Here is a 71729-nt window from a genome sequence, read left to right as displayed (position 1 = left end):
GGGTCAGGTTTATGGCAGTTGTAAGTAAGAATTGTAGTAAAGACACTTCAGGCATCAAGGAGCCAGTTATCTGATCATGATAGGGTGGATTTCTGTGCTGGATTTCTGTGTGCTTTTAACAAAAAACAGGTCTGGGATTTTTCAGTGAAAATACATTGTTGCTGCTATTGTCTGAATACATATTGAAGAGTAAATACCCAAGATGAAATATCAGGTCTGAAATCCTCTATATCTGGGTAGCCAGCCTGCTAATACCAACCAAACTCTCTTCCGAGGTACAGAGGGATGAAGCCTGCTAAATGACTTTCCAGAACCTCCTGGTAGCAGTCACTCTACACCTGTTTGTTTATGATCTTCATGTCTCAAGTGAATGCACAAGAGAAAATGGCCTTAAGCTGCACCAATGGAGATTCAGGTTAGATATTTGAAAAATATTTTCCCCTGAAAGGGTGGTTGGGCACTGGGATAAGTTACTCGAGGAGGTGGTGGAGTCACTGTCTCTGGAAGTGTTTGGGAGGTCTGGATGTGGCACCTGAGGATATGGTTTGGGGTGGTCATGGTGGTGCTGGGCTGGCAGCTGGACTGGATGACCTTGGGAGTCTCTTCCAAGCTTGGTGATTCTGTGACTTTTTTCAAACTCAAGCTCTACCAAGGCTGTTAAATGCAAGTCCTGTTTTCAAAGCTTTCTCTCCTTCATCTGCCAACAAAATGAGTGGTTTTTATAGAACTGGCAGTTAGCAAAAAGTCGTCTCCATTTATCTGGTAAAAAGAGAAAGGGTGCACCGGAAACAAAGTTTTGAGATGCTGGCAGGAGTTATTTTTTATACATGTGATCAAAATGCTGAAAGGAAAAAGGAAATATATATTTGGAAGATGTTTCTCATTTAAAATGGTAGATAATAGAGAGTTTTCAAGTTTGTTTCCCAAAATGTATTTCCAAATATTTTGAATTTTCTGCATTTTAGTATCTTGCTTTCTTCATATTCTCCTTTTTATTGCTTAGTGTAATAGGGTGAGTATTTGCAAAATATGTGAGCTTATTTTCCATTTTTCCATTCCATCCAATCCCTTCCCTTTTTTTCTTTTTTCTTACTTCCTCTCTTTATTTTAGTTTTCCTCTTCTGGAATTTTCTTCGAATGTTCTAAAATATTTAATAATTATTTTGTAGCTTTTCTGTTTTAGGAAAGGGTGTAGGGTAGTAGGGAGTGTAGTAATTTTATAACACTCAGTTCTTATACCTTTTAAAATTAGTTTCTATTTTCTTTATTTTCCCTATTATCTTATATTTGGTGGGTATTTTAATGCTTCCAAACTGAGAAAATATTCAAAATCTTTAACTGGCCTAAGAAGAGAAAAAGGAAGGATGAATCCCCAATCATTTGTTGCATTCAGTTAGCAAAAATAAATAAGGGGGATAGAGAAAAAATTAAAAGTCAACAGCCTTACTGAAATAAATTTTATGACTTCAGTGAAAGTGAAATGTTTTCATGTATGTAGCATTTTCTTGATTTTTGTGTTTTAAACATAGGTTTTTATTTATATCTCTATTGTTCTAATATTAAGTCTATATATAATATTTTTTAGCTATGCTAGAAACAGTTATAATTTAAAATTAATGTGAAATGTTAAAATTTTTAATGGTAGATTCCAAGTCAGAAGTTGCTTACAGCAGCACAAAAATGTATTTCATCTGACACCCTCTTACACAACTGTGTCTGATCTAAGGCTCTACTGGTATGTTTAAAACTACACAAGTTTATGTTGTGAAACAAATCTTGTGTTAGACATGCTCTGAATGTTCCCATGGTGTGAGCACACAAAATGCTTCTGCATAGCTTAGCTCTTAGGTACACACCTGATGTGTTATTGGTGTCTAATCTCCATAAACAATTTTGTCTAATTATAAACTAATCTTAACTTATCTAATCTTAAATTGCATGTGATTTCCTTTAAACTTCTTTTTCTATACATTATTTTAAATTTATAATTTATATATTTATAATTTCTATATATTATATTTAAATTTATTTTTATTTATTATTACCTGTTTCTCATATCACAGTCTTTTTTGTGGATTAATTAGGACAGAAAACTCCATGAATATTGCAGTGACTGTGGCTATAAATACTATGTGTTTATGCCTAAATGTCACTATAACCAACCGAGATTAATAATATAACTTTCAATGAGCAATACATTTCAATTAATACAGGCACTTAAACATTAATACTGATATTTTACACAGAAAAAAGTAGTGCATGATGCTTTTTAAGGTAGTCTGCTAGTCCAGAAAATATGTGCTAAGACTAATTGATATTCTCTGCCTGGCACTGACATGTTATCTTACTACTTGTTTATTTGTCTTCCTGCCCTCTTATCTCCCATAGTCTTGTTTCTAAGTTTTTTTCCATAATCACAGAGTAGTTAGGATTGGAAAGGACCTCTGGAGGTCACCTAGTCCAATACCCATGTCAAGGTACCCCATATCAATTTTTGGTACAGGTTATGCTTTTTCATTGCCCATATTTGGCACAAGGCCCTCCTAGGTACTATTGCAGTGCTAATACAGTAATAACTGGATTGTACAAGTATTTGGAGCTAATATCTGTATTACCTCCCAGCACTGATTAGAAATCAGAGAGACGCTGTTAATTCTAGTTGTTTTTTGTGGAAGTAGATGTCTGTAATGAATCCATGTAAATCAGTGCTCTGGAGAGGGCATTAGTAAAGACATTCCTGTTCTCATGCTGAACTCGGTATCTTTGAGAAAAAAATTCAGTTGTGTTTGGTAAAGGGGGTAGATTGCATCATTACTTTTAGCTATATTTTTTTGGTTGGTAAAGCCAATGAAGAATTTCTAACATAGAAAATGAGAAAAAGTTGCTAATGAGAAAAAAAAATCTGTTGGGAGTAAGATTTTTTTTCTAGTTAGTTTTATTAACTGTTGTTAATAAAACTAACGGAGGTTGTGACGGAGGTTCATAGTAAAAACTTTGTTACCTTTTCACTGCCTAGCATCAAGAAAGGTTGGTTATTTGAGATCCAATCACTGTTTGCCTATGAAATTCTCATGGTTTGTGAAGAATTCACAGTTTTTCAAAAAGCAAGGTGATAACTTGACAACATACTAGTTCTGAAAATGTTTTTAAGAAGAATTTAGATAGCCACAGAGATAATGAGAAAAAGCTGGATCATATGAGAGGGAGCAAGGACGGTCAGAGGGAGAGAAGGAGCAGGTCAAGGGAGGTCATCCTTCCCTTCTACTCATCACTGGTGAGGTCACACCTGGAGAACAGTTATGGATTCCTTAGTACATGGGAGACTAGAGCTATTGAACAGTGTCCAGCCAGGAAGATGATTGAGGGAGTAGACCTTCTCTCCTAAAAGGAAAGGCTAAGAGAGATGGGATTGTTCAGCCTGCAGAAGAAATGTGTCAGAGACAGATCTCATCAAGTGTATAAATAGCTGAAGGGCATTTGTAAGGATGATACTGGAGAAAATTTGGGGATGCTCAAAAGATATTTGGCCATAATCCCAGTTTAGTCCTAGATAAGCTTCTCTAGGTGACCCTGCTTGAGCACGAGGCTGGATGTGGTGACTTCCAGAAGTCCTTTCCAACCTCAACCATTCTGTGATTCAGAGTAGAGGAAAAGTGCATGAGGGTGGAAGAGGGGCTTGTTAAGCAAGTCTGGGACATGGAGAACATTATACATGGAGCAAGCTAACAACCAATCCTGGAGGGGAAGAACACACCGAGTCAGAAGGGTAGAAAGTTGTCACGAGATTTTTTGATCGTCTCAACCCCTCAGTGCCAAGAACCTCCGTGCCTGTGGTGGTGCCTATGAGGTGGACAGTTTCTGTCTCTGGAGCTGGCCCCTCCCCAGCAACATCCTTCCCCCAGTGAACATATCCAGGGAGCAAGCGAGCAGTGCATTTGTTCAAGTGCTCCTAAAGTGGTGAAGTAAGGTCAAACAGTGCTTGACTTTCTGGTTAGAACAGTTGTGCAGCGGGACACCAAGGAGCCAGCAGCTGCAGGTATGTAAGTCACCTGCAGATGAGCAATGCCAGAGTTTAAAAATCACAGTGATAAAGTCTTGTAGATGATCAGAGATGGGACTACGCCTAAAGGAGGAGAGAAAACAGGACGTACTGCTGGCGACAGTGGTGCTCCACCCGAAGGTTCCTGTTGAACAGGAAATCCCCAAGTCCTATCTGTGCTGTATGCAACCAAAGAGTTTGCAAAAGGGAGTAAGAAGGGGAATGTCACAAAAATTATCAGCAGAACTCATAGGAAGTGCAGTAGGAAGTGTATACATATGTGTGTATGTGTGTGTGTGTGTGTGTGTGTGTGTGTGTGTGTGTGTGTGTATACAGGCATGTACAGATACCTGCATCCTGCATAGCAAATACCAAGGGATATTAAGCAAAACTGAGCAACAGTGGGCAATATGGGTGTGCCTGTGTGTAAGCATTTGTTGCAAGATGCAGGAAAATAGAGTATCAAAAACATAATTTTAACTGTGAGCACCATAAGGCAAGATATTGCATTGATAAGAGCTGCATAGATGTTCTGTGTATGCCCTCTCTCCTGGACTTCAAAAACAGTAGAAGTGCAGCAATCTGACAATGGTACCACATATTGCTGATTACCAGGAGGTTTTTAGGAGCAAACAGAGGGATGTATTGGTGACAACAGGATTCCTCTTGTGCAGTCCAGCTTCTCTTTGTTCATTCATACTGTGACTGTGTGGTTATCCAAATGGCAGTCAAACAACAGGTGTGTGATCAGCATCTTCACTATTGTCTCTGCATTTGTATTGTGGTCCAATGTCTTGCCAGATCAGATACTGGTTTCACAAAAGGCTGTGTATCACATATAGAATGAGTGGTGAGAGACAAGTGAACTTCTTATCCTCCAGCATATCTTTAAAAGCCTATTTTCTCCTGGGAATTCTTGCTGATTTTCTGGTTTTTCAGGCCAGCTCATTCACTAGGCCACTGCTGTACTTCTTTACCACCTGTAATTTCATGTTCTTGCATCAAATGGTTGTAGAAAATCTCTTTTTCACTAATGAAGATTATGGTGGCTCTGTGTGGGATCCAAGCATCATCCTTTCACCTCACAGTGGCAAAATGTAGTTGCATCTCCTTTCATCCTCCAGGAAGCAAAAGGGACCTTCAGAACATGGTACAATGTTGGGAAAGTAGCCAAATACCTTCTCCTACTGAAGGGAAGAATTGAGTACAGGGAAAAAGGGAAATGCTTCCTTTGAAATTGCCTTACAGATCATCTTTCTTCCTGCTGTTTCCCAGTGCAGTTCTGCACACAGGCAGAAAATATACGTTTCTGCTATCCTTACAGCTAGAGAAGATGTGAAACAATATAATAAATAGGAAAAAGTAGCATATAAAGATTACTTTACAAACTACAAATTGATTGATCTTTAATTGTTCTCATGGGAAAATGAACCTCTGGTGAATAGAGTTTATGTTCAGTCAATTAATCTTCTTTGGTAGACAGGGAATATTCAATAGATTATGTGGTTGACAGCTTTTCTGCCATTGTGACAGATGAGAAAACCCTCCTAATTATCCTAGAGGATCACTCTGGCTGCAAGAGATAATCAGAAGTTGTTTTGATGGCTTTAGGTAATTTTTTTCCTTAAACTTCAACAAGCTCCTCTTTGTGTCACATCAAGGTTTTCGAGCAAAGGCATTCAAAATGGGGGGCTTGCACATAGCTGACAGTGAATGGGTAGCTCCAAGTCAGTATTTTTGTGATGCTGAGAAAAGCTCCCTGCAGACGAAACTTTTTTTTTTTTTTTGCAGTAGCATAATAGTGTGACCTTCCTTGTCACCTGTGTAATGATACATAACTCAAACACCAGTATAGTGTGTATGAAGTGATGACAGCACAACTGGCAGTTTTACTCCCTAATGCAGACCATATCATTTGTATTGGTGAGAAATTCAGAACTGAATCACTCCTGTCTTCTACAAACTTTTGCAGTATTCCTTATTTGTAGTTGTTACATCTTACATAAGATTGGCATAGACCCACTTCAGGAAGCAGCACAGTGACAATACAACTGTTGCCATGGAGTATAGTGCTTACAGAGGCTGTGATTCTCCAAGTAGATTATTAATTTGATTTGTATTTGCTATAGAGCAATTAGCTATATATAGCTGATTTGATGCAATCAGCTTCACAGTAAAGAAGCTGGTTTCTTAAAAGTGATAAGACTCTTTAGCTTGTTGGTTGTTTGGTGTCTTAACTGCCTAAGAGAAAATGCACACAAAAAATTAAAGGACTTCCCTGGCATTGATGGTCAGTGGTAGGTTGTGGTTAACAAAACAGGAGTGATGAATCTGGTCTCTGCAAGTTTCCAAGCACATGATAGGATTAGTGTGTACCCTGGATGATGTATGGTTCCTAACAACTGTAACTCAGCACCTATATGATATGTACAACACACAATAGTCAGTCTGTAGACCCTTGTGTGTTGTCCCTCCCTTTATGAAAGGCTAAAAAACTGAACCTTACCCTGTTGTTCAGACACTGTTTCTATACCTCACATGTGGTGGTTGCCAGCTGCTGAGTGAAATGCAAGTTCTCTCTGTTCATTTCCACTGTTCCTTCCAACTCTGGATGGAGTCAGTGCTGTCATAAGACCAGTCATTTTGTGCATAAGCAGTATTTTCATCCTGTCCAGTGAAACAGAAATGGATGCTTTCTTGGAATCATAAATGCCTTAATTTTCTTGGTCACCCCATTGCCATTAAGAGCAGCCTGGGCTTGGCTAATTATGGCACTGTCATTCACCCTCAAGTAATTAACAAATGTATTTGCAGTCTGGGGGGGGGGGGGGGGGGGGAGAAGTACTACACAAATTTTAACTGTTATTCTGAGGGAAGAGCTCCTGAAGCACCATTTAATTTACATTTTTTAGTATTATAGCGGTAATTGGTGCTTATCATTTGCCTAGAACTTGCACAGAACACTTGTCAGAAGAGGTGTAAAATATCAGACCCAGTGAATTTGTAACCTAATTTTAGGCAGGCTCTCAAATGAATTAGAAAAACAAGAAGTGAAAGGAACAAAAACATAAAACTCATTATAATAAGACCATATATTAAACAAGCTTTGTCTTAGTAGACAGAAAGTGTAGGAATATTCTGAGAAAATAGTGCAGTGTAGGACAAGGATATTATGACATTATGCATCTACATGCACATGGAAAACAGTAGAAGTGCAATACATGAAAGAAAGAAGTATTTAGCAAACCACAGAGGAGGAGAAAGTGCACAGAGAAGTCAGGAGGTCGTTGCAGCAATGTTAAGAACTTCTTACATTTGTGTTGTCTTGGACTATCCTTCACTCACTGTCAAGCCTTAGTGAGGATGGAATTCTTACTGATGTTTGGCAGAGAAGGTGATAATCACAATAGTGACCTGTAATATTCTTTATCAACAAGCGGGTCGGAATGAATCACAGACACTTGCTCATCTGGATGTTGTTACTGCTTTCGAGTGCTTAAGGATGCCATCTTGCAATATTGGTATCAGCAATTTCCCTTTCTATCTTCAGTGAAATCAGGCATGGTTCTTGTGCCATAATTATTTAACATAATAGCTCAAAATAGTTGCTCCTTGGGCCTTGCATCTTCTACTGTGTATCTCATCACTGTTTGGTTTTGACATCACTAATCACCAATACAAAAAAAACCCAAACCCCTGTGCCTACAAACTCTTAGTTTATTAGAGGAAAGAAGAAAGGGGAATGTAGGCAGGTTGATGAGCAGCAGTGGCAGCAAGGAGACTCTGCTGGCCAGTGTGAGTGGCACTGTTCTCATGGAGTGAACATCACAACACGTGAGCAGCATGATCTCTCTTCTCCACCATGGAAGTGTCATCACAAAGGAAAATATAAGGAAAATTTTTAAAAGCATAATTAAATAATAGAATTATTTAGGTTGAAAAAGATCCTTAGGATCAGGTCCAACCACTAAACTAACATTGTCAACGTTGTCAAGTCTACCACTAAACCATGTCCCCAAGTGCCACATCCACGTCATTGAAATACCTCCAGGGATGGTGACTCATTCACTTTCCAGGGCAGCTTTTTCCAATGCTTGACAACCCTTCTAGTGAAGAATTTTTTCCAGTATCTAATATAAACTTCCTCTGGTGCAGCTCGAGGCCAATTCCTTTTGGCCTATCTCTTGTTATTTGGGAGAAGATGACCACCCCCACCTGGCTGCAGCCTCATTTTAGGTGATTGTATAGAGTTATAAAATCCTCTCTGAGCCTCCTTTTCCTCGGGATAAACATCCCCAGCTCACTCAGCACTTATAGGACTTGTGCTCCAGACCCTTCACCTGCTTCACTGCCCTTCTCTGGAGTTACTCCAGCATCCCAATTTCTCTCTAGTCATGAGGGGCCTGAAACTGAACACAGGATTTGACGTGTGGCCACACCAGTGCCAAGTATTTCTATCACTGCTCTTGGATTTGCTTAGCAAAAGACCAAGCGTTTGTGACCTCAGCTATCAGTTTGGTGAGTAGCTCAAAAGGAGTTCAACTAGATTTAGTTACAGGATGCTGTCTTTGAGGAATGTATTGAAGAAAAAAACAAGGAGGTGAGAAAATAAACAAATCAAGTCCTAGAAATCCAAAGAGAACAAAACTTTTCCCCTCAAGCCTTGAGATGCCCTGTCCCTTATATTTTGCTTAATTTGTAATTATTTAAGGCTAAGTTCCTGCAGCTATGCAGAACACATCACTCCTGTCCAAGCTTCCTGTTCATCACTAATGTCACTCTATCCAGCCTCTGAATATGATTTCCTTCCTTGAAGGCCTGGTTTCCTTTGTTGTGCTCTGCATTTCTTGCAGAGAAATTATTCAGCTGGTTTCTTTAGACTTCATCCAAGTAATTGTGCCAGAGGTCTTTGAAAAGGTTAAAAATTATTAAAGCTATAACAGCTCATTACTATGCTTTGTCTGGGAGAGATTTGATGCAGCCTTTGTAAACAAATGCTGAATTCCTCATATAATAAGGTCTTCCATGATTCAAGAGTTTTTTAACAACTGTATAACATCAACCTGAATGTATATCTTGTACATAGACTTCCTCCCTCCTTTCCCACAGATCAATGGTTATGATGTACCTCTTTGCCACAGAAGAATTATTAGATATTCTGGTAAAAACATCTTCATGTGCAAAGAGAAGGAACCATACAAACAGAGAAGGCCCAGGTAGAAACTATAAAAGTTGTGTTCAAAGAGCTGCAGGATGGAGAGAAGATGGAATGATACTGATGGAACAAGTTGGCTTAAGTGGGATGTTTTTATAATGGGAGTGGTCAAAGCAAGCTCAAATGAGGGGATAATCCAAGGGAGAGTGAGAAGTTACGCATGGTAAAAAGCAAGTGATGAGGAAGTATATGATGGAGATCAGGACAGACTGGGCTATAAAAGCAGGTGGAGATTAGGGCACACAAGCAGAGGAAGCACTGCTTTCCAGGCTGTCCAGGTACACGTCGGTCTCCACCCGAATCCAACAAGTCTGGAGTTATCCCTGGAGTTGTCAGGGACAATCGAGCAGTCCTGTCTTCCCTTGTGTTAGTAGGCACATGACATACTTCTGCTGTTACCATAAGGTCAACAGGCAAGTTAGGGGCATTTGCTACATCAGATGGTATCTTTGGCCTCATGTTGTTTGTGCCTTGCATTGCTTTAACTCCTTTGAAGTCGGCATTGGCACATATTTTAGCCATTTGTTTCTGTTGTGCGGCTTGACCTCTTTTCGTGCTCTTTGGGCTGTGCCTTCCCCCATGACAAGGGTGTGGGCAGGCCTGTTAACTTGTGCCATAAACACATTCCTTCAGGGTGGTACTGGGGATGAAGCAAGAGGTTAATAGGAACTTCTTCAAATAGTTACAGAGTTTTGTATGGCGGGATGAACACTGTGCTCCTGTATCCTATCCTGCCATACTGGCCCTGCATGCCTCACTTAGGTAAATCTCTCTCCAGTCATTGATGTGGGTGTGTCTGTCACTCTGGCATTGGGAGGGAGTTAGGGCCAAGCCTTATATGCAGGGATTGTCAAACTGTAGACCTTGAACTGGCTCTGTGCTTGTTGCTTTATGTCCTTGTATTGACACAGAGCACATGATTGTAGCTTTGTTGAGGTCATGGAAGGTGTTGTTCTCTTTGGCCTTCCATACTACGGATCTCTGTGTAGTTCAAAGTGGTTATTTTGTACTGCATTGTTGCATCATGATGTTTCCTGAATGGCCAGATATTTGTTTGCTTTTCAAGCCACAAAATTCCAACACAAAATGAGAATGTTCTTGGAGCAGAACAAACTAAGCTGCATGGAAAAAAATTCAAGTTAACAAGTGAAGGTAGTGATGTAGTTAGTCAGCCAGTTTAAGACTGTGTGGGCTGGAAGATTCAGCCATTCAAATAAATACTCTTTTACTTTTCTGCTAATCCCTCTCTCCTCCCTCTTACTTTTTTTTCCCTGATTTCCTCCTCCTGTGAGCTACTAACCAGTATAATACTCTACAGGGTATGTCTTTGATCTGAAATACATATCTTAAGTAAGAAGAGTAGCTAAAACATGGTAGCACATCACTCCAAAACCATTTTGAGTACTTTCTTTCTGGGACTCTATTTTCTACCCAAAAATATCCTTTAAAATTTAAGATTATTCCTGCAACACTTATTGAGATGAGGTAATTGCTGTTAAAAAGGTAAAAGCTGTTTAAAGAATCATACTTCCAAAAGGCTGGCCACTGTTTTTGATCTTTAAAGGTGATCTGTTTTTATAACTAAATATCAACTAAATATAATTTGAGCTGTGTGTGTCAAAAAAACATGGCTGTGGGTAAGTGCAGCTGCAAAGTGAGTTAATCCACAGATGTATGAATATCTGTGCTGATAAACATACTAATTTTGTGCATGACAATATTAATTTGGTAATCTTTCACTTACAAATACAACTATGTTTGGAAAACAGAGCCTTTTTCAGAGCCATGAGATTTAGTACAAAAATATAACCCCTCAAATCCCAAGCAGATGAAAAGTACTCTTTCATTTATATGTACTGACTCATTTATATGATAAATATATGTATAAATGATAAGAAAAATAAAATATAGTTTGTCTAGTTAACAGAGTTCCAATATCATAAACTTGGTTTACTACAGAGAGTAGTGCTTGGTCATTTAGAGTATAATTTTGTGTGATTTTGAGGAAGGGAGCGTCACTGGCCACATATATATCAGTTCTCTTTCATGCTAGGGACTTCTGAGTCTGCAACTGTTTCAAAATTTAATGTTTACTCTTCAAAGTCAGAATGTGGAAGACTGGTTTCCAATTTCACAAGAGTGGAAGAGAATATATTGTTATAAATTAGTTATAAGTAGCTGTCTGCCTAGAGCTAAATATTCTCTTATGGCTTCTAACTTTTCACTTTTTAGCAAGTGAAGTGTCTTGCACTTTCTATAAACATTTCATTTTGTCATTCATCAGGTACAGTTTCCTTGTTTTCTTTGAAGAGTGAAAGAACATCCATCTCCAGGCAAGCCAAAGGATACCTTCATGGACAAATTACCATGAAGCAAGTGAGGGTGTGGATTTACAGCCTGTTACCTGCTCCACCCAATGGCTTCTCTTTATGGTATATGTAAGGTCTTTGCCTCCCATCCGCTGAGGTGCAAACTGCATTATCCTCACTGGGGCTGGGATTATACATGGGCATCCAAGAGAAGCTGCTGCTGTGTACTGTAATTTCACAATCTGTGTTATCTCTTAGCAACTTGTTTGTGTGGTACACACTTGCCAAAGCAAAAGGTTGCACACAAAGAGCAAGGGAGCTTAGAAGGATACTACTTGCAACCCAGCACTCAGTATCGCCTTAGTAAGAGGCAAAGCATGCTTGCATTTGCGTGTAGTGTAGCATATTTGTTATTGTGAAACTCCCTTGTGGGGTGAAATGTCCATGAGGAGAATTTTAAGAAGAGATTTTAGCCAAATGATCTTTTATATTGACTTTTTACTGAAATATATTTCTACATGGATTAAAGACATTGAGTTATTCAGTTATTGCAAGAAGACAAGGAATGTATTTAATATTATACTTAATGAATTAATGAGAGATTTGAAGAAACTTGTGCATCTTAAACTGAGGTTGATATTTCTATCTTCTTCAAAGTTCTTAATTAGATTTTAAGAAAGCAAATAACAGTACTATGAACAGTTTTAAGTTGTTTTGTATAGATAGAAAATTGACTATATGGCATGGCTAACATATTTAACTTAATCTTCAAAAGACCCTTGTTTTCTCACTTTCTCCCTTCTTTTATCTGATTTTTCTGTCATTCACTTTAACTTTTGTCACTCAGCTTTTCATTGGTTTCACTTTGTTTCCCCTTTACATATGTTTATAACACTTTCCTAATACTGTTTGGTTTGTCAAAGAGGACAGCAGAAATTATATAATATAATAAAAGAAATCAAATCAAATCTATATCTATAGTAGCTGGTGCTGAAATATCTGTAACTATAGTTTAGGTATTAAACCCTATGATCAGTGGGTATTTAATTACATAACTGCATTTGTAACTTTAGATTTCCTTTGTCTTTTTTCTCCTTTACTTCTGAAAAATAAAATGAAAAATCTCAAAATATTTTCATATTTGTGAATCTGTTTTTTTAAAGCATTGGAACTGCAGCTTTCAAGGAATGGGTTTTGAAAACATTTATGCATATAGAAATAACTGTCCTTTCCTTCTAGTGGGCTCAAATTGGTTACAAGGCTGCATATAAGCTGATGAAAACGTAAATTTCTTTTTATACTAAATACCTTTGAAAATCTGGCATTTAAAACGTCATACACATTTGAAAATGGGACATAGGCTCTGAAATCATTATTACATTTTTGCAGGATGCCTTCCCATCAACATTTATCACATTGAGCCAAACTGCAGAGACTGCTGACAATGGTTGCTCTCTCTGGAGAATGTGTACTTTGGCAAGCCCAGGTTTTCTTTTAGAAAAGTTCAATAATTGGAAGAGTATTTCTAGAAGGGTATTTTTAGAGGAAGTATGAAAGGAATCCATTTAAGCTTCCAAACCTATTGGATTAAAACTGGCAGAGGGCAAGAACAAAATATGTCTTTTAGTATTTGGAGTTAATTAGAAATAGATATTAATCATGACATGATGTGAAGAATAGCACTGCCATACCTTTTTATATGTAATATGCAGCCCATTTTCTCAAGGAGCCCATAAAAACAGCTACAGTAATCTTGGAGCTGATCTCACCACAAAAAGAGGAGCTGCTGTCTGCTTTTTTCCTATGTTGCAGTGTTTGCACTGGAATATGAGAACCACTTCGTTGCACTCTGCCATGGACTCTGTTTATATTTGCATGAGTGACCATTGTTACCCTGCAATGACTGAAAGGTAACCTGCACCAAAATGAAAGAAAAGGAGATTTAGTGCATTTTTACTGCTGGACTGGAGCACGTATACAGGAGCTTAGCAGAGAGTGTCAGGTGCCTAGAAACTTCCTGCCTTGCTTATCTTGCAGTAACCTGTTCTAATTTCCATATGCTCAGGAAACTATTGCAATGGGCAAAACTGTAAGTAAAGCTTGTGTTACATGATGGAAACTCCCAGAGATTTCAACTTGATTCTCTTGAAAATCCTCAAAAGGCTGTAACAATTGGTGTTTTCACTGCTGACTTCAATGAGTTTGGTTTTGCCTTTCAGCAGCAAAAATAGGATGATGCAGCCTTGCAGGTTTTCAGGCTGTGAACAGCTGCAGCAAATTGTAAAATCTCAACATCATTTTGGCATCCCACAAGCCGCTTGTCATCCTGCAGTTTGTCCTGCAGACATCTGGGCAGCCAGGGGGAGTGCAGGATCTCAGCAGGACCCAGTCCAGACCCTCCTGAAATCAGGGACAAGGGAGGACACTTATTCTTATTAGGTTGCTTGGATGAGAAGTTTTCCAGGAAGCAACAGCCACCACTGGATGTGTCCAAAAATGCAATTTTTAAAATTTATTTTCCTGTTCTGCAGTTGCCAAAGCTCCTCCTGCTTTAGTAGTTGTTGAAGTGTCGCTTCACTTAATAGCTCTTGAGCAAGTGTTGCATTTTTCCTTTCCTTTCCTTTCAATTATTAAGCAACTTTTAAAATACATAGATACATAGATCTATAGTATATACATTCTTCAGTGACTGGCTTATACACTGATTGAAGGGGAAGAAGGGGCACATGTCTGTGGGAGGTTTTGGTCTTATTATGACATGAGGAAAACAAATTTACTGGATTTTCTTGTTTTCTTGTTTTCTTGTTTTCTTTCTCTAGAAGTTATGTCTCTCTGCTTCTGATACTTCAGAATTTTTCCTAGCCAATTCACCTTTCTGGTATTCCCACATGTTCTCCTGTGCTCAGGAACACACTTGGCACACAGGGGAGGTGACAGAGGAAGGTGCCCAGCAAGACAAGGTGGTGCCTAAGTTCTGAAATACTGTTTGTGGAGCAATGGAAATGTCCAGAGTAAGGATACTGAATCCTCCTACCAGCAGTGCAGTAGGAAGCATGGCAGCTGTGCTGTGCTACTGATCATATCTCTTCCAAGAATCCCAAGTCACCCAGCTTTCCCATGTCCAGTGTCAGTGCAGGTATAATCTCTTTGCTTCCAAACAGATTTAAAGGCATATTTAGCTTCTGAAGATTTTCATAGACTACTGTAAAAAAAAAAAAAAAAAAAGGAAATTTAGCTTTTGAAGAATTTTTAAAAAAACCTAAAAAAAAAAAAAAAAAAAAAAAAAAAAAAAAAAAAAAGCATTTGTGAAATAATTGACCTGAATCATTTGTGACATACATCATCTAGTGTGTTGCATGGCAATTATTGTGAATGGAATTCCCTTTTCATTTAGTACCACAGTTATAAGTCACATTACTTGTTTGGTGTTACACCCGACACTTTCTGTGTTCACCAAGTTAAACTATAATAAGTACAACTTTCATCACTAGACTATTCTTCCCCCCCTCAGATGTATTAGCCATGTTGCAAAACAGATCTAGTCAGCCAGAAAGAATTTATTAGCTACCTGACCAGCCAAGTGCAGCGCACCTCTGAGGTCCTTTGTCTTCAGGACATGTAGGACTCTTCCAATATCATTACTATTTATTCCCATTGTTTATTTTCCTAGAATTCATTTTCTTTGCTACTGTCCAAATTGCCTAACAGAAACCTTTTCAGACAGAGCAACAAATCCTATTCCTTTTTCTTTTTCTTTCAGAACTTGGAGATATGTTTTAAACCTCAACATATCTGTCCTTGGGTGATGATCTCCATGTACCACTGAACATGTGCTCATGATCATTAATTTCTTAGTGTGATTTGCATCATGATCATGAAGACAGGGATCCACTCAACAGCCCAAATAAACAATTTATTTTCTTTATAGATGTGCAGAACTAATGTTTCCTTAGCTATGTCTTAAATATATTAAAGGTATTCAGATTTTTTTTTTGTTTTCTGCTAAATTAAACATTTGCACCTGACAAATCCCATTTTGGTCATTTGCTTGCTGATTGCTAAATGCAAAGTTCAGATCATAATTAAACTTTTCAGTGTGTCAAAGCTGATAAAATGGAGTTCAATCTTCTGAATACAATGGCAAATAATTTCAACAGCATAGCTGGAAACAGCATAACTCCTCATGCAGTTGGGCTAATGGACCAGTAGCGCAACCACACTAGTAGCTGTAATATTTCACCCTAAGGCTATTTCACAGGAGTGAAAATAATACTTTGGGAAAAAAGCCCACATTATTTTTTCAACCAGTGTGAATAAATCTTCAACTATAACTTTCCAAAAGGGAAGAAGCTGCTTCTTGTGAAGTGAAAAGTGAACCTTACTAAGAAGTGTGTTCTTTTAAGTCCAAAGCATGTCCTATTGAGAGGTCAACTCTCAGATATAATCTGAAGTGTTTTGCTCTAGTTTTTGCACAGTTTTATTTCTCTTTCCAATGAGTTTATTGCCCTGAGACTGGAGATCAAGGATATTACATACTTTTACAGACCTTGCTTTCAGGAAGGGGTACACTTTTTCCCCTCAATTAATTTATCCATACATGTAATTCACATATTTCATCCCTGCACATCCGTTTGTTGGATTTCACTTGTATAATTTCCACTCCCCGAAGTTTTTAGTTGTAATTCAGAGTTTTAATCATCAAATGGGCCTATACACCAGGATCCAATTCACAAGGAACAATGACCTCTCTGTTTTTTAATTATCATTAATTCATCTCCCACGGCAACATTGCCTAGTGCTTCTATGAAAAAATCCTTTGCATTAGCAGTCAGCAAGGACAAGACCTTACTATACTAATACAACTGCTGTGGCTTGTAAATTCTTCCAAACTTATATAATCAATTACATTTTTCTTCTTTCTGCATTGCTTTGGGCTGGTTGTCACAGGAGGCATCATGAGCCAGATTTTCTTACTTCCCAGAGTATGTTTACTCTGTGCAAAGCAGCTGTTTGCAGGGATTTCTAAGTTAGCAAGCAGCATGCTGTGTTGAGCTCAATTGTCACATTTGAGCAGTAGTGCAGCCACATCAGTACAATTGGCCTGAAGTCTGGAGACCTGCACCTTTCACTGCCTCAGTTGCTTCGCTTTCAGTTCTGGCATTACAAAGTGATCTGTTGCACAATATAGCAATCTCGAGGGTAAATTCCCCAGGTGGGAAAATTTACATTCCAGCCCTAATTTCTCACAGCTGTTTTCTTAGTTTCCTTTTCCCTTTGATCCCACAGTAAAAAGTTTCCTTTTCATGTTTCAGTCCTACATGGAGAGCACTACTTGCTTTGTGAGATACAGCTCTCTTTGATGAGAGCTTTTAATTGCTCTCATTAGCTGGTAATCTCTGAGGTGTCACTGCATGTCTAGTAGAAGTAGTTCCAGAAAGTATGATGCTGAAGTTCGTATTAATTTCTGATGTTTCCCTCCTGCCCCTATGTCAAGTGCTAATGGATCAAACAACTTCAAGTACACTGCATGAGAAATAGTTCATAACTAAATTCTTACACCTGCTTCCAAAGTAATTCAGATAACACTTAACCAAACTCTTCAGAACTTGATCTTGTCCCTCACAAAAGAAAGGAGCTCTTACGATGACTGTCATCCTCTTCCTTGGTTTCTGTTGTTTGTGCTAACAGAATAATGCTATAAAGAACATGTTTGCGTGTTCTTCAAAAAACACCAATTGGTGTTTCTTTGACATGAAATACCTTGAGATATATCGCTAGTATCTGGTACCTGTGTAAACACTTTTTTTTTTCCAGGTGCGTGTTTCTAATGTAATTGATGACTTTGGAATGGCCTCCAGTCTGATTATCTGTGCAGGACACAAGACTCTTTAGCTTTGTTTATTTTGAGAAAGCCATTCAGAAGGGAGGTCAAAGCTGGAGAGAGGAAGTAAGAAAAAGGACTCAAGATATTCTTAGTATGATAGTCTATTTATGGTTTATTAATTTAATACTGGAACTTTTCTCTTGGTTGTTAGCTCACTTTGAATATAGGGGATTTTTTTTTCCTCCACATTTACTTAAAATGTCAAGAGCTAGTAATAAGGACTGACACTAGAAAGCCAACAGCCTTAGTGTCTGCTATCAAGGCATTATGGGACAATGAGGTTATTGAAACTTACAGGAAAAAATATGTACATTTTCTCAACAGATGAAATTTTAAAAGCTGTAAAATTTCACCAAAGGCAAATCAAAGAGAATTTGCAAGATCAAGCAATTTAAATAGTGAAGAATATGAATTGTGGGTCAGTGTTTCACAGACCTCTTGGGAAGAGAAACATTTTGGGATTTTTTTGTTGGTGTTTTTTTGTTTGTTTTCTTGGTTGGGTTTTTTTTTGTTTTGATTTGGTTTTTTTTTGTAGCAGGACAGTCATATTTAACTGAAGGACTTCCTGAGAAGAAAGACATCTAATTTCATGGGAGAAATAAATCCTGGGGCTTTGAGGAGAAGCAATAAGTAAACAAATACCAGTTCCTCAGTGTATTGGTTCTTTAGTTTTCTTGAGGCAAAGTGGAACCTACATCTTGTCCTGACCTTTTGCTCTTTCCTTTGTGTAACATTGATTCCAGAGGAGATGTTGAAGCTGAGGGTAAAAGGTGTCAGTGGGGCTGAAGGGAACCTTGTAGTGAGTCTTTTGAGGAGGTACTAACTGGAGTGGAGTTGGTGCTTGGAGAACTTCTGGTACTGGGTGGGGGATTTAAAAGGGAGTGAGAAGAGAGGACTGGAAATATTCAATTTCAGGGGATGACTGTGTGTGAGGGAGTGTGAGATTTTCTCTCTTACTCAGTAGAAGAGGTATTATAGAGACAAGGTCTATAATAAGGTCTCTTCCTTATTCTTCCTGCCTCCTTCTGTGTCACCCTTACTTCTGGCTAGGAAAGCAGCCAAAAGAGGATAGAGGAGTCAGGGATTCCTGGGAGAATTGGCTGATGTAGTTGTCAAGCCACTCTCCATGATATTAGAAAAGTAATGGCAGTCTGGTGAAGTCCCAGGTAAATGGAAAAACAGAAACATTGTACCCATCTGTTAAAAGGATAGAAAGGCAGACCCTGGGTACTACCCAGCTGTTAGCATCACCTCTGTTCCTTGGGAGGATCACAGAACAGACCCTCCTAGACACTGTGCTAAGGCACATCAGGGACAGGTGATTTGGGACAGCCAGCAGAGCTTTACCAAGAGCAAGTCCTGCCTCATCAGCCTATGGCTCCACTCTATGATGGAGTGACTGCATCAGTGGGTAAGGGAAGGGTCACAGATGTCATTTATCTGGACTTCTGTAGAGCCTTGACATGGTTCCACACAACAACCTTCTCTATAAATTGGAGAGAGATGGATTTGATGGGTGGACTGTTAGGTGCATAAGTAATTGGTGGAGCACTTGTATGCAGAGGGTCATGGTCAATGGCTCAGTGTCCTAAAGGACCTCAGTGACAAGTGGTATCCCTCAGGGATCCATACTGGGACCAGTTTTATTTAGCATTTTCATTAATGACATAGATAAAGGAATTGGAGAGAGCCTCAGCAGATTTGTAGATTTGTAGATGACACCAAAGAGAGGAGTGACACACCCAAAGGATGGGATGCCATCCAGAGGGACCTGGACAAGCTCAAGAAGAGTGCATGGGAATCTCATGAGGTTTAACAGTACCAAGTGCAAAGTGCTGCACCTGGGTTGGGGCAACCCCTGGTATCAACATAGGCTGGGGAATGAACAGGTCAGAGAAGCTCTGCTGGGGAGGATTTGGGGGTGATGGTGCATGAGAGGTTGGAAAGGAACACTTGGAACCCAGAGAGCCAAACATATCCTGGGCTGCATCCAAAGCAACATGATCAGCAGGGTGAGGGAGGGGATTCTGCCCTTCCATTTTGCTCCGTTGAGACCCCACCTGCAGTGCTGCATTTGAATGATGGGATGGCCATCCAGAGGGACCTGGACAAGGTCAAGAAGTAGGTCTATGGGAATCTCATGTGGTGGAACAAGACCTAGTTCAAGGTGCTGCACCTGGGTCGGGGCAACCCCGGTATCAACACAGGGTGGACATGAACAGATCAGAGCAGCTCTGCTGAGAAGGACTTGGGGGTGCTGGTGGATGAGAGGCTGGACATGATCCAGCCATGGGCACTCACAGCCCAGAGCCAATGTGTCCTGGGCTGCTCCAAAGCAGTGTGGGCAGGAGGGCAAGAAAGGGGATTCTGCTCCTCTGTTCTGCGCTCATGAGATCCCACCTGCAGTGCTGCATCCAGTTCTGGAGTCCTCAGCAGAAGAAAGACATGGATCTCTTGGAGCGAGTCCAGAGGAGGGGCACCAAGATGAGGTGGAGGATGGAGGGATGGAGCTCCTCTCAGAGGAGATTCTCTCACTCGGAGAGAATTGTGAGAATTCTTCTCACAATTGCAGCTATTCAGCCTAGAGAAGAGAAGGTTCTGAAGTGACCTAACTGCAGGCTTGCAGTACCTGAAGAGATTCTTCAGGAAACACAGAGAGGGATGTTTTGCAAGAGCATGTAGTGACAGAACAAGGAGGAATGGATTCAAACTAAGAGAGAGTAGGTTGAGATTAGATATTAGGAAGAAATACTTTACTCTGAGGATGGTGAGGCACTGAAACCTGTTGCTCAGAGAAGTTGTGGATGCCCCATTACTGAAAGTATTCAAGGTCAGGTTGGATGGGGTCTGAGCAATCTGGTGTAGTGAAAGGTGTTCCAGTCCATGGCAGGAGGGTTGGAGCTAGATGATTTTTGAGGTTTCTTCCAACCCAAACCATTCTATGACTCCATGATGCTATGATTCTATACTGTATGTCTCTGTTGAATCCTCTGTGGAAGAAATGACAGGAGAAATTGGGTAGGATCCTTCCCTACGTCTTCTCCAAAGAAAGAAAGGTGGGGAGCTGGGCAGGAAGGAGGACAGCTGCCATGTCACTTCTTCTCTGTTCCTGAAATATAGTGTTTTGTTTTCTGACAAATGACTGCTGGGTTTGCAAATAGTGACCTAATTCAAGAAAAGCTTGTAGTGGTTTCTTTCAAGAAAAGAAAATTCATTCTCTTGAACTCAAACAGTGTGGGCCTGTGAGAATCTTGCCCAAACAAATGCTCTCAGGGAGAGGCTCTCAGGTGGAGGAATGCTTCAGAGAGTTGTGGGAGCAGAAATTGTGGACATGCCGGCCAATTCCAAGATATCCCAAACTTCAATAGTTTGGTGAATTCTTCAACCTGTTTGTTGTGTAGTGTAATAGATTTATTCGTTAGAAATCCTAGGACTAAAAGAATTGTAAAAATTCCCATAACTAAATGGAGATGCCTTGCAGTGCTTACTATCTCCGTAGGTCATCTCTAACAGTGCTCCACTTAATAAGCAATAATTTTTGAGAGATTCCTCAAGACCTGAGCTGTTTACAGAAGATCATATTTACATTATTGTAAGGAAACATGCCCTAAATCCGACTGATCTCACCTCACAGTTTACAAAGGCTGCACACTCTTCCCCTTTTCAGGAGAAAGTATTACTAGGTTCAGAAAAGAGCAACTTAATACAAATTTGTTTTCAAGTCCATGTTGCCTCCCTTTTTTAATTATGGTTATGAGTTAGTTAGTTTAGTTTCAATGAGACAACAAATTAAGAAATTCCTTCATCTCTTTGAAGGTATATACACACCTGGTATCTGTGGTTAAGCACAGGCTAAGGAGAGCCTCTGAGGCCTTGTTTATGCAGTAGGACACCCTGCTTGTCCTATCAATGGTTACTATATATAGCAGAGGGAGAAAACTTGTATAAACAAATCTCTTTCAACTTCTTGCCTTAAAGCACATGTATTTACACTAAATTTTGCAGCTGGGGCTTAACTACCTATGAACAGTTCAGTGCTAGCAGTGTAAGAGCTGTAGAACCTTTACAAAGGTCCCCAATGGAGGAAATTCCCTGTTCGCTATCTGTATCATATCTTCAACATATGCAACATCACTCTGAAATAACCCAACCTTCAAAACTCAGCAAAATGGCTAAACTATTTGTAAATCAATATTCTGCTTATAATTATGATAAAAATCCTTGGTTTTGGCTGTTGAAGATTTTTCATCAAATACAGATATTATACAGCTGGGTCTAGACCTGTTACCCTTTCCTTTACCTTTTTTCCTGTCATGACTTGACATTGGAAACATATGAAAGAAAAATTTGGACTTTCTTTAATACTAATGTCCAAACATTCATATTATTCATAGAAATTGGAACTGTATTGATTTTTTCTGCTTTCTTTCCAATCATAGGGCAGCTTTCCCATGTTCAGCAGCAGGCTTTCTCCTGCAAGTGTCCTGAGGTGTGGCCTAGGTGTGTTCAAATCTATCTTAGTCATTTGTCCGTCACCTTGTCATTAGCATGGCGTCTGTATTTAATTGGGCTTCCTTCCTTCATCAGAAATCAGTTTTTATATACCATGAAAACTGCAGCCCATTATTAAAAGCCAGCTCTAAGCAAGATTCTTGGCTCTTATTTATACAAGAAGCAGTGAAAATAGTATCTTAAGTACTCCTTCAGGAGAGTGGTGTATGTGAAGAACACACTATGTGTGAGTCCAGTATCGTGCCTCAAAGCCACCTATTTCTCAAGTTTTACCTCATAAGCAACTTGGTTAAGGGGTTTTCTGCAATCTGTTCAGCCTCTTGATAGGTTGTAATCATCAACAACTTTCACTGGTTGTATCTTCACCTCACAGAAAATATTGCTGAATTATTGTTGTCGTTAGTATTTCAATAGACCTTAGAAACAGCATTGAGATCAGCACTCTATTTGTGTGTAGTAAGGGTTGGTCCCTCCCTGGAAATGGTTGCACTTTGGAGGGAAAATGAGAGAAAACACTACCCTAGCTTTAGAAAGCGAGATGCTGTGCATGAGGATTGGAGGATCCTAGCAGACCAGCAGCCAGTAAATTCTCGCAGGAAATGCAGACAACACCACCAAGCTGAGTGGTGTGGTTGCCATGCCTGAAGGATGGATGCCATCCAAAGGGACCAGGACAAGCTTGAGCAGTGAGCCCATGGGAATCTCATGTGGTTGAACAACACCAAGTGCAAGGGGCTGCACCTGGGTCAGGCAACCCCCAGTAGGAACACAGGTGGGGGATGAGCAGATCAGAGCAGCCCTGCTGAGAAGGACTTGGGGTGTGGGTGGATGAGAGGCTGGACATGATCCAGCCCAGAGAGCCAAATGTGTCTTGGGCTGCATCCAGAGCTGTGTGGGCAGCAGATTAAGGGAGGGGATTCTGCTCCTCCACTCTGCTCTGGTGAGACCCACCTGGAGTGCTGCATCCAGCTCTGGGGTCCCCAATATTTCTTATGTTGTGGATCTGTCCAGAAGTGAACCAGACCACAAAGATAATCAGAGGACTTGGACATCTCTCCTGCTCAAGGTTGGAAGAGTTGGGGTTCAGCATGGAGAAGGCTCCATGGTGACCTTTTTGTGGCCTTCTAATCTCTAAAAGGGTCCTACAGGAGAGCTGCAGAGGGGCTTTTTACAAAGACTTGTAGTGATAGGACAAGGCTTTAAACAGAAAGACAGTAGATTTAGATTAGATATAAGCAAGAAATTTCACTGTGAGACGAGCCAGACATTGGAACAGGTTACCCACAAAAGCTGTGAGTGCCTCATCCCTGGAAGTGTACAAGGTAAGATTGGATGGGGCTTTGACCTGTCTGTGGCTTAGTGGAAGGTGTCCTTGCCCATGGCAGGGGTCTTGGAACTAGGTGATCTTGGAGGTCCCTTCCAACTCAGACCATTCCAGTATTCTATGAGTCTGTAATTCCATGTACTTGAGCTGCATAAAGAACATTGCCAGCAGGTCACCACAAGAAATCCTTTCTCTCTCTCTCTGCACATCTGGAGAGCTGCAAGCGTTGCTGGGCTCCACAGTGCAAGGAGGACATGGACATACCAGAATGACTCCATTAAAGTGCCAGAATCATCACTGAAGAATAGCAGTATGAGGAGAGGCTATGAGGAGAGGCTAAAAGAGCAAAGGTTAGTAATGTTTAGCCCAGAGAAAAAATACCTGTGTAGGTCTTAACAATGTATGATCACCCAATTTTTGATGAGACAAGTAAAGACAGAGATAGTGTCTGCTCAGTGGCATCTAATGACAAGACAAGAGGCAATGAGCACAAATTAAAATACAAGAAGTTCTGCTTAAATGTGGAGAAGACCTGTTAACCTGTTTTAGTGTCTGTGCTGTCAAAAACTGCAATAGAGAGATTGCCCAGAGAGCTTCTGGAGTCTCCATTGTTGAGGGAGTCAAAACCCAGCAGGATACCACCCTGAGCAACTCAGTGTACATGACCTTGGTTTGAGCAAAGGTCTGAACTGTGTGGCCCCCAGAGTTCCCTTCCATGATGCTTCGGTCATCCTGCACCCAGGAGTAAAGCTGAGCACAGGATACCAGGCTGTCTGATCTGACCCAGCTGAACTTGGCACACGATCAGAGGGGATTGCTCCCCACATCCCAGATTATAAGATAGTAAGCTGATCTAAGGACTTGCTCTATTTAACACCCATGTTCCTTGGCTTCCACCCCCTGTCCCCAGGCCATGCTTGTAACTGCAATCACCTGCATTCAATGACATTCCAGCTGCATTCTTCTTCTCTGGGCACAGGGCCATACAAGTGACCCAGGAGTCAATATCACAGCTCTTGCTGCCAGTGGATTCCCCGTCTGGGAGTGGATAGCCAGGTACACATCTGACAGCATTTGCTAGTGTGGCACAACAGTGTTTTAAGCCCTGCACTATTAGAATCATCACTGGCTTCACCTGGAGACAATCAACCCCAACAATGGATATGCAGAGACAAAGCAAGGTAGATCACAAAAATTCAGATTGTCCTGGTGCATCAAGCCTTGCCCTCCTGTCTTAGTGGCAGCAATGCTATTGGAAATTCTGGAAAATATGCAAATGATGTTCAAAATATTTCTCTGTAGTTGCTGCTTGTGGTAACTTGTTCATAAAATAGTAGATTCAGGCAACTGAGATGTGTATGAATGTTTGATATTAAGAAACAGTAGGTTCAATTTGAGAAAAATGGGTTTAAATCTAACCAGAGTGATCAGATAGTCATGAATAATAAGAAGTCACGTGTGAAACATATTCAGTAAAGTGTCCAGTAAAACTAGTTTCGACATCATACTAATCTCTAAAATTATAATGTGTGAGTCACAGCCCTTAGATGATCTTAAGCTTTACTAGAGGATACCCTGCTTTGTGTTCAGCAGCATAAACAACTGAGCAAGGACCTGTGCAGACCTGGTGAATACAACAGGACCCTTTTGAATTCACTGTAAGTAATGTTTTGGGTTTTTTTTTAATGTGGAAAATTGTCAAAAATTATATTCAGGACAAAAATTTTTGAATATTCAACTGAGAAATTATTATGTTCATATTCAAGTTTTGGCTTAAGCTTCTTGGATTGTTTAATTATGATTTTGGGGTTTTTTAAATAGAAAAGATAAGTCCTCTGTGAGATTGGCACATTCGTACAGCATGACTCTCCTTAGGAAAACTGCATTTCTAAATGTTTTTAATTAAGTACATTGACGATAATAACAAATGTAGGGCATGAAATTAAATGGAAGTGGGGTCTTAAGGATTGCTCCCTAAAGCATCTAGAGAGCATTAAAAAAAAAGAAACCAACTAAAAGAATTAGTGTAAGAGTGATGGTGGGAGAAGTCACAAACAAATCAGAGCTTAAATTTAAATGTATTCTAGATATGAAAGTGAACTGTCTGAAAGTGGTTTGTCATGGGATTCAGGCCCTTCCTAGCAATAGTAGTATTCCCATGACCATGATATTCAGAGTGTGAATTAAGGAGTATTTAGAGCATCTATTACTAAAGCCGAGATCAGCCTTCTGAGTTCACTGGGTTTTGGAGAAACAAAATGATGGAAAGTGGAGAACAAAAATGTGGGATCATGGTGAGAGCTGATAAGGATTCAGAGCTTTTACAAGGCAGAGGCTGCATTTCCCAGTGCAAGTCAAAAACCTCAGATATTTTACCCCTAGAGAGAGCTTTGTTTTATAAAAGGTTTGGTAGGTCAAATGATCGCATACCACAGGAGGATGTTTTGGATTTCCAGATATTCCACATCTTTACTTCTCTCTATTGACAGAAGTTATTGAACCAATTGTGATACAGTATTAATTTCTAGAGGTGAAAGTGTTGCCATAGATGTGGAATGAATGGTTTCCCTGCTTCTCTGGAAAAGGCTTTCCTGTTTTGTCTGTATTTTTTTAGTGTCTTTGTTCCTCCAGAAGTCACTCACTCATCTTCGCTTTCAACCATTGTAAGCTCCTCTGCCAAATCACTCTTTTCTATCTTTCTGATGATAAAGACAATACTTCTCTACAGTTTCTCTACTTTTAAAATTTTTTTTAAATTTTGTTTTTAGGTGATTTGATTCGGTCACTGGGCTGGGCACGCCTCTGCATGCAGCAGGCACACTTATTTCTTTTTGGTGCTCTATGTACATACTCATTTTCCCTGTCTTTATAAGCAGCACTGTATATTCAGGGTTTTGATAACATCCTAATTGCTATTTCTTTTGCTATTTTTGTGGAAGTTGTTTTTTTCTTTTAGTTGTGCTCAACTGTTCAAGCTTTATGAAATCACCATAAATGCTCATCACTTCCTCATTAAACAAGTGCATTTGCATTCTCTTATGTGCCTGCATATGGGTTTATATGTAGCCCATTCAAAGACATATGTTTCAATTTTCACAAAAAAGGTATATTTTGCCTTTCTTCTGCTTTGATTTTTCATCAGTTAAATTTCCAAATTTAACTGATTAGCTTTGACTGTCTCCCTTGCTTTCTTCTCAATAAACCTGTGCTTTTGACTCTTTCATCAATTAAAGCCACACTGAAAACAGAATATTGGGGAAAAAAACCAGTTTAAAATGAATTGTAGCTTAACTTTAATGAGGGCGTATTTGGAATTACCTCATCCTACTTTGACTTTAATTTTTATTATTTCATAACCTCTTCAGTAGGTTGAGCAATTTTCCAGAGTCTGCTTCCTTGAAATAGAAAGCTCATTTCCCCCAGTTCAAACATCTTGGAGTCACTGGTGCTAAGCTAACTCTGTATAGTGAAGGGATTGATGTATTGCTAAACAGAAGGTGAAAAGATTTGTAAGCCAAATGTAACTTTTCTTCTATTACAGAATCAGAGAAATATGAAGATGTTGCTTTCCCTGTGTCTTTTACTTGTTGGAATCCATTCCAACAGTTATTGCTATGAGCCTTATCAACAAGGGGTAAGAAACCAGAACCAAAGAGCACAAGAAAACCAAAACATGCCATTGCACAGTGTAAGGAACAGTGTTTGTCGATTTGCATGTTGTTTCTACAAAGATATTTCTTCTCGTGAAAACAACGGAAATGTTTTCTTCTCTCCTTTGAGCATCTCTACCGCCTTTGCAATGCTGACTCTGGGTGCCAGATCAGACACCCTGACACAGATTCTTAGGGTCCTTTGCTTTAACCCTCATCAGATTTCTGAAAATGACATACATGAAGGTTATCGTCAACTCATGCAAATGGTAAACAGAAGGAATGGGGGGTTACAGTTGAATATGGGAAATGTTCTGTTTGTGCTTGATCGACTGAAGCCACAAGAAAAATTTTTAAGTAATCTCAGAAACTTCTATGAAGGAGAAGCTTATCCTATGAACTTCAAGAGGGCTGATCAAGCCCAGATAAAGATCAATGAATATGTAGCAAGAAGAACGAATGGAAAAATCAAGGACCTCGTAAATAACCTAGATCCACTTACTGAAATTCTCCTTATTAGCTATATCTATTTTAACGGTAAGATATACATATTGTGTTCTTCTACTCCATAAATTATTTCCTCAGGTCAGTCTTGGACTTCATCATTTTTTGCAATACAGTTTTGCAGGTGGATTTATGTCTCGTTTCCCTTTTGGTCCTCACTTATATTTAATTAGAAACAAAGCTTTTGGAAATTATGTTCTACTTGACACTGATAACTCCTAGCAAAATGGATGGAAAATTTTCCCATATCTTTTAATATATAAACTTCTTTCCTTCAGAAAATTAAGTGAAATATATGTTGAGGAAGGCATCTCTAGGCAGTAAAGCATCTAATCCCATACAGTCTAGTAGGATTCAAGCACTTTCTTAAATGTTTGGCTGAGATCCATTTCTGTGAATTTCAATCCAGCTGGGTTTTTTGTTCAGCAAGTCCAGAGCTAAATGCAAAGAATCCTATTAAAGGAAAACTTAACATCTTATCAAACAGAATATGTTTAGACAACAGCTTTGCTGTTACTGTGTATGTTTATGTATTGACAACTAAACATGCTACAATAGCTTTAATTTCACGCTTATGTTCTTATTTTTTTACTAACCATGCCTTTGCCAATAGCATGTCTGTAGTCCTGGTGTGTCTAGAGGCATTGGTTTCAACCTTTTTTTTTTGATTTGCAGATTCTAATATTTTCCAGTGGAGAGATGGACCCACCAGTATCAAATACAAGCCTATTGACAATAAGCTTGTTTTTCTTAATTAACTTGTGCAGTCTGCTTAGATACAGTCTTCAGATCTTCCCAGAGCTTTTCAGACTTCTGATCTAATGAGAAGAACAGGATCAAGGCTGTAAGGCTCAATCAGTGGTCTAATAACAGATATTGCGTCTTATTTCAAACTTTCTCTCTCTTACTGATTATATGCCGAAAGCAAAGTATTTGTAGGCAGAGAAATAACATTCCGTAATTTATCTGATAAAAATATCATCAAGCTTTTTAATTGAAATAGAGATTACATATTAGATAAATTTTTAAAAGAAAAGCTATCCTTTTAGAACTGTTAACCTGGATGCTTGCGCTTTCCAATATGAGGCTTCCCCTGAAAATAATTAAGAACCATATTTCTGTTTTGCTTTGCTTTCCATCTGCATCTCTGCTCCTTGTATTAATGTCTGCAGATTTGGCCACAACTAAATGGAGCTAATTGAAATACAGATCACTGATGTTTCTTAGTTCTCTTGAAAACCTACTTGCTTATCTCAAATAAGGTTTTCATTTAGACTTTTATTAAGCATCAGGTACATCTTTCAAGACAGGCAAAAAAACGTTGATTTTTCTTTTACGGAAAGGTGTTTGAAGAATGAGCAATGAATTTAGAAACACAATGGAGACAAAAGCCCAAGAAGCCTTGTATTAAAGATGACTTTGTATTACAGTTAATTTTTACATGTTCTAACAGTAAGGATTCTTGATTTTTTAAAAGAGATGTTCAGTTTACTATCCCAAAGATTTTCTAGCTCCTCTAAAGGTGGTGGAGTTTCAGTTTTAGCTCACCAATTTTAAAGCAAATAGATAGCAAATGAATAGCATTAATCACAATGATATAATAACATTTTTTTGGTCTTGAGATCAAGAGTAGGTTAATTATCTAGAGGTGGGATTAATCTGGAGAGGATTTCTAAACCTCACTGTATAACCAGTCCATACTTTCAGGTGTTGGTCCTCTTTTTGTGCATTACAAACTCCCTTGCACATTACTGGTGACATTTTTTTTTTTTGTGGTGTAGCATAGTACAGAATTCCTTCTTCAAGGACAAAATTCTGGCAATATTTTCCTGACCCTGACCTACAAGACATGTTATTCCACTATATTAACACCAATCCCTTTTCATGCTTTAGTCAAGTTGGTAAAGACAAAGTATACTTTGAATTTCGTTTTGCCCTTTGAGCACTGTGAAGCACTTGAGGAAGGTGCCTAGAAAGTGTCCCCCTAAGACAGATGTGAGAACAGGAATAAGAGTGCCTTTGAAATAGGAGAAAAGTATTAGTGAAGATCATCTCTGTCTAATCTGTGTGTTAACTGATAGTCATGGCTTGGGACCTTAATGATCATCTAGTTCCAATCCCCCTGTGATGGGCAGGAACACCTTCCACTGTACCAGAGTGCTCAAAGGACTGTCCAACCTGGCCTTGATCACTGCCAGGGATAGGGCATCTACAATTTCTCTATTCCATCTTCACAACCCTCATAGTAAAGGATTTCTTCCTTATATCTAATCTAAATTTTAATTTGCCCTCTTTCAGTTTAGTCATTCTCCTTTGTCCTATCACTGTCAGCCTATATAAAAAGTCTTCCCCCCTCTATAGGTACTTCCCCACTTTAGGTACTGGAAGGGACTCTAAGGTTTCCCTGGATTCTTCTCTTCCCAGGCTGAACAGCCCCAACTCTCTCAGCCTGTCTTCACAGGAGAGGTGCTCCAGCCCTCTTGATCATTTTCATAGCCCTCATCTGGAGTAACTCCAACAGATCCACATACTTCTTTTATTGGAGACCCCAGAGCTGAATGCAGTACTCCAGGTGGGATCTTGTCAGAGTGAAGCAGAAGTGGAGCTGGCCACACTTTTTTGATGCAGTTCAATATTTGTTTGGCTTTCTGGGCTGCAAGCACACATTGCTGGGCATGTTGAGATTCTAATCAACTTACAGGACCAAGTCCTTCTCCTCAGGTCTGCTTTCAACTCAATCCATTATTTTCCCAGCTTGTATTTATGTTTGGGATCGCCCCAACCCACATGCAGGACCTTGCACTTGGCGTTGTTGAATTTCACAATATTCTAATGGGGCCACCTCTCAAGCCTGTCTCACTCTCCCTGCATGGCACCCTCTCTGTCTGGGTGGCATCCCTTCACTCTGGAGTGCATCCTTTCCTTGCAGCATGTCAACAGAGCGACACCATCTTGGTGTCACTGGCAAACTTGTGGAGGGTGCACTCAATTCCACCGTGCACTTTACCAACAAAGATACTGAACAGCCCTGGTCCTAATACCAACCTCTGAGGAGCACTGGTCATCCCTGTTCTCCTCTTGGACCACAAGCCATTGATTGCAAGCCTTAATGCAAACATCCAGACAATTCCTGACCCACTCAGTGGGCCACCTCTCACACCCATCTCTCCAGTTTAGAGTCAAGGGTGTCATGCGGGACAGTGTGAAATTCTTTGCAGAGCTCCTGGTAGATGACATCAATTGATCTTTACCACAGTTTACCCTTAGTGAAGTCATGTTGTCTGTCACCAATCACTTTCTAATTTTCCATGTGTCTTAGCATAGTTTCCAGGAGGATCTTCTCCATATCTTGCCACTCAAAGAGGTGAGAAAGACTGGTAGTTTCCTTGGTCTTCCTTTTCTTCATTTTTAAAAATGAGAGCTCTCATTTATCTTTTTCAGTCAGTGGAAATTTCACTGAACTGCCATGACTTCTCAAATATGATGGATAGTGGTATTGCTGTTCCATCTATTTCCCTCATGATCTGCAGGTCCCATGGACATGTTCATCTTCAGGTTCTTCACATGTTCTTGGACCTGATCTTCTTCTACAGTGGACTACTTTCATTCTTCCAGTCCCTGCACTTGCCAGTAAAGATGGAAGGAAAAAATGTCATTGAGTACCTCAGCCTTGTCCATGTTCTGAGTAACCAGGCTTCCCATTTCCTTCTGGAGGGAGTTCACATTTTCCCTAGTCTTCCTTTTATCATTGTCATACCTATAGAAGCTTTTCTTGTTGCCCTCAATGTCCCTGGCCAGATTTAATTCTATCACACCTTTAACTTTCCTAATCTATTCCTTGGAGGCTCAGAAAATCTTTTTTTTATACCTCCCAGGTTACCTGTCCTTGCTTCCACCTTCTGTAGGCTACCTGTTGTGTTTGAGTTCACTAAAGAGTTCCTTGTTCATCCACATAGGCCTCCTGGCATTTTTACCTGACTTCTTCGTTAGGATGGATCACCCTGTGCTTGGTGGAGGTCATCCTTGAATAATAAGAGAATCATAGAACCATTAAAGTGGGAAAAGACCTCCAATATCTTTGAGTTCAGCCTTTAATTGAACACCATCATATGGAATAAACTATTTGCACTGAGTGCCAAGTCCAGTCATTCCTTGAACATTTCCAGTGATCATGATTGTACCATATCCCTGAGCAGCTTTTTAAGATGTTTGACAACTCATTCAGTGAAAAAATTCTTCCTGATGTCCAACCTGAATCTCCCCTGAAAGAGCTTGAGGCCATTTCCTCTTGTCCTGTCACTTGTTACCTGGGAGAAGAGACTGACCCTGACCTGGCTACAGCCTCCTTTCTGGCAGTTGTAGAGAGCAATGAGGTTCCCTCCCCACACACAGCCTCCTTTTTTCCAGCCTAAAACACCCCAGTTCCCTCAGGTGCTCCTCACATGACTGACTCTCTAGACTCTTCCCCAGCTCTGCTGCCCTCAATGCTCCAGCACATCAATGTCTTTCTCATTGTGAGGGTCCCAAAACTGGACCTTGAACAGAACTCAAGGTGTGGCCTCACCAATGCTGAGTACATGGGGACAATCACTGTCCTGGTCCTGCTGGCCACACTATTGCTGACACAGGCCAGGATGCCATTGGCCTTCTTGGCCACCTGGGCACAGCTAGCTCTTGTTCAGCTGCTGTTAACCAGCACCTTTAGGTCCTTTTCCACTGGGCCACTTTCCAGCCACTCTGCCCCCAGCCTATAAAGCTGATGAGATCATTGTGACAAACCAGCTTTCTTGGGGTCCTCTTCCCTCCACGGCTTTATCCCAAGCAGATCTCTGAAGAGACCAAAGTTTGCACTCCCAAAGCTCAGAGTAGTGATCTTAACATCCTATGCAGTTTTCAAGCAAAATTCTTCTTGAAATCAGTTGGTTTTCCCTGAGTTGAGCGCTAGATAAATGTTAAGTTTTTCAGGACTGGTGTCATTTATGTTTTTGTGATTCATTCTACTTTTTTTTTTTCCTCAAGCATAATAATGTAAAAGTTCTGCGTGTTATATATCTGATGATAGAAGTCACTATTAATGAAGTATATAAAAGTATATGAAAAGTATAAAAGTAGCAAAAAGTAGCAACTTTTTCCTGCTCAGAGTGTTGCAGTTGTCAATCTATGCTTTCAGAGACCAAGACATGCACTGAAGAAGCCTCATTTCACTTTTTCAAAAGCTACTTAGTAGTGCAGGCTATGTCAGATGGTGGAAAGAGCAGATGATAATTATTTCATTTGTAACAAGTTGCCTAGTAATCAGTGTTCAAATAGAAATCAGAAGTCAAAAGGGGTTGCATCTTGTTTCATGATTTTCTTGATGCCACTTATTTTAGTTAGTGTCACAGCTCTACTTTTGCCCATTGCATTTGATAAAATGTTAGTTTTGCTTTAGAAGGCAAAATTTACTACAGAGCAACAAGATTTCTTAAAAATTACATTAAAAACAACAAAAAAAAACCTTTCCAAAACTCCACAATTACTTAAAAAAATTTGTTCAGCCTCTGAAACATGTGATGTGGATACCTGGAATTTGGCTTTGAAATTCCTCTCCACTGAGGATAAGAACCTTTCAGAGTTTCAATATGGATGGTTTGTTTCACCATGACTAAGTGAGGAACTTTTGAAAATTTAATATGATGAAGACAGTGGAAAAGTTTTCTGCTGTTGCTGTTTTGTTTCCTAACTCAGCAGTCTGGTAAAATTAAGCTCCTTATGACTCTATACATCACCAGATAATGTGAGGTATCAACACCTCTCTGCAAGTAACCCAAATCCCTTAAATTCTCTGGAGAATTCATCCCTCGTGCCACCCTTTACTAGCCTATTTTGTTTTGGGAATAAGAAAATGAGAGAATCTTCTTCTGAGATTAGATAAAGGCTGCATTATATGAGGACTTTACAGGCTCCTCAAAACTGTTATCATGGAAGAAAAGTGCAAGTTAAAACCCTTGATAACTCATCTAAATGAAGGATTTTGCAGCCTGCTGTAAGATCTGAGGGAGTGTTTTACATCACATTCTACCGTGTGTTGCTATTGAATTATTCTGAATATTTATTAAGAGCAAGTGATCATTGTAAATTGGTTTATCTTTGAAGCTGATCCATCTGTGCCAGTTTCTGTCATCTAAGAATGTGTCCTATGATATGTGGTTTCATGTCCTCAAAAATATCCTGTAACTCTGTCTCTTATATTTCAAGCTGAATGGGAAAAACCTTTCGATCCAAAATACACTAAAATGAGCAAATTTTTTGTGGATGGATACAAGGCTGTTGAAGTCCCAATGATGTTTGGAATGGGCCTGTTCAAGCATGGCTATGATGAGCAGCTGTCTTCCACTGTGGTGCAAATGGATTACAAAGGAGGTGCTTCAGCATTTTTTATTCTGCCTGATAGAGGAAGAATGAGGAAGCTGGAGAAAAGATTGTCTTGTGAACGTTTGTCAAGGTGGACGACATTAGTCACAAAAAGGTAAAATTCTGCAGTTCTTGGTTCAGATGGTAGCCAAGGAAACAAATGTGCTGGGATATGACACAGAATCAGTATGCAATTTTTAGTTCTGCTTTAAGCAGTAGAAGAAATTTCCTGACCTAAGTTGGATCTGGCTGATTTAGTGTCCATGTGTTTTCACATTCTGTACTGCATGCACTGAAAACCTTCACAGAGTAGGACTTTTGCTATTTCTGCATTTTGTTTCCCATCTTCAGCTCTTAATAGGCCCAAGTTTTTTTACTTAGAATGCTTCTCACTTTTTTGGGGGGAGGTTTTCTGCCTTCTATTTACAAGTAAATTCCTACCACTTCAGCCTCTTTTCTTGTCTCTTTCTTAATTTCTGCCTATTAAAATTAACAGCAATTGTACAATTAAAGTTGAAATAACTTCCATTCAGCAATTGTGAGGGCAAAGCTCAATATGTGGAAAAAAACAAACCAAAACAAAATAAACAAATCTTTAAAAACCACACAAAAACAATATCATTCTCTGTGCACCTTTACAGTTTTGAAACTTCTGGGAGTAGCTATGTGATTTGTGACTATAGGACAAAAAGATGGTGAATCAAGATACTTAGGCATAATTTTTGCCAGAGAAGCAATTGCCTTTGCAGTTATCAAGATGAATGGTAAATACAGTTGGAGGAATTTGTATTTCCTCTCTCCATCTTATAACATGAAAAAGAATCACAGTGAAAGATAAGTTTGTTTCATGCTGCTCCCCATATTTCATCATAACCATTCTCTCCTACAAAATAATGACACAAATTCCTCCTTTTTCCTTTAATCTTTAAAACAATTGATTGTATCAGCTATTATTTGGAGTCTCTGGGAGGTCTTAATAAATGAAAGTATTATATAGAATCATGTAAAGGCTGTAAGCTATGTGTTTGTCCCTTCTCTGTCTGCAAATTGGTGTTGATATTAGTGGCAGAAGCGTTGTGAAGGACATTTTCATTTCTGGTGGCTGGCAAAGAGAATAGTGCTGAAGTGTCACCAGCACAGACAGCTAACATCTTTTAAATGGCTGAACTATAGAGAAAATGTCACTTTCACTTCTGGAACGTGTATCCCACTGCTCCTTTCCTGGTTGCATTGTTACTGTGTGTGTGTTTGTGGCTTTCCCACTCCTCCGGAAGCAAGTGGGGCTCCTCTGGAAGCAATTGGGGGGAAGAAGTGCCTTTAGGTAACAGTAAGGCAGATGATTCAGTGATAGCTGCAGCCTCATTCAGGGCAGCAATCAGCACAGACTGAAATCAGGGAGAAGCAAGCGGTCAGCAACTTGTTACCAAACTACCAGCACTCTTGTTTTTAGATACAGACAGAGCTGCCATTAGATGCTGTGCGATGCTGGAGGTATGGGCCTTTTCCTTTCCACTTGCCCACTGGATGGCTTTCTCTTAGGTTAGCTTCATTAAGTGCTCCACATCTCCCTGACCTAAAGACCTGGAGAGCTGTGTTGGTTTCTCACCAGAAAATAGTACCTAATGTCAGAGCTATCACTAACCTCTGTCTCATTATGCTGCTTCTAGCATAAATGTTGGGCTTAACCTTTGAAAAGTAATTGTTAGATACTTAGGAGAAAAACAAGGAAGAAATGAGTCAGAAACACAGAGCTTCAGTTAATTTATGGAAGCAGCAATCTAGTCACTTAAAACTGAGTAAGTCAGACACTGGGCTTGACACAGAAAAAAATTATCTATTGGCTAACTATATTCTGTAAATTTGCTTTTGTCTTTTATTTTGCCATTGATCCTTCTATCACTATGTACTCTTGTCCTCCTTCTTCAGTGGATATAGTTTCATTTTATCTGTCCTGTTCTATATGATAAATACACAAGGCCAGGTTTTTTCTCCAAAAGTAACATTCAGTGAACTTGAACATGTTGGATTTTTTTTGTGCTCAGCTTGCTCTGCATCCTAAGTAATGGCTCATGATTGAGGTGCTTCCAGTTGATTGCACAAGAGATCACTAACTTCAGAAAATTTACATCTCCTATGTAGACTAGAGGGAGGCTGCAGTCTATGAGTCTATGTTGTTTTGTGATAACTGATCAAATGTTTCACTGTATTCTTGCACTTCTTTTCTGACAGGTCAGTAAATTTGTATCTTCCGAAATTCACGCTTTATGGGACATATAACCTAAAAGATATCTTATATAAAATGGGCATCATGGATCTATTCACTGATAAGGCTGACCTCTCTGGGATCACTGGGCAGCCCCAGCACAGAATTTCCCAGGTAAGTCATACTGCTTTTTGTTTTATAGGCACATGGTTACTGATACTTGCATCACTTTCTGCACAACTATTCGTGGTGCAAAACTCATATAAAAGGCTTTGCTTCACATGAAAAGGCAGCTGATGGCATACAGAGTATTTTGTCCACGTTAGTTGTACTGTATGTCTAATTGGGTTGGAGCAAGTTACTAGTCTGTAATTTTTTAATCTAGAAGGCTATTTTGACCTGCATGGGGCAACTTTATAAAACATACATGACCAAATCATTATCTATCCACACCTTGGTATCCTCTTGTAGCACGCTGTTACAGTCACCACTGGCTGCTTCTGATTGTCTGCCTTCTTTAGCCTGCTTGGGGGCAAGTAGGGAGCTGTAGGATGTATCACTGCTCGTATTTTGTGGAGGTGAGGGAAGAGGAAAAACACTGCTTGCTTTTAAACTGTTTGGGGGGAATGAAAATGCAGTTATTACAAACATTTGGCTTCAAGCATATGAACAATGACTGCCAGGCTCAGGCAAAAGCTACAGACAGATCATGCTTCAATAAACCTAGAGTTTAAAGCTGACAATCAGGGCAAACTTAATTGTCTAATGAAGAAAACAAATGCCCTCATGACCTCAAGTGGACATTAACGAATCAGGGTCTGTCAGCATCTTGATTTTGCAAGGTCAAACTGTTGTGTTTCTGTGCTTTGACCCTCCATTTTTGGCCCTTCATCTTTGCTCCCATTTTTCCCAAAACATGAAGGAACTAAGGAAACATAATTTAAGATTCCTATTCATTGTGCTAATCTGCATGTTGTTTCTTTAACTATATGAACTTCTAATACACAGTTAAATATGGTCTAACTCTCTTAACATTTGGTCTAGCTGTACAGATCTCCATGAGTAGATGCAAAGAATAAGAAACGAAACAAAGCAAATGTTTTCACTAGCAGGGACATGCCCCTCCAGTGGAGAGTAATTTTTCCTCTCTGGGGCATAGAAAGGTATGCTGCAAGGTGTGCAAGGCTAGAAAGCTTGCTGATTCCCCCCGCCGCCCCCCACCCTAACTTTGCAATCTTTAAGCAGTGGACTCACATCTGTCCATCTGACGCTCATTTCTTACCAGTAACTACTTCAGACACTTTTATTCTTATTTAGGTGACTAGTTTTGTACCCCCTTGACTTGTAAAATGTCTGTTTCTTCGCAGGCCATTCATAAGGCTGTGGTAAAGGTGGATGAGACTGGCACCGAAGCAGCAGCTGCCACAGGCATGGAAATAGTGCCCATGTCCGTTCCAGCTACCGTTAGATTCGACAGGCCCTTCCTAATGGTCATAACTATGGAGAACACTATACTCTTCATGGGAAAAATTGTGAACCCTCTGAAAAAAAATTAAGTTAATGTACAAGTTAGGTATGTGGTGATCACTCTTAGATCAAGTATTAGACCTGATGAGTATGGCATGGCTACAGAGGGCCTCTCCACCTCTTAACTGATGTTATTCACTGTTTTTTGTAGATGAGACTCTTCATCAGTTTAAGTTATCATAGTTGCATGTTTGTTTGGGCCTTGCTTCTTTTTTTTTTTTTTTTTTTTTTTAAGAAGGTTGCATTCATGCAGAACTGTCATTGCTCTGGGACAAAAATAGGCCTGTGTGATACTGACAGCTTAGATACATCTTCTAGCAGGGAAGATGAGAAGCATGTGGGTGGAGAGGGTTGTGTACGTCTGCTTCTTCCCTCATGGCTGCCTTCTCACCTATATTTTTATGTTGACTGACAAATAGGTACAAGTTATGTCACTTTACTATTTGTGTCAACTTTCCTACCAACATGAAATTCATAGCTAGCATAAAACTTAACATGCATAATGCTTATTACCTTGCCTAGTACCATTGTTGTCCAGTGAGTCTATTACACCCTTGCCTGTCAGCTGTTGTCCCAGCTTGGCTGCTGCAAAGGGGTCTCAAAGAAGGGGTGTTTTCCCCCTGCAGATATATATTGCCCTGCCTGCTGTTTCTGTGTAATCTATAGTCCAGACTCATTCCAGGGCAAACTTTTGAGGTTCTAAGAATTTGATCTAAGAAAAAAAAGAGATAGATCTGATCTCTGCACTTTGGCACCCTGGAGCCAACTCTTGTGAATCAAACATACAGCTCAGAGCAGCCAGAAGACTACTTCTAGCTTATGCCTGCACCTAAAGTAGCTCCTAGAAGTCCCCAGGCAGCAGGAAGCACAAGCCATGTCCCCCAGGTGCCAGTGTGGGTACCATTACTGTCTGCCTGGGAGATTACCCATGGTAGTAAGCACCGTTCCAGTATTGTTTGCAGGACCAGGCACCCTACCAATAAGACCCATACCCCATCAGTGGTACTTGCCATGTCTCTTGATATAACCCCTTCTGTTCCCAGACTGTCTGGTAATACAACATTGGTACTCTTCTTCTCATCTGCTTCATGGTTAGTATAGCCACAATATTATAAAGGGCTGTTTTCACTATTAGGAGACACAATAACCAGTCACATTCACAATGAACATGCTTATTTTATTTCCTTGTTTTCTTTCCTATCTATTTTTTTCTTCTGGTTTTTACAACATCTATCATTATTTTATTTCTTTGCTCATGTTCCTGGTATATGTCTGATCTCTGGTTGCAGGAGGGGTAAATTACTGACTAAAGTGGGTTAGTCTGTTAATAGGTATTAAGCACTTACACCAGTCTTTGCACAGCCTTGAAATATGCAGACAAATGTACTATGGGAGAACAACAACAATTAATAAACGTGACATTAAAAAGTTTATAATTTTGCTATTTTCCTTTTATAATTCAGAGTCAAGAATTAAGTATGGTTCAAGCAGGTTTTTTTTACTAGTGTCAACAAATAATTATTAATTTACTGCTCATATACATTAGATTGGCACAGTAATGCCAGTTTCAGAAAGCCCTCTGCCTTTAGCCTGAGCAATAAATAGTAGGTTATCTCTGCTAGGCAGAGAACCTTTTGGGAAGGCTGGACATTCATTTCACGCAAAGATGTTTATTTCAAAACCTTTAGAATGTGTGCTGCTTCTACTCTATCAAGTGCGTAGCTTCTGAGTGTCTCTCATGACTCTTCTAAAAAGCTGTCTCTTGACTCCCTCTAATAGCTGTTATCAGTCTTGGCACATTTTTGAGCTGAAGTTCCTGTTATTCCATAAACAAAATACAGGCCATCTGTATCATATCTTTTTGTGTTTTAATAAATTAGGTCAGGGAAACAAAAAAATTGCTTAGAAGCTTTTTGTAGAGGAACCCGCTTCCAAATTAAAATCACAATGAAGAAAAACTCATATCTATGGCATTCAAATAAGTCAATAAGAAAAAATAAATTTAGTGTTTCCCAAACTGAAAATTAGGTATACTAAACTTGCCTACATCACTGGATCCACAGCAAACCTTGGCAGGGTACTTTCTTCAGGTGCTTGGAGATATTTGTAATCTACATCAATCTAAAGGCACTGCAGATTTTCCTAGGTCACAGATAGTTTTCTGACAAAATCAGATCTTGCAGCTTGCATTTCTGTAAAAATGTACAGCAATGCATTTTGAAGTAAATCCAAGAAACCCTAACTTGTGAACAGAAAAAACAAATATATATATATTCACACTGAAAACTAAACTAGAATTAAGAAGAAAAGATTCAGAAATTGAAGTCATTATCAGCTCAGGGAATGTCCCCTTGCCAAAAAGAACAATTCCAGAACATTAAAACTGTAATAAGAAAGGACAAGGAGAACTTTGAGGGAAATGCCACAAAATAGTTTATTCTTTTTAAAAGAGATAATTTCAAAGAGCCTCAGGCACCAGTAGATGTCCAAAGTGTAAAAGAAGTGTTCAAGGAGGAGCAGTGGCAAAACAGAAAAGCTCAATCCATTGCACATGGGCTTCCTATGCAGTGGCTGAGCTTAAACCACTACTCCAAGCTGAACTAACAATAGAATAGTATTCAGGGAGGAAAAAAAGTAGTCAAAGAGCAAGTAACAACAAATTACCCTGATTGTTTAGTATGCATGCAAGAGCTCCTAGCTGTCTTAAGAAGAAAAATGTTAAGCTTTCCACACTGATGCAACAGTTAAACTATCTCCATACCACACTAATAGGAAGTGACAAATCTGGTGTTCAATTTTTTCAAAAAGATGCAAGCATGCATCTGGAGTGCAGACTAGTTAGATCAACTTCAGGTTTTTTGAAACTGCAGAATTTGTAGTTCTAGGAATAAGTATGACAAAATATTGAATAATAAACATGGTCATAGAAACATAGAATTTCTAGGTTGGAAGATCAATCCTTAAGATCAACTCTAGCCCTTAATCCAAAATAGTCAAGTCCAACCCAGTCCACATCCACACGTACCACCAGAGGTGGTGACTCAACCACTTCCCTGAGTGGCCTGTTCCCATGCTTGACAACCCTTTCCATGAAGAATTATTTCCTAATATTCAATTTAACCACCCCCTCCCTCACTCCACACCCCCCGGCACAATTTGAGGCCATATTTCTTCTTCTATCACTTGTAAATTGGGATAAGAAACTGACCCCCACCTGACTACACCTTCCTTCCTCCATTTAGAGAGTTGTAGAAAGTGACAAGATTCCCTTTCAGCCTTCTTTTCTCCAGGCTAAAAAACCTCAGCTCCCTGAGCCACTCTTCATATGACTGATTATCTGGACTCTTCTCCAGCTCTGTTCCCATCTCTGGACGTGCTCCAGCCCCTCAATGTCTTTCTTGTCATGAGGGGCTCAGAACTGAACACAGGATTTGAGGTGTGGCCTCACCAGTGCTGAGTACAGGGGGCAATCACTGTCCTGGTCCTGGTGGCCACACTACTGCTGACACAGGCCAGGATGCCATTGGCCTTCTTGGCCACCTGGGCACTGCTGGCTCATGTTCAGCTGCTGTCAAATTGCACCCCCAGGTCCTTTTCCACCAGGCATCTTTCCAGCCATTCTGCCACTGGCCTGTAGTATCACAGGTAGTTGTTTTGGCTGGATGCTTTGGGGGACACTATCAAAAGCTTTACTAAAGTCCAGGTACATAACATCCACAGCCATTCCTCATTCACTCAGCTGGCCACCCTGTCAGAGAAGGAGGTCAGGTCAGTACAAGTCCTTCTTTTCTCCAGGCTAAAAAACCTCAGCTCCCTGAGCCACTCTTCATATGACTGATTATCTGGACTCTTCTCCAGCTCTGTTCCCATCTCTGGACGTGCTCCAGCCCCTCAATGTCTTTCTTGTCATGAGGGGCTCAGAACTGAACACAGGATTTGAGGTGTGGCCTCACCAGTGCTGAGTACAGGGGGCAATCACTGTCCTGGTCCTGGTGGCCACACTACTGCTGACACAGGCCAGGATGCCATTGGCCTTCTTGGCCACCTGGGCACAGCTGGCTCATGTTCAGCTGCTGTCAAATTGCACCCCCAGGTCCTTTTCCACCAGGCATCTTTCCAGCCATTCTGCCACTGGCCTGTAGTATCACAGGTAGTTGTTTTGGCTGGATGCTTTGGGGGACACTATCAAAAGCTTTACTAAAGTCCAGGTACATAACATCCACAGCCATTCCTCATTCACTCAGCTGGCCACCCTGTCAGAGAAGGAGGTCAGGTCAGTACAAGTAGCACCTGCCTTTCATAAACCTGTGCTGGCTGGGCCTGATCACCCAGTTGTCTGCATGCTGTGTCATGGCACTCACAAGAATCTACTCCATAACCTTCCCTGGCAATGAAGTCAGGCTGAGTGTCCTGTAATGCCCCAGATCCTCCTTCTGGTCCTTCCTGTAGATGGACAGCCCATTTGCCAACTTCCATTTGTCTGGGACCTCCCTGGAGAGCCAGAACTGCTGATAAATGATTGAAAGTGGTTTGGTGAGCTCTTCCACCAGCTCTCTCAGTACACTTGTGTGTGTCTAATTGGTGCAAGAGGTTGCTGACCATTTTCCCTTGGTTTATGAGGTTTTCTTTCTTCCCCCTGTGCCTGTGTTGCAGCTCAGGCATCTGGGTATGCTCTGAACAGTGGGTCTTATTATTAACAACTGAGGCAAAGAAGGCACTGAGAATCTCAGTGCCTTCCTCATCCATTGTGACAATCTTCCTTCTTGCATCCAATAAAGGATGGACATTCACTTTAGCTTCTTATTGCTAATGTTTTTATAGAAACATTTTATTGTCTTTTACAGCAGCAGCCAGAACTTTTTGCCAAAGAATTCTTTGAAGAGCTGATATGTCCACATATTGTAATGGTTTTGTTGGTATATGCCACATACTTCTGAAAGCATACAAAATTCCTCAGGGCAGGACCTAAACCAATCACAAACTAGTAGGGAGGGAATACCCTTTATAAGCAGAGTGTTCAGGCGTGCATTGTTCAGAGAAGGTGGAGATGAAATGGGACTTTAATAAATTGTGACATTACACATTTTTCTGGCGTTTCACCTTGTTCCTTGCGAAGGATCTCACAGTACCCAGTGGCCAGATGATCAGAGGGGAATCACTAAATACAAGGCAAAGAACACAAGGGGAAAAGCCTTTGGTTTATACTTGGCATGATGGGCTCAGGTTAGTCATTTCCACTCAGGACAGAGATTTTGCAGTGATGCTGGATAGGCCACTGAATATGTAATATCTATGCTAAGTGACAAGGAAAAAGGACACCAAACAGTTGGAGATGTGGAGAAAGGGAAAGAGAGAAAGCTTGTGTATATGTGTACACTATATATGTATTCTACTGTGTATGTGTAGCCTCTATTTACTGCCAAAGCCTAAGTGCTCATTTCCTCTTGCTGTGCCCAAGGCTGTCCAAGACCTCTCAGGGCATTTTTATTTCCTCAATTAACAGCAACACTTCTATCAGCTCAATGGTTCAGTAGGAAATTACCAAAAATCTAAGCCAAATTATATGACTCAGTACTTTAGAAGCATTCACAAAAAAAAAAAAAAAAAAGAAGTGTGGGTTTTTCTGAGAGTTTAAAAAGGTCTTTTTGTCACTTTGAATGGTTGAAGTAGGTCAATTTATGTTTGCCTTCATATTTGCAGTTTTGTTCTTTTTGCAACCATTAATTATATTTCTTACAATCAAATTAATGCCTTGCTATTTACCAGTGAACCTTCACAAAGATTCTAACCAGATCTCATATCTCTTTTTTAATATTTCTGGGTTTTGTTCTTTTATTTCTATATCAAATGTATTTAGATATTTGTTAAAATGGGAATATCTCATTAGTAATCACTTTTTTCCCATCAGATTCAAAGTAAACTTGAATAAAATTTATTTATTAATGTGAATTAGCTCTCAGCACACCAGTTCTAAATTGTTTTTCCTAAATTCTATTTCCTTAGAGTATATGATAAATCTGGTTTTAATTAACAAAAAAAAGCAAATGGGAATAAAACTATGAGTGGCAAAATAATGACAACCTCATTTCTCAGGTCCTCTACAACTGATGCAGAGGATTTTCCACTCTGACTTCAAGAACTGAGTGCACGATCGAAACTTTCCTGTAAACAATTGTTTTCTTTCCAGTCAGACATTTCTGTCTTTAAATAATGTTCATAGTACCTTATTTTTATTATCTTCATATAAAATAAATTACCTTTCTCTCCCTAGAGAAATTTCAATACACTGAATTTTTCAGAAATTGTGACAAAAATTTTAATTCTCAGCAAATTGCCTAAAATAGTTTTGAGTTTTGTTTTCCATTTTATTGTTAAATAGTAGAAAAATCATTCTCTTCATATTATCTTGTAAAAATAAAAATTAGCATGGAACATTTTCATTATTTCTCTTTCAAAATGTTGACAAAGTCAAATATTCATGTTAAGGTTTCTCTGACTCTGCTTTCTTACATGGAAACTTCTCTTTCAGACAATTTCCAGTAAGTTTTCCTGAGAAAGGATTTTTGAGTGGAACATTAAGGGCTACAGGAAGAATCTGGATACTTGTGCAATCTAGGAAAGTTTCTCAGGTGTGGGAAAAAATGTTGAGCATTTGCAAAGTAGGTTGTAAGTAATAGAAAACTGAAGTTATAGCTTTGGTATAACCCTACTACCATCTACCTACTACCATAAGTGGGGGCCTCCAGCTCAAAGGATTTAGGGACTTCTTAGCTTTGGCTGGCCACTGAATGCTATACAGCACAAGTAAAAATAATTGCTTTTACACTAAACTGTGAACAGAAATATGTTTAGAACATGCTGGTAAAAAATATCTTCCTTTGTAGACAGTGAATCCTCTTAGACATAGTCTTGGCTTCCAGGATTCTGTTTCTGGTGAGGAAACACTATTCACTGTGCTTCAGAAATTACTTCAGGAAGGATCCCAATAGTTGAGAGATTTCCGGAGATCAGGGAAGACTAAGTGCCATCTCTGCTGTAATATCTGGGTGTTGGGTTTGGAGCTATAGTAATTAAGTGTGTGGAGGCGAATTAGAAAAACAAAGGTGTTTGTTAAGAGATTAATTCAATCATCATTAGTATGAGAGTCGGAGCATTCACAAAGGCCAAAGACCGGTTCAAACTGGTTTTCATAATCCCCACCCACCTAAGTTCTACCAAAGGCATTAATTTAAAAACATTGCATCATCAAGAAAAATAAAATACTCTCACTGGCTGATCAATGAACCTAAGAGCAGGACATCGTCACCTAGAAGTTTTTGTGACCTGATTAACCTTTTTGCTCTCTACGGCTGAGCCCCATTCTTGCTGACCCCAGCCCTAGAAGTGCCATAATGCTGTGCTGCTCTATCCAAAAAGACAACTGGGTATTCTGTGAAAATCAGTCCGGGCTCTCCCTCACCCCCAGAGGTTAAGTTTCAATGAAGGGTCTTACTGTGACTCCTTTGGGAATGCCTTCCTCTATAATCTTCAACAGGCTCTATTTGCCATTGCTCTCCAAGAAAATGGAGGCAGCAGAGGTAGAGGAATGGTGTGCCAAGATGAGAGTGGTCTGCAAGTGACTGTGTGTGGTGTGATGTGATGAAAGGCAGGAAAAGAATGTCAGAGGAGATATCAGCATGTAGCAGACAGCACTAGACAGGGTATTGTCAAGTTTGGATTAGGGAAGTTTTGTCACAGTTTCAACAGTTTTGCTGTTAAAAGTAAGATTTGAGATGCTTGTGTAATAGTCGTTACATAGAAAAATGGCTTTGTTTAATTTGCCTGCATATTGATCTAGAGAAGATTTTTTAAAGCTATGTGGTGTTGGTCTAAATGTTCTCCCAGCATTGTTAAAAGCAGTGGTCACAGCAAAATTTAATCTACTCTATATCCATTCAAAATAAAATTGAAACCTGCCTCCTGTCTGCACTTGTTCCCTGGTGCATTCCTGTGTTTGTACCCTCATTTTCAACAAAGCTGTTCTGACAAGGTGTAATAAAAAAGGTAAATTTACTCTGGCTTGCAAGACCACTTCCTGTGTCCTTTCTTTGAGCATTAGCCAAAATCCATATGGTGTGCTTGAACAGCTGAGCTTCTGAGTCACAGAATAATGTCATTACTGTTTACTTCAATCCACTTTGACCAACTTTACTTGATCAGCTGTGTGATTAAAGGTAGACATTTGATCCAGTATTACTCAGGAGAACAAAGGAGGTAAAGAAAGCAGTTCAGATGAGATGGTCCCAGATAGCAGGGTCAGTGGACCAAATGGGAAGGTGAAGAAGAACTTTTTAATGAAGGCTTTCAGAATAATGTTAGTTGCTTAAGTCTTGAATTACTCATTGGGATGGTTCTTGTTAAGTATATTTTCATGTTGTATAGACACACATTTATTAAAATTTTAAGTACTATATTGCTGTTGGAAACCCATAATTAATTGATTAATTCCTTTCTTTCTTTAACGCAAGAACATTATTAGGAAAGAAGGACAGACCAGTAGTTACAAAGCACTGGGTTGGGACTTGGGAGTTTCTGCTTCCTTTCCCAGCTCAGTCACAGGTTCACATTACAGAAACTTAGCTTCTTGGCTGCTTACAGCTACCCAGGAAGACTGACCATCCTTCCTCTCTTAGCTTACATAGTCAGAGCAGGAGTTAGGTGCCTTACCACAGGTAAATATGATTTTAAAAGCACAATACTGGATGGGCAATAGATGAAGAGGTTCAGATGAAACAATCAGTGCTGGCATGATGCTTGGGTCAAACAGAAAAAGCAAAAAAAAAAAAAATTCAGTGAGTGCAATGGTTTTATACTTCTCTACTTTCCTGTATAAGATTCTTATGCTGTAGCTGCTGGCAACAGATGTTTGCATTTTCTAGACATGAAAGAATAATATCTGGTAAAAGGATTGGCTTGTGCTGTGTCATGTGGTGCATATAGGTGCACTACTTGCAATAAAACAGCTTAATCACCCATCCCCATGCTGTAATGTACCTCATAACTACCACCCCTTGAATGTAAGTGCTAAGCTAACCAGGAAAGAAGACACTTTCTGTAAAGTCCATAGGACTTTTCATGGAAGCTTACAATTGAAGAAACTTTCAAGTTTCACTTTGAAGCTGTATAAAGCTGCATCCTGCAGACCAGAGATTTTCAAATTGTGTATCACTGTTACCAAGGAAGGTGTCATGGAATAAAACTGATAAAAATTATCCTGTCTTTATTAAATTCAATAAAGAACTAAAGTAATGCTCAAGACCTTTGAAAGTAATTTTTATTGCCACATCATCTAATCTCAGTGAGGAAGTTAGATGTGTCATTTTTATCTTAAAAATGAGAAAACTGAAGCCTATTAGTGTTGGTGATGTTCCCAAGGCCAAAACTGAGCTGCTCAACAGAGATAGCCATCTATCCTGAATTTTCAGTCCAGCAGCTCTCACATCAGGTGGTCCATCCCTGTCTGAAATCATTCCAGTATCCTGAACAGTACTTGGCCAATGAAAGACATTATCGGAGATCTTTATGGTCAATAAGATTATTTTGACATCTATTTTGGGGTTTAGAAAGAACACAAAACAGAATGTATACTGTTCTTTCACAATATCCCAGATGGAAATCACCCAAAGATATTAAAATCTTGGTAGCTCTTTCATTACTAATATCAGTGTTACAGAAATACCCAGATCTGAAAAGAAAATCCATGGTAAAGCTCTTACATGTAGAAATAATGAAAAATTAGCCTTCTTTTGAAAGATTCTGGGAACTAAATAAAGGTTTCTAATGTCGGAGCAATCTGCCTATTCTCCTGCCCCTTTTATAGGAGATTATGGTTCCTGTGTCATACCCACCAACTTGCACACACTAAAGCAGCAATAGGGGATTCAGGTGCTCAGTTGTTACTGGTGCACCATACATGTAACACACCTGCTACATTTAGTGTAGAATTGGTGACTGAAATTGGTTTTACAACTGAAAAATTATGATAAGTGTTCACTATTGGTCATTGCCATTGGTAATTTTTTTTTAAATTCTTGTCCCTTTTCTCCACTTAGTTCATACGAATTATGCTTAGTTCATATGAATGATGCTAATTCCAATGAAAAAAAGTTCTGTGAGCAGAACTTACCCCTCCTTGTGCAAATTTTCTACATTTTATATATACTATATTTCATCCTAATTTAACAGTCCCTTTCTAAACTACTGAATTTTGTCTTTCTGACAGGACAGTAGAGGAGATTCTCCAAGAAGTATTGAAAGCATGGCATGACCACTATGAACAGATTGGGTTTTTATTATTCATTATATACCTCATCTAGAGTAGAAATACATAATTCACCAGACATGCATAAATCTCCAATCTTTGCAATTTTCCTGCACTTTGAGTGCCTGATCCTTCCCAAAGACTGTGACATAATTCAAGGCTATCAGCAAGGAAATAGAGGGGAAGTCAGTGTCCAGTTCCTTCCTAATTCCATACTCCATTTCCTTCAAATTTCTGCTTTGTCAATATGCTTGTGGGCTGTATTCTTTACACTAAAATAACTTTGTTTAAGTTACCACATAATAGATTTATAGGTATAAAATTTTTTTATATTTTAGGTAACTTGTGTATTTGTGAGCCACAATCCCAGAAGAGTTTTATTGTTGCTAAACTGACACAAAACCTCTAATTTTCTTACCTATAGAAGCATAAAAAGAACACTGGACAAGTTGAGTGGTTCTCTTGTCATTGAATATACCAGTTAATGGTTAATTAAGAGCTCTTTAAACTTGTTTTGGAATGTTCTATTCAAAACAAAACAGTCTGAAAGATGTTTCAATCTATTAGCAAATGCATGAAATTAATATATGGCTCTATTTCTTCTAAAGACATCAAAATGTGAGCTGAGGTGTGGTGTAGAAACTGACCTTCATGAACTATAGAGCAGTAACATGGACTCAGGCAATGTAGACATTGTTGTGGTTTTAATTATCAGAAGGAATAAAACACATCTATTTTGTTATTTCCATGTTCTATACTTTTATTCCTATTAAAAAATAAATGGTAGAGCAAAAGATCTAGTTCATTAGACAAATTGTCAGTATGAAGCTGGTTAACATGGTTTCATGACCTAGAGTTGAAACTGTGGTTAGCAGGGAGGTGGGACTGTAATGGCTTGTGGCAGCGCGTGGTGCACCTGGCATGCGTGCGTCTGTCTGCTCATCGTTTTAGTTTCCAGCTGCTGTAGTACCTTATTTCTGCTGCTATAATGAAATGGCAAGGAAATGCCTTGTTAAAGTTTAGCTTAACATTATTAAAAACAAAACAGTAATTACAAGGCATCACAAATGAAAGAGAAAACAAGAGGCTTATAGCCATTTTGTAACACAGTTTGTCCTTGACCATCATGACCTGTTATTCACTTGGGCTTTGATGAGTAAAATAATCTTTGTGTTTGTGATCTTTACAGCCAGAGTTAGAAGGAGCAAGTAAAAAGGGAAGGGGGAGGGGGAGAGTGGAAGAAACATAGAGGAAAACAAAGAAGGGGAGTGTCCAGACAATGTTTATCTATGTTCTGTCTCCAAGTTTATCTATGTTTGTAACAACAAAATTACACATGTGAGTAAACAAGTACAAAGAAAAGAGTAATCACAAATGGGGAAATGTATTTCATGTCACCACTCAATCATGGTCTTTATTGTTAACTGGAAAAATTCAGTCATCCTGATCCATCAGCATTTCATATTGGGAAAAGGTAATAGAAACAAACAGCACTTGTTTTCATTTGAACAATTTAAAATTGTGTGAGAGGGCAAGGAGCATGAGAAGTGGATGAGTACACGCAGTGCGCCAACATGTGGGAGTAAACAGCCTGCTTCTTGTATTCCCACCAATTGTACTCTTCCAAGGCAGGAACTGAGATGCACACAGAACTGAGAAAGATGGTGAGCCAGGGTGGGACATCTATCATGGAAACGTGTCTATCACATACCCCCTCAGTGGTATTAAGCTACAGAGTGAGAAGGTACAGGCAATTACTTTGTCATCCATATCCAGGCTGAGGATCATGCAGAAGATTTATCTCTGGGTAGATTTTGGAAGAGCACTGACCTGATGTGATATGTGGCTGTCAGCTTCATGTGTGCTTCATCACAACAAAGAAGGTTTGACTTTTGGCACCAAGAGATAGTCCTTGTTTCAAGTGATTCCAGGCACAACCTCCTGGTTTCCAGTAGGGTCCTAATCAAACATTTGCACTTAAGCTCTTCTGCATAGAGGCAACATAGAGGATGTCACAGCTGCTATGGAAATGGCTGAAGATTGTCAGCTTCTTTGACTGAATAACAGAGATGATCCTTGCGAACCCTGTTTCATCAATATTTGCTTTGTTTCCTCCTTTATTTTGGTTGGCTCTAATTTTTATCAGGTCTGTGTAATGTTTAACATCTCTAATTAAGCAGAAGATGATGAAGCAGTATAAGTAGCAGTGTGGAAAACAGCATGGTCAGCTGAATGCAACGGGGCTTCTGATTTTGTAAGTACCACACACACATTTTTGTTTTTAGAGAGCTGAAGATGATGATTTCTGCAGTCAGTGGAATTATAATATTAGGTTAATTTCATTTTTCTGTTTGTGATTTGGTTCTGTGTGGATGTTGCAATGAAATATTAACCAAGCAGATGTGCAAGGGATCAGTGGGACCTGCTCTTCTGGGGGAATTTGCTTAGACTGAAATCAAACTAAAAACCCCTTTGAAGTCATGGTGACTTATTAAGTACTCGTTAAAAGAGAATACTGATGTAATCACCTTTCAGGTTGGAAACAGCCTTCACAGTGACTCAAAATTAGTATAATCCCACTAGTGACTGAGCAACCAGTCCAATTTAAAAACTCTTCTGGTGACTTAATTTATAAAGCAACAATTGAATTGCTAAGGCCAGGCTCTCTAATTAGGACTGGGGTGAGTGTAGGGGGTAGGTGGAAGGCCACAATTTAAATTTAATTGCCCCTTTCCTCCCATAGACAAACTAATATGTGGTCTGGAAGAGAATTATTTTCTGAATTTCTAATTTGCATAAAAATTACTTCCAGATTTAACAAAGCCTTTAGAATTTCTTCAGCTTTGAAACGGTAACAAAAATATTGGTGTCAGATATTTTCTAATCTCAAAATGTTGGCATTAACAGGGTTTTCATCTCATAAAGGAAAAGTACATGAAGAAAACTTGATGACAATATTCAGTGATTCCCAGCTTTTGATAGAAGTACTTGTTTTAGACTTCTGTAGAGAGTTATGATACCAGGAGAAGTTTTTAAACTGATCTGTTACAGCAGAAGTTAAAAACATGCCTAATATAAGTTTGCTGCAGAAAAAATCCCCCGAACCATACCCTCTGCTTCAGAAATTCTTTAAAATTTAGGCTAAGCTCTGTACAGACACAAGAAGTTAAATTATTTTTTTCTTTTTCACTTAAGTGTCCAATATGTCAAATAATTAGAGAAAAATGGACTATGACATGTTTAACATCAAATACTTTTGAAATACCTTTCATACTATATTATTTCTTCTTTTTCCACAGTACATACAGGTTGTTTGGGTTTTGCCTTTTTTTTTTTCACTATGAAAAAAAGGCAGAGTTCTGCTTAAAAGTTAACTGCAAATAGTTTTATCATATTCCCATCTAGGGTCATACTCCATCTTTTGTTTTAAGGAAATTCAAGTTTAGTGTTATCACTTGTTACTGTGGGGCACTGCAGTGGGATCTCAGGCAGACTCACTACACCCCGATCCTAGCAAATATGAGAACATGCAGCTACCTAAATGTTTTCTATGAAAAAAGAAAGACCATCAATACAAAAATAAAACAACTTGTTAATCACCAAGAATCCTTGAACCTGGGCTGCCATCAGAAACTCTAAATTATTAGATAGTATATATAGTCATCTTTCACATCTAGGAATGAATGTAGGATCAAGAGAACTTTACCACAGGCATGGGCAAATACATTCCTGAAAGAAAAGGATATAAGTTGGCTGTATTGGCTGGAAACCAGAAGAGGACCCAAGACAGTAGTTCTAGAAATGTTTTCACACTGAATATGTGAGGACAAAAACCTTATTTTCATCTATAGCTTGTTAAGTTCTGAAGAGGGTTTATATGAGATGCTTCCCCAGAACTGCAGGGAACTGAATTCAGTAAACCAGAGATTTGTTCCAGCTCGTGTGGAGAGCAGGTGGTTCATGTGAAGTATATCATGTCAGTTTTAGGAGAACAAACATAATGAAGAAACTTGTTATCTCCAAGAGAATTAATCTGTGTCCTTTGATGTCCAAATGGGATGAGTGTTTCTCTCCCTCTTTGATCCAGATCCTTCCCACACCCCATGAAGGTTAACCCATGGTGAGAGGCACACCACCATTTAAGAAATTACAAACACTCGTTGCAGCTCCCCCAAAAGGAGGATTCCTTCTTTCCAAACATGCACCTCGTTATCTGATGCAAACTTGCTTCTTGCCACATGTCATTGTGCCCACCTCTCTGTTCACTGCTGTCATGGCACAGGATGCTCCAGGCTTTTGCTTTGAAGTTCATGTAATTGACCTTCTTCCATCATTTATCAGTTTTGGCCAGTAACTGGCCATGTGAGTAAGTAACCATGAAGTAAATAGGGGTGTGAATTTAACAAGCACAGGATAGTCCATGATAGCTCTCTGTCCATATGCTGCTGCCCTGAGGAAAGTGAGGGCATTTACTCAGTCCCAGTGACTAGTGAGCTGCCTCACATTTCTTTACATATATCAAATGGCTTTTGGGCAGGTTCTGTGGAGTATTTTATGTCTTTGAAACCCACACCCTGTCTTACCTTGCAAAAACTTGTTTGTTTAGATGTACCCTACAGAAGACAGTGTTTTGAGAAGATAATGTCATTGTTAACAAAGATTATGGACTGAAAGTTTATATTTTCATTGCCAATGGGAAAAAGTATCATTTTTTCAGAGCAGTTACCATGGAGTATTATGACATTCTTATGCCTGACATTTTAGTCTATAACTTATTAGAATTTGTTAAATAAATTTGACATTGTGCCCATGAGAGCTTTAAGCTTGCTATGCACATAGATATTTACAGCTGAACTATGCAACATTTATGCTAACAAACTATTCATTATTTCTTACTACCAAGCACATCATTACCATCTGCTCATTTAATGACTGTTTATTTTGTGACAGAATAATTTGAAAAGAAGATGAAGTGTCTCCTGTGCCTGTGTTTACTCCTTGCTGTTCTTTGTGCTGTAACCCATTGCTGCCCTGAAGACATTTGCCATGAAGTCAACAATACTAATCTGCAGGATGGAAGAGAAAATTTATTAACATATAGCTGTGACAAGAAAGGCTCTAACTATGCAGATTTTGTATTTAGGTTTTACAAGCAGACTTCATCAAAAGAAGCTGATAAAAATGTGTTCTTTTCTCCTGTGAGCATCGCCACTGCCTTTGCCATGCTGGCTGTTGGTGCTAAATCAACCACTCTGTCTCAGATTTTTGAAGGACTGGGCTTTGATGACCTAACTGAGACTCGCATACACGATGTACATGAAAGTTTTCACAAAGTTTTGTCAGTACTGAACTGTGCTGATGTTAATATCACATTAAATATAGGGAATGCCCTTTTTACAGCTGCTGGGTATGAACCACAGGAGTCATTTTTACAAAATACCAAAGAATTTTATGATGCAGATTTTTTCTCCAGTGATTTTCATAAACCAGATGAAGCTACAAAGCAAATCAATAAATATGTAGAGGAGAAAACCAAGGGGAAAATTCCTGAATTAGTTGGTCATCTTGATCCAAGTACTGTACTGGTTCTTGTTAACTATATTTACTTTAAAGGTAAGACACTTAACATAATATTTCAATAGATAGTTTTGATACAAAATAAAAATTTTAGGGAACTTCTGATAATTTATTACCAGAGTGACAATTTAGGAAAGAGCTAAACTGTGCAGGACCATTCAAGTAAAGATTATATCTGGCCAAAAGCAGAGTATCTGATTGCTGAGAAATACTGATTTCTTGGTCTTAATTTGCTCGAAAGCTGTGGACAGAAAAGTTCCACCCTAGTGGATGCCTCATAGACAAGGATCCACATAGCCTCACTGGTTGAGGCCATAATGACTAAAGATGTGTCCAAGATCTCTATGCTGACTGTACACACCAGTCAGATTTGATGGACTGACATCCTTGCACAGGGACCCCAGTTTTATGGCAGATCTACTAGGTGCTCTGCATGAAAACCTGGGACATAGCATCTTGGGAGCCTGTGCTACTGAAGCCTTGCTCAAATATTAGGACTCTTTAATTGTAGATGAATTCTACACCAGGCCGATTGCAGTCAGCTTGCATAGGGTACAGTCTAACAGAAAAGGCATATGAAGGTCCTGGGATGAATGCTTAAGTGATTGCTCTTAATGGCATGAAAGGCATTACGTAGGCTTACAGTCAAAGAAGGACTCTCAACTGGTCTTCAGTCTTTGGTTGCTCTTCAGCAAGACATGATGTACACACAAAATATGATGAGCTTACTGCACAGCTAAAATGCTTTATTGTGTGTTATGAAGGAGATTGAAGTGGTTTAGTGAGCCACTTCTCCCATCAATATACCTCCAGTGTCCTACATTAAAGCTGGTCTAATTTAGATAAGCATTCTTCATGATCTTCACATTTGAGTGCAACAACATCTCTTTTTCCCCATTAGCTACCTGGGAAAAGTCTTTCGATCCTTTGCGTACACATGAGGATGATTTTTTTGTGAACCCAAATGCATCTGTTAGAGTCAACATGATGCAGCGTGATGGTATCTCAAACGTTTACTATGACCACGATCTCTCCTGTGTGGTGGTAGAGCTGCCTTACCAGGGCACTGCACGAGCATTGCTTATTCTGCCTGATGATGGAAAGATGAAGCAAGTGGAAGATGCTCTTTCCAAGGAAACGGTTTGTAAATGGGATAGCAAACTTGTGACCAGGTAACTCTAAGTATATGGTTGAGCACACATCACTGTTTTCAAAGGAAAATGCCAATTTCAGATCACTTCCTACTGGACATAATGTCCTGATTTCATAAAGGGAAGTTTTAAGCAATTCCCCCAATGAGTCAGAGCAGACCACAATCACTAAGAAACTGCAGGCTCTGTGACCTGACAGAAGGGGTCACAGCATTGTAATAGCTGCCTCAAAACTTACTTGGCTACTTTGTGACTCCTTAACTCTTCTTTCATGGTGTTAAGACAATTCATTTCCTTCACCATGTCTTAGATTTTTTCCTCCTTTTCCCTTACTTTAGGCTTTCCACTGTCCAGCAGACCACTGTCTGCTTAATCTCTACCCCTTTATCCAAAAATACTCTACTAGCTGCTCATGTGGCACTGGGATGAAAGAATGACAATGATCAAATTTGGTTATTTTCCCAAAATCAAACAGACAATGTAAATACAAGACGATGGTGGAAGCCCAAATTGCTCAAGGAATACAAAGACTACCATCAAACAAATTTGCAATCAAAAGAATGCTTTCAAGTGTTGCCGAGTTGCATACACCCTGCTGGCTGTGAAGAGGCTGCAAGGGCTCACTGCTCTTTTGTTTTCTTTGATCAACAGGAGATTAAATCTGCAGTTACCAAAGTTTTCTATTAGTGGGTCTTACGATGTTAAAACCCTGTTTGAGCAAATGGGCATTACTGAAGTTTTCTCAGGTAATGCTGATCTGTCTGGAATTAGTGGCAACCACAATCTCCAGGTTTCACAAGTAAGTAGACAGAGCTGGTGATGGTATGGTGGTTGTTTTGATCAGTTGTGTTTGGGATTTTTAAAGACTTTATTTCCCTCTTTATATTACTGAAGTTGTAAGTAAAACTCACAGTGACATGTAGGGGCTAGCTCAGTAATTGTGCTTTTTTACAGAAAGAATCTGCCAGCTCATTTTTGTATTACATTAATGCTCTAATTAAAAAGCTGGACATTAAATACATAGAGAAATTGGACAACATTTTAAATAACTTACTTGCACTGGAATATAATAGTTTAAATGAAGTTGTTTCATTTGTAAATTACAAATGAGGAGTTCCTTATGATATTTGTGTTGATTAACACCTCAATTTTTCATATTCCCAAAGTTTTCAGGAAACCTCCAGTTTGCAGTAGCAGAATTTGACCATGTCAGTTTGTGCTATGATTTAATGCTAAAGATGCCAAATACTGCCCCATATTAGCAGTTTTTAGCTAACCCTGAAATAATAGAAATTGTTGCTAGTAGAAGTCCAAACCATCTAAGAAAACAAACTAGCTTGTACATGGGGTATTTTTATCCCACTCTACTCAGCACAGCTGAGAATGCATTTCAGTGTCCATGCTAAGTTTTGGCCCTCCTTGCTCAGTCCTGGCTTATAAAATACTCCTGTTTCAAACTGTTGGAGTTTTATCATACAATACAATTTCATCTACTGGATTTATTACTCCTTTCTTCTCCGAAATGTTCCATAAGAAGATAATTTATTTTACTCCTGCTTCCTGTCCCATATATAAATCAGTGTTTTCTCCTATTCTGTGCAGGCAGTTCACAAGGCCTTGCTGGAAGTTGATGAGGCTGGAACTGAAGCTGCAGGAGCCACTGCCATAATCTTTACCAGAGTTTCCTATACTTTTCATACCATCAAATTCAACAGGCCCTTCCTTATTTTGATATCTGACAAACAAACTGGCACCACACTTTTCATGGGGAAAATTGTTGATCCTACTAAGGAGTAATGGCTGGGTTATTTGGCACACTGATATTGGGTATGGGTTATAATGGCTACAGCATTTGCAGTTTTGGCTAGGTAGTGCTGCTAACTAGTCTCTGATTGAGGGATATTCAGAAGTAAATAAGAATTTCTCTTATCAAATTAATAAGAAAAAAACATTGCAAAAAATCACCATCGACTGACTCCTTTAAAATACAACATTTTCCCCAGTTGAATAATTGTATTGGGTTTGCATGGCAAGGTTTGGGTAGTGGGAACTTGTGTGGTGCCTATAGGGGTGACTTCACTAAGAAACTGACAGAAGCTTCCCCCATATCAGACAGTCAATGCCAGCTCGCTCCAAGATGGATCTGCTGCTGCTGAAGGCTGAGCCAATCAGGAATGATTGTAACACCTCTGTGGTAACATATTTGAGAAAGGAATAAAGTTATTTCACAGAAGTAATTGAGGCCAGAGGAGTGCGAAGTGAGAATAAATGACAGAAATCACCCTCCAGACACCAAGGTCAGTGAAAAACTAGGGGAGAAGGTGCTTCAGGTGCCAAAGCAAAGATCCACCTGCAGGCTGTGGTGCAGCCCACGGTGAGCAGGCTGTCACCATGCAGCCCACGGAGGTCCAGGGGAGGCTGAGATCCATGTACAGCCCATGGAGAGGCCCACTCGGGAGTAGGTGGATGTCCAAAAGAAGGCTGTGACCCCATGGGAAGCCCACACTGGAGCAGGCTCCTGGCAGGACCTGCAGAGCCATGGAGAGAGGAGCCCACTCTAGAGCAGGTTTGCTGCCTGGACTTGTGAGAACGTGGGGGACCCGTGCTGGAGCAGTCTGGGCCTGAAGGACGGATCCTGTGGATGGACCCACAATGGAGCAGCCTGGGCCTGAAGGATTGATCCTGTGGATGGACCCACAATGGAGCAGGCTGGGCCTGAAGGACTGATCCTGTGCATGGACCCATAATGGAGCAGGCTGGGCCTGAAGGACTGATCCTGTGCATGGACCCATAATGGAGCAGGCTGGGCCTGAAGGACTGATCCTGTGCAAGGGACCCACAATGGAGCAACTCATAAAAAACTGTAGTCCATAGGAAGGACTCACACTGGAGAAGTTCATGGAGGACTGTCTCCTGTGTGAGGACCCCACACTGGAGCAGGGGGAAGACTACTCTCCCCGAGGACGAAGCAGCAGCAGAACCATGTGATAAAACTGGCCATGAGCCTTATTGCCCTTCTCCCTGAGCTGGGACAAAGGTGTTTTTAAGATTTGTTTTACTTCTCATTATCCTTCTCTGGTTTTGATTGGTAATAAATTCAATTAATTTCTCCAAGTCAAGTCTATTTTTCCTGTGACATTAATCAATTTGTGATCTCTCCCTATCCTTATCTCAACTCATGGACCTTTCATTTTATTTTCTCTGCATTTTCCAGTTGAGGAAAGGAGTGATGGAATGACTTTAGCGGCATTTGTCATCCAACCAGGTTTAAACCACCACAACAATTCAACTTATTAATGAATATTCCAAAATTTCCATGGAAGATAACTTTTTCTTAAGTATGTTGTTATATTTTAAATTAATTATATATGCTAAGGAATTTTGTTTTGCTTTCAGTTCTGGATTACTCACCAAAAGTTTTATCCCAGTAGGTAACAACTCTTGTCATTCTACTATGTCTTCTCCAGTATTTGCCTGAGCTGGTCCCTACAGAGTCCTTTCCTCCTTACATCACTCTTTGCTGCCTAGGCTGCTGTTTATACTCAATCAACCTGTTCTTTTTCACATGTTCCAGCTCTTTGCCTAGGACATCTTAAGAAATCATTGACAAAAAAGAAAGAGAATAATCCCTGAAACAATAGACTTTTTCTGATGTAGCTCTTATTGCAAGTGCCTCTTTGCACTCCACAAGGTTGGCAAAAAACTTTAAGAGATGGTAACATTAGGCATAGCATAAACTGTTAAAGAATTGTCTGTGAAAAAACATCATTCATGAATAATTGATCAACTGTGGATGATCAATAAAATATACAATGTAATTTAAATATGTCACTTAAGGAATTACTCCAGTCTCTTTTACCATTCTATACATCTCTTAAAAACAACAAACATCTTTAGCCATTCTTACTAACATAGGAAATATCAGTAAAATATGTCTTAAAGCTGTTAAATGACTGCAGCTTTTCTCATATGGAAATTGCAATTATTCACGATTGCGATTCCCTCTTTATTTGTCTGTTTGTTTTCAAGAAATACCTAAACGCTTTCTTGCTGTTGTGGGTCTGTAGATCACCCACTCTTATTGCAGTGGAGCACTGGGGCTAAACTCTGTAGAAAACCTTGAGGCACCATTGCACAGCTGCTGTGTCAAGGAGAGGCTAACTCTGACAGCTTCTATCTCACTGCACTGCTCTCATACCATTGCATATTGATCATGGATATATTTTTTGCAAGTTGAGTCTCCATCCCTAGGAAGATGAGGCTTCTGAATGCACACTGCACATTTCTACAGTGGTCCTGGCAGTCTGTTTTGAGCACTGCAAAGGTAGTGCAAGCTCCAAATCAACGAGTTCCCCACCCCTGACATCCCTCTGGCCTTCTGACCTGTTCTCCCAAACCTGGCCCACCTTACACAGAGGTGCTTTACAGGAGCCCATTGGTGTTTGTAGGATTGGGTTGGTGCATGGGGAGCTGTGCTTCTGACTCAGGGGGACTTGGAAATTGCTGCCTTGTGTGAGTCCCCTTGCTCCAAGTGGCAAGAACTCAGTGGAAGCCCTGAGCTATTGCTCCTCATGAGGCAAGATGACATCACCCAGGGGATGAGAGACCACGCCTCTGTGCAAAGCAGCGGCCTTTACAGAGTTAAGATCAATGAGGACTTGCCATGGTGTGAGGCAGCCTGTTCTGCAGTGCCTACACAAACTCAACAGGAGCTGGCAGCAGCTCCTGTGAGATCCCATCCAGATAAATCTGTGCACCAGGGCCGATTAGAAGGTAGGATGGTGAGATTTTTATCAGAGCCACAAGATTTTTATCAGAGTGTGGTGGCAGAAAAACAGTTTGTTGGCCTGTTGCTAAAGGGAAAGAAGTTAGGAAAAATCCCATAGCTGCTAGGACAGAGCAAAAGCTTTGGGAAATCACAAAGAGAGCAATTTCCTTCCCCATCTGCCTCCCAGGCCTTCGGGTTTGAGATGGCACAACAACAGCTGCATTGGTAGTTTCCCTACTGGTCTGTGAAAAATGGCTGCTACTAGCAGAAGTATAAAATGGGATAGATACCTCTGAATTCTGATTTGGGAGTTATTTACCAAACTGTGGGGCATCTCTACAGTTTTTCTCCAGATAAGCAACTTCGTGCTCCAGACCAGCAGGTTGACCTGAATTGTGGAAGGGACCAGGGGTAGAAAGAGGGATCATCCTAAATCCCTCTGGAAGAAGGGGATATGTAGGGGACAGAAAACTAATACATCTTGTGCCAAACATACACCAAAAGCAGAAAAGTACCTACAGTTCACAATATGAAGGTCTATAGAGACTGGGCATTAAACATACCTCACTGATGTTGTTCTTAACACAGTTCTGATAATATTCTTTAGGAACTGGACAATTCTGGAAAGCTTGTATAGGGAGATGGAGTATTTTTTCCTAATTCCAAGAAAATCTGCCTTGGTCTACTTCGTATCATTTGTCCTTGCAGCTTTCTTTTGTCTTAATATGAAATAGGGAACCCTCTTCATTATATGAGTGTTATTAAAGGTAGACAAAAAAGGAAGGATTCTGATAGACATAACTAAAATTTTCATTTATGAACTGTGTATTTAATCTGTGGTAAACACATGTGTTTTATGGTGCCTCTCATTCATCTGGAGATGTTTTTTTTCCTCTACAATTCCCACTCATGCATTCTCTCAGCCTGTGGGGCAGCTGGATCCAAACTAAGCCCTGAAAGAAAGCTAGACTTTTTTTATAAGCTAAAGGTTGTAACCTTTATAACCTAATCCACCTGACTTCCTGCAGTGGCATTCAGCAGAAGGGGATAATACAGCTTACAGTGAAGCGTGTGACCACCTATCATAAACATCCAACATAAATGGCCTGTTGGGGGTCTGTGAACCAAGATCTGACACACTTATGGGAAGTTAGGAGGAAAAGGACTTACCTAGAGAGAGTTTAGGTCAGCTGAGAACCCCTGTAAGGGAAGATAGACCCACAGGGCTGGGCCTCTGGAAGGCAGCCTAGCTGTGCCCCAGCAGAGCCGAGTGCCAAACTTCTCCTGGCAGCCTGTGAGCCATGTGGGAGACTGAGTTTGTTCTGTCTGACCTTGTTTATGGTCCAGTGGGACTCTGCTTGATGACCGGATATCTTCTGTCAGTAACACTGTTTGCTTTGCCACATGGCAGAGTCCATGTAGAATGTTGTTACAAAGCATAAAGCAGTGGAATTGCAGGGCCACTGCAGTGTGTGTTCCTTTCAGCAGTAAGGAGAGGTGCTGACAATGTCAAAAGGCACAGAGCATTTGGATAGTTACAGAAGCACCAGTTGCTCACATAAACTCTGCTGTTCAGATGCTACCAGTACTTTGGACTTTCTTGTTGCCAGCTATGCAATTTGAGTCTCAGCCCTGGTATCTGGAATGCCTTGAATGAGCACATCCACCCTCTCCCCACAGTCAAGTCATCTGCACAGCCTGTGATCACTGCAATTATTGCAAGAACATGAGAATTTGGACAGGTTGTAAGCCAGCCCTATACTAAATGTTTCATTAGATTCAGTGCAACAAAAGCTGCAGGCATTTTCCTTGCATTCACACTAATTCCAAGCAGAGAATCACTAAGCTCTTAAAACCAGATTGTGATAGTTCCCAGGCAGGATAGGTTTTGAACTGGGATTCTGAGAACCCAGCTAGTCATCTTTGACGTGAGTCTTGGTAGTTTGGAACGTAGGAAAAAACCTCAAACAGAGTTAATCCCTAATCCAGCATTCAAATCATGTCTCTAAAGAACAGAGGCACTAGAATTTCCAATCACAGAAAAAGTGCAAGAGAAACATAAACATTCTTAAATGTGTCTTTTGCTTGAAAACATTCACTGCAGTGGGAATTAGAAAAGTGCAAATTATCAAGAGCAAAAAAAAGCATGAAGACTACAGCGGGCTGTGTATCTCTGAGTCCTGTAACATACCCTTCAAATCTTACCCATCCACACTACAGTCCTGGTTGGATACTGCACATTTGCCCTTCCCTACATGGGACTGCTTTCATTAGAGCTAAACACAGTATATATATGATATCATTCATTCCCTTTAAACTGTTAGCCACCAAAGACCAATCTGGAAATATCCTTCATTAAGTTCCCAGTCCCAGGTATAACAGTGAATCCATTTAAAATAATTTGGTAATAGTACTTTCCTCAAACCAACAATTTTGAAGAAAACTATAATTCATCCATTTCATGTAAATGTCCTTGATATGACAACACCCTGGTCACACAAATTCTCCTGATGTTGCTGGAAATTACTTTGGTGGTTGCTTGCAAAAAAAGAATTTCAGTGATGAAAGTACAGTTCAGTTCTAGTGCTGGAGATGAATTTATTACAAGTGAATAAACCTTAATTATACTGTCTTTATTTCTCTAAATTTTTGTTGCATTTAGTTTCTTTTCCATAAGCCATCTGGAAAAAAAAAATCTTATGATTTATTACTTTACAAACAAGAATATATTCTTCATCATTGGAAAACTGTTAATAGCAATGTGATTCTCACATGGAAGGTCTGAAGAAGACTGTGTGACTTGAGCAAATATCTTATTAAGGAAAAGTTACTATACTGTTTACTATGTTTCATGTAGGAAAAACAGATGACATGGAAGATGCTCTGATGAAGGAAGAGGTTTGAAAAGAAAAATCAGTGTAAAACAAGATCACACAATCATTAAGGCTGGAAAAGACCTCCAAGATTATCGAGTGCAACCTACATGTTATAGTCACCATAAGATGGTTGCAGCCAGGAAAGAACCTCATAGCAGGAGAAAACATTTGTGCACGGAGATGAAAGATGTAATAGGTTCTAAAATGTGTATGAATGCTGTTAGGTTTGCTGATCTCGCAGATGCAGATTCTCCAGCCATCAAAAAAGCCATACCATAATTTACATATTCAAGGGATGGTTACTAGAATTTATTTTCTGTTCCTCTATCTTTCAAATGAGAACTGTGTCTCCTGGTAAATTTTACAGGTAAAATTTGAAGACATTTTGTGCCTCAGTGGCCCAACTAAAGATTACCACCTCATGTCCATGCCTGTGATTGTGCTGTGTGTCATAGCCCTGACATATTCATGGTGGTACCAAAGGTGACCAAGAAGAGACGTCTAACAGAAGCAGATCTGCTCCAGTACCGCTGTACACTCTTAGACTGGCAGGCTGGAAAAGATGTTGCAGCAACCATGGCAGAAAGCCCCTGTAGGTACATCCTAGATCCCAAAGTGTCCTGTGAAGCCATGATAATCTAAGTCATTGGTAGAAATGGAATTACATTTATCGCTGGCAACCACATAGTCTCGTATTTGCCTCCATTGAAACTGGGAAGAGAGTTGCTGCACCATCTCTGATCTGTCAGAATCCTCAAAATCCTAAAATCTTAGGGTGCCAAAGACTTGTTTAAGAAAATGGAAATGAGTAATAGAATCATACAATAAATTTCATCTCATTGAATATATTTATTCACCTAGTTGATCTTCATTCTGCTTCTTCACTGAGGCCAACAATATTAATCTGTTGTACAATAACAAATAGTAGCACTTTGCAAAGTTTAGCCCTAATACTTTCTATCTGGCTTTGGAAGCAATAAATTTTAAGGGCAATTCCAAAATATCTACATAAGGGATATTCCTAGTGCTTGATTAAGGCCATGTTTGGACTACAAAATATAGAACATCAGACATCAATTTAAATTTAATTTAGCACTAAGAGGTTTCTCTGGATAGACAATTTCATTTCAAAATAAGAACTTTTATATTCTGGTGAACTTGTTATTCTAAAAGTTGTTTGCATAAGAAGGGCTCTTTTACACCAAGAGAAAAAGGTCCATAGGGCAAATTCCACTAGTAAAATATAATTATTTCAGTATACCAGCTATGAATGAGATGCTTGCAAGAAGCCAGCCTTTCAGTGTGATTCTTTTACATTGTTATCTGAAAGTAGAACTGTTATGCGTGGAGCCTCAAGTTGTGGGGATTATAGGAAAAGGAGCCCTGTGCCACCATCTCCTGGTAAAGTGTAGGAATGGACCTGACAAATACTGACCCATTTTCAAACCAGAAACAGCAGCATCTTTCTGGCTTGCTATTGTGTTGATGGGGACTTTGATTTTCTTGCTAAGTTTTAGCTGCAGGTTTGGCAAAATGCTGCACTTGAACAGACTGCTGTCACACAGGATTGATGGTTTGGTGTTCTGGTGGTAGTACATACACAGATCAGCTCAGGAGTGGAAAAGAAGGCATATTAAGTATTAGAACTTACTGGGAAAGAAAAAAAGAGCAAATCACATAGCGAATTAGCTAAATCTCTGGGCCATCCACATATGGTCCTATAATAACAGAGAACTATTAAATCTTCAGAAAAAATTGTAAGGTTAATCTAAGGTCTGGAACAGCTCCTCTTGGAAGTGAAAGATTTTCAGCCTTGGAAAGACATAACATAGCAGGCATAAAGAAGGAAAAACTTTGTAGCAGAGATTGGGCAAAGGGAGACTGTGCTCCATTATCACATCTGATGCCAGAGCTACAGACCATCACACGAAGCACACAGGAGCCAAGTTCTATGCCAGTAAAAAGACATGGTTCTGCACACACAGGCAGTGTATGAGTGTATGTGGAGCGGCACATTGCAGGGTAATGCTGCAATTCCAAAGGTGCACCAGCACACTACTTGCTCCTCATGTTTTCCTGGCTCAAATTCCCTATGATCAGTATGGGTTTTTTTTTTTTTTTTTTTTTTTTTTTTAACTCTATCCACAATGCAGCCTACAAACCATAAACCTCCTGGGTAGATATTGCATACACTGCTTTTCCATTTCATGTTGTGTCTGTTATATATTTCACTGGCATAAGCCCTGCTAGGCAACCTTTTTGAGGGAGCCCAGACTGCTGGTGGACCGAGGAAAGGCAGGAACAAGGTGCAAATGCAGAGTCCTTGGTTGGAGGCAGATGGAGAATGGGGAAGAGTTGGGAACAGGGAACTTACAGGAGAGAGTATGGAGGTTCCTTCACTATAAGTTCATCTTCCACTGTAAATGCTTTTTTTGACACAAGGAAAAGGGGATTAAGTTTTGCATTTAAAATGCTGTGGGGATGATAAAGGGTGAATCAACTTGTCTTTGTTCCTCATGCGTCTCCTCCTGGTGCTCCCTTGAATGACAGAACTGGGTTGAGAGCACTTTTTGTGGAGAATGTTTAGGACCAACCCAAAGAGACAGAATAAAAAAAGCCCTTGACCTCTCACCATCTCTCGCACTGCCACCCTTAGGTTTTTCCTAGTGAGGGAAAATTTGAGCTAATATAATAGGAAAGGTTGGAAAATACCTGTGTTTACCCAGATTAGATGGACAGACTCCCTATTAAGGGCTCCAGAAAACAATGTGCTGTGTCCTTCCACTACATTAGCACTCTCCCCAGAAAGTGTTCTCCATGCATGAGGAACAAGTTCAATTTGAATTTTTTTCCATTCTATTATTAAGTGATGTAAAAATATTTTAGAACTGAGAATCACTTTCAGATGTAAATGAAATTTTAAAATTAGTAAAATTAGGAATTGAATAAGTTGATTAGGCTGTAAATAATCAGCCTGAGAGACATTAACTCTCAGACAATCTGTCATCAGAAAAGAAAATGCCCCTTTATATTACTTCATATCAGGATGGAAAAGAGCACCCTCATTTTTACTACCTTTTAGGAAAAAAAAGTTTAAAATAATTGCATATATAATCTACCAAATGTGTAATTCTTCAAAGTTCTTTAAAATGTTTTGAGATTATTATTTATATTTTATAATATAATTTGTATATATATCATATATCATATTATTTATATGTTATCAAAATACCACAATCAATTTGAGATAGTATTTATCTTTTTTTCAGTTCAAATCGTAACTTATTAATTATGCCACATATTATCAGTCACAGGTTCTGTTCATATTTAACAAAGGTAATGATTCTCTTCATCAGAACTACTCACACACTGCTCTGACTAGAATTAGTAACAATTCCACATCTTCATCAATCAGTTATCACATTCAGAAACAATTCCTAGGGCTTTTGTTTCTTCTTCTCTATGAATTGTTCTCAGAGGGCGACCCAAAATTCCTGTCTGCCAGACCCGTGCATGTATTATTACATTAACACATCACACTTATTGGATGATCTTTTTCCACTCCTATGAATACTCAGAGTATTCACGTACATGTCTTTCACAGATAGGTGAAAACACATACAGTTATTCATGCAAAATTATCTACAAGTCACATAAGCAGTTTTATATTTTATTTGATCTTTAAGCAGAAGACCCTCAGAAGGAAAGCTGTGAATGGCCTTTCCCCTCACTTCCTCATCAACCTCTTGCAGCCCACATATGACCCAAGTGGATGACGTGGGTCTGATGGTCTCAAGTAGAATGGTTTGAGGGTCTTGAAACCAGATCAAGTGATCAGGTGTTCCAGCACCTAGGTTAGTATGCAAAAAGATTAACACTGCTGAATTCAAAAAGAAAAGGGTATGCCCTGTCCTGTTTTGCTGTTTGACTATGCAGCCATATAAAACAACCACAGGACAAGACCCTTGATTTGAGATTGAGGGGAAGAAAAATCCAGTTCCCTTTCCAGCATTGCCTTCAGCTTCCTAAGCTCAGCTCCCCATCAGTGTGCTCTCGTTCAGAGATGTTGAACACCTCATGTGGGGCATTTCAATATCTGATACAGTCTGGAGCTCCTGCTCAGAAACCAAATGCCTGGGAACTTGCAGAGAGGGACATGTTGGCAACCAGATCTGTTTAAAAAAGTTCATTTTCTGCCTTAGTTTCTTCTTCAGTGATTTGCTCATATATTAAACCGTGAATATCATCCAGTGATGCCAGCATGTCTTCTTTAGTACTGGATGAAAGGTGAATTGGCAGCCTGTGTCCTCCTGGTGTCCATTTCAGCTGCATGATACAGAAAATTAACCCAAGGGAAAAAGATGTCTGTTTCTGACCATGTTTCTCTTTGCAGTCAGTGCTGCTACTTAGCAGAAGTGGTTATGTTGTATATTTTCTACAAAACCAGGTGAAAACTCTTCCCCAGTTCCCCAAATACACAGTCACAGGTGATGGCCAATAGCAATGAGTAAACAACTTTATTGGTTGTAAAGATCTTCTAGAGTGATAATGTCACGTGTTATTCTCCTAAGAAACTTGGAGACTGTTCACCAATCACACACAGTCTGCTCTGCTTAAGAAAATCCCCAAAACCATCAAACATGGTGTTGAAGGTTGTGACTGAGGTATATAGTAAGGAAGAAGGACTTTCTAAATCCAAACCCTGTTTTGAAATCCTGCCAGAGAGGTTATGGCTCCAGCAGTGCCCCCAGGACAAAACCAAGAGGACGTTCTGGCATGAGTTGTGAGTGGTGCTGGCTCAGACAGACCCAAGCAAGGGGTGGCCTTCACACCTAGTCACAGTTTTCAGCTCCAGCCATGAAAGGTATGGCTGTGGCTCTCTTGCCAAACACCCACAGCAGCAGGTCCCTCCTGTCAATCTGCAAGCATGGAAGAAACAGAGACACAGTCTCTGCTCCACTCCTTCTTGTCTGCAGCCCCATCACACAGCACTGTTAGTGTTTGTCTGGGTTGGAAAAATTGTCCAAAATATCCAATGTCATTACTGCTTGTTGTACATCCTCACTGGCAGCTTTTATTTGAACTAATTAATTATTAACTGAGTGCTCTGATTAACTCTGTTTAATGGTACTGAAGAGAAGAATGAGCAGACAAGACCAGACTGTAGCAATGTAAGTACCCTTTTAGTTTTCCTTTGGATCTCTTACGTTTCATTTTGGGGGGGTGGTTGCCTGGGAGTGGTGCCTTTGTACATGTAAATATGGAATATATCTCTTATGAAAAAAATCAATACATTTCAAAAGCCAGAAAGAACCAATGCTAAAGAAGATACTTCACATAATAAAGTAAAAATTTGGTTTGGAAACAATAGAAATGGCCATAGATTTTTATACCAGAAAGACCAGTCATATAGTCATTCACCTTTGAAGAAACTGTAAGAGTATTTTGTAATTTTGGTTCTGGATAGTATGATCTATGCTTATATCTCATTTTTGTTTAACACAGATTAAATTCTGTAATTATTTGATGAATTGAGGAAGGCTAACAGAGCTGCAGTAACCTTCGTGCAGTACGGAGTACAAAACCAACTCATGCCAGTTACTCTTGGGAAAATGTCATAAGCTTCCAGTTATTTGCAAATTTTAAAACAATATGCTAATATTAAAGTTAAAAAACTTTTTAAAGTTTTCAATTACCTCTTTTGAAAGAGAACTAGACTATATTTATAAATAGCAGAGGTGTATTCTCTCCAGGGAACACTGGCATGCATCAGAAATGTGAATTATAAGTGTGGGGGACTTTGGAGAACAGGTGTATTCTGAGAGCATAATTTTACTTTACTGGAGGACACAGTATGAACAAATTAGCTTACATGACATGTTTTGCATGTCTATTTCTTTTGCAGAAACAGCTGAAAGCAAAATGAAGACTACTTTCTCCTTGTGTTTATTGCTAGTTGGTTTGCACACTGTTGCCCTGCGTCATCAGCATTCTCGCTACCGTAATAAGCAGGATGATGCTAAAGGGACATATTATCCAGGACATGGTTCTCAGTGGGAAGAAGCTTCTCCACTTAAGAACAAAACCTTTGTCAAGCTAGTTTTCAGCAATGCTGACTTTGCATTTTCCTTTTACAAGCTGGTTGCATCTGAAGCAATGGACAAAAATATTTTCTTTTCGCCCATAAGCATCTCTGCTTCCTTTGCAATGCTGGCACTTGGTGCCAAGGCTGTGACACTGACACAGATTTTGGAAGGGCTTGCCTTTAACCTGAAAAAGACTCAGGAGCAGGAAATACATGAAGGTTTTAGCCAACTCCTCCACATGCTGAACCGTTCAGATAGTGAGTTCCAGCTGAGCCTGGGCAATGCCCTTTTTATAGAAGAGACGCTAAAACCACTACAGAAGTTCTTGGATGATGTCAAAAGCTTTTATGAAACTGAAGTCTTTTCTACTGACTTTAATAACTCTGTTGGTGCTGAGAGTCAGATCAACAGTTATATTGAGGAAAAGACAAATGGGAAAATTGTTAAACTAGTGGAAAATCTTGATCCACTGACTGCAATGGTTCTCGTTAACTATGTCTTCTTTAAAGGTAAGATACATCAAAGGGAGCAAAGATAATGCTTATTACAAAGAATGAAAAGAGAAAAAAATTAGATATTTTAAATAGAGGAAATCATGTTCAATATCTGTAAGGTATCAGTATAAACCCATGTATATTTGTTGCCAGTAAAAGCATGTCCTTGTCTGCTTTAATGAAATTTTAAATCAGGTAACTTTATTGATTTTGGTTAATTTTGTCATGTGATCATAGACTCATGCTGTAGTGAAAGATGGTGTTTTCAGTATTATCTGTCTGTAATTGTCTTTAAGCACCTACAAATATATACATACAATGCTGTAACACCTGAGGATGCAATAACATGAAAAGGATATTTACTCTAATGAAAGGAAGGCTGTGGAACTAGCTCCTGTTGTATTCACTGTGACCATTCCCCTTTGTTCTCCATTGAATAAATTTTCTTTTTGTCATAAGCCCATTGGGAGAAACCCTTCAGTATGGCACAGACAAAAGAGGAGGACTTTTTTGTGGATCAGAAAACATCTGTAAAAGTTGACATGATGTATCGAAAAGGTTACTACAGAAACTACTTTGATGAAGAGCTGTCCTGTTGGCTGGTTCAAATACCTTACAATGGAGATGTTGCAGCATTATTTGTTTTGCCTGATGAAGGGAAGATGAAGCAGGTAGAAGATGCCCTCTTGAAAAGAACTGTAACTAAATGGGAAAAGTCCCTCCAAGACAGGTAAGATTTTTTTGCTAAGGTGAGAGGTGACAATGTTACAGATTAGTTGTGTTTATCTCACCAAGACAAAACATTAAAGGACAGGTTATTTCACTGAACTCTATACACCTAATGTATAGACTTACTTGACTCTATGATGGACTTCCCTTTTCTTAGCTGGAAAATGAAAATGAAAAAGAGCTATGACTAGTGAACAAATAGGTCATTGAGCTTGGGATTCATCTTGGGTTAAGTTCCTGATTCAACCAAAAATTACTTAGCACCATGATGAGGTCAACAGACCTTTGCTTCATACAAGCACTGGGAAACTACAATGGAGTAGCTGTTGGGTGTTATGCTGAGGGCATTCTGTGTAAAAATGGATTAATTCATCATTACTACAGCTATTTCTGTGGTGGCCAAGGTTATGTTGTGTATTTGAACAGCCTTAGTTCAGCTAGCTAGAATCTTTTGAAAAAGCCCTCCTACCTGGCAGTAGTAGCTCTGTTTGCCACTGAGTTGGCATAGCTGTGTCTTCCACCCCACTCCTCGAACCCCACTGCAGAGGCAGGAGCTAGCACAGACTTATTCTGTTCCAACCCTCCACATTAAATAGCTAACCTGATCAGAAGTGCTATCTGAACCCTGAGAGAAGGTTGTAAATATTTAGAAAAACGGATGTGAAGTGTCAATATACTGAAGTCATTGAGGAGTGTTGCCTAGATCATGATTTGCCCCTATTTGTGTTGTTTGTTACAGAAAAATACATCTGCACATTCCAAAATTTTCTATTTCTGGTACCTATGATGTGAAAAATATAGTCAAACAAAGGGGTATGGTCAATCTGTTTACTGAACAAGCTAATCTCTCAGGGATTACTGAGGAGCCTGGACTGACAGTTTCAAAAGTAAGTCAGCATGTGAAAGCAACCACAGGATTTGCCTGTTCCCAGGAACCTGACAATAATATTCCATTAAAAGCTTATCCCAGTCTCTTTGAAGCATCACTCATTCAACAACAGCTGCCAGTCTGGAAGCAAAGAAAGCCCTGTCTTTCATAAATCTGAAGCCAAACATGCTTACAAGGGGTTAGAAAGGCATGGTTGGAGGATGAGGATGAAAACATACATATCATTAAATGTTCTTTTGGCTACTAAACAAAATTATCTAAATTTAGAGCATTAGCTTTGGTAAAATTTCCTCTAATTCTTCCTACAGAGGGAAAAGGGCTGTTATTCCTGCCCTTCTAGTGTTCTCAAAAAGTTATTTTTTCAGCTAGATGACAGGGTAAATTCACAATAATACATGAAGCTGCCAAAGACAAAATTGAGTCTCGGCTAAATTACCAGGTTTCTTTGCTTCCAGAGTTTCTTGTCATCAGTCATCTTGAGTGCTTTTTGGCTGCCCACAGTTTGAGGGTTACTCTCTGCACAAGCAGTGAAGGAGGATGGTTTGAGTGGTGTGATGGTTGTTGGTGCTGCAGTGGGAAGGGGAGCAACTGGTGATGACCTTCCCAGAAGTTGCTGCTGCTCAGTCTTGCTCCAGGCAGGGCTCCCTTTGGCTGGCCAAAGTGAAGAGGGTGGCAGGCTACTCTCTTCTTGCTGGATTGTCAGCTGGAGGCTGTTTGCTTTGTTCCTTGCAGGTGATCCACAGAGCCATGCTCAATGTTCATGAGAACGGCACTGAGGCAGCCGGAGCCACAGTGAAGGAGATTACCTGGAGATCTGGGGATTTTCCTCGCCCACCTCGAGTCAGATTCAACAGACCATTTCTCCTGCTGATTCTGGATAAGTTCACCCATACTGTCCTCTTCATTGGGAAAATTGTAAACCCTCAGAAAAATGACTGATTGACGAAACTTATGCACATCACTAGCTAAATTCCTGTGATCCAGTGAAACACTTATGTATGCATACCATCCTGTGCTAGTGCTCATCTTTCAACCATTATCCTTTGAAACGTTATTAATCCCTTACAACACAAAAACTATTTTTCCTTGTCCAAAAGTCACTAGGATTTCCCACAGCCTACACCTGAATATAGCACATAGTGTTAATGAAATACAAGTCACTTTTCACCGGTTTTGAAGCACTTTCTGACGTGCTCCTGTGGGCTATTCAGTTGGTTCAAAGTCTCCAATTGATGTAGGTATTACTCTACAGTCACAGGGTGTGCATGTGAAAGGAGAAACAGAAAAAATGAGGTGAAA

The 71729-nt window shown here is 39.6% G+C and overlaps 3 protein-coding genes across 3 annotated transcripts; all 3 read left to right on the top strand.

The window, feature by feature from the left end:
* Positions 1–26821: 26821 nt before the first annotated feature.
* On the top strand, positions 26822–37589 carry LOC121358279 (serpin A3-4-like). The gene is made up of 5 exons (XM_041476362.1): positions 26822–27470; positions 33675–33945; positions 35757–35764; positions 36065–36207; positions 37401–37589. Exons 1-5 carry the CDS (start codon positions 26837–26839, stop codon positions 37587–37589), a joined length of 1245 nt encoding a protein of 414 aa, XP_041332296.1. The 5' UTR covers positions 26822–26836.
* A 15238-nt stretch (positions 37590–52827) lies between these two features.
* On the top strand, positions 52828–56385 carry LOC121358246 (serine protease inhibitor 2.1-like). Its single transcript, XM_041476302.1, has 4 exons — positions 52828–53473; positions 54339–54609; positions 55240–55387; positions 56191–56385. Exons 1-4 carry the CDS (start codon positions 52828–52830, stop codon positions 56383–56385), a joined length of 1260 nt encoding a protein of 419 aa, XP_041332236.1.
* A 10971-nt stretch (positions 56386–67356) lies between these two features.
* On the top strand, positions 67357–71369 carry LOC121358238 (alpha-1-antitrypsin-like). Its single transcript, XM_041476281.1, has 6 exons — positions 67357–67403; positions 67471–67472; positions 68144–68827; positions 69272–69542; positions 70281–70428; positions 71163–71369. Exons 1-6 carry the CDS (start codon positions 67357–67359, stop codon positions 71367–71369), a joined length of 1359 nt encoding a protein of 452 aa, XP_041332215.1.
* Positions 71370–71729: the final 360 nt, after the last annotated feature.

This window comes from Pyrgilauda ruficollis, unplaced genomic scaffold (genome assembly GCF_017590135.1).
Source record: "Pyrgilauda ruficollis isolate IOZ18807 unplaced genomic scaffold, ASM1759013v1 scaffold38, whole genome shotgun sequence".
Taxonomy (NCBI): Eukaryota; Metazoa; Chordata; class Aves; order Passeriformes; family Passeridae; genus Pyrgilauda; species Pyrgilauda ruficollis.
Note: the sequence above shows the minus strand (reverse complement) of the source record. Positions and strands in the feature narration are given on the sequence as shown.

What these genes read in the sequence shown, in the direction of transcription:
- LOC121358279 (XM_041476362.1), top strand. Translation starts at nt 26,837, where the DNA reads ATGAAGATGTTGCTTTCCCTGTGTCTTTTACTTGTTGGAATCCATTCC. An exon ending in TAGCTATATCTATTTTAACG is followed by an intron (nt 27,471 to 33,674) that starts GTAAGATATACA and finishes TTATATTTCAAG; the next exon opens with CTGAATGGGAAAAACCTTTC. An exon ending in CCCAGCACAGAATTTCCCAG is followed by an intron (nt 36,208 to 37,400) that starts GTAAGTCATACT and finishes GTTTCTTCGCAG; the next exon opens with GCCATTCATAAGGCTGTGGT.
- LOC121358246 (XM_041476302.1), top strand. Translation starts at nt 52,828, where the DNA reads ATGAAGTGTCTCCTGTGCCTGTGTTTACTCCTTGCTGTTCTTTGTGCT. An exon ending in TAACTATATTTACTTTAAAG is followed by an intron (nt 53,474 to 54,338) that starts GTAAGACACTTA and finishes TTTCCCCATTAG; the next exon opens with CTACCTGGGAAAAGTCTTTC. An exon ending in GATAGCAAACTTGTGACCAG is followed by an intron (nt 54,610 to 55,239) that starts GTAACTCTAAGT and finishes TTTGATCAACAG; the next exon opens with GAGATTAAATCTGCAGTTAC.
- LOC121358238 (XM_041476281.1), top strand. Translation starts at nt 67,357, where the DNA reads ATGGTACTGAAGAGAAGAATGAGCAGACAAGACCAGACTGTAGCAAT. An exon ending in GAAAAGTCCCTCCAAGACAG is followed by an intron (nt 69,543 to 70,280) that starts GTAAGATTTTTT and finishes TGTTTGTTACAG; the next exon opens with AAAAATACATCTGCACATTC. An exon ending in CTGGACTGACAGTTTCAAAA is followed by an intron (nt 70,429 to 71,162) that starts GTAAGTCAGCAT and finishes TGTTCCTTGCAG; the next exon opens with GTGATCCACAGAGCCATGCT.